This window comes from Ranitomeya imitator, chromosome 2 (assembly GCF_032444005.1).
Source record: "Ranitomeya imitator isolate aRanImi1 chromosome 2, aRanImi1.pri, whole genome shotgun sequence".
In the NCBI taxonomy this organism is placed as follows: domain Eukaryota; kingdom Metazoa; phylum Chordata; class Amphibia; order Anura; family Dendrobatidae; genus Ranitomeya; species Ranitomeya imitator.
In genome coordinates this window covers 302,494,089-302,566,177 of record NC_091283.1, presented here as the reverse complement: position 1 = coordinate 302,566,177, position 72,089 = coordinate 302,494,089, and the positions used below count along the sequence as shown (strand labels likewise).

At 44.9% G+C, this 72,089-nt stretch overlaps 1 protein-coding gene and 1 pseudogene across 1 annotated transcript; both read right to left on the bottom strand.

The window, feature by feature from the left end:
• Positions 1-12,700: 12,700 nt before the first annotated feature.
• LOC138666454 (zinc finger protein 84-like) lies at positions 12,701-26,251 on the bottom strand (annotated as a pseudogene).
• Positions 26,252-34,263: 8,012 nt separating this feature from the next.
• On the bottom strand, positions 34,264-52,832 carry LOC138666453 (gastrula zinc finger protein XlCGF53.1-like). Its single transcript, XM_069754678.1, has 6 exons — positions 52,725-52,832; positions 51,262-51,411; positions 50,953-51,132; positions 42,040-42,163; positions 41,859-41,956; positions 34,264-34,372 (listed from the first exon to the last, which is right to left on the bottom strand). Exons 1-6 carry the CDS (start codon positions 52,830-52,832, stop codon positions 34,274-34,276), a joined length of 759 nt encoding a protein of 252 aa, XP_069610779.1. The 3' UTR covers positions 34,264-34,273.
• Between the last annotated feature and the right edge of the window lie 19,257 nt (positions 52,833-72,089).

The following is a 72,089-nucleotide window of genomic DNA, read 5'->3' as shown; positions in this document are numbered from 1 at the left end:
CCTCCGCACCGTGAGTCGGTGCGGAGGTCTTTTTTGCACACTCTGCGTGGTCTTTTGTAGGTTTTTGTGCTGATCGCAAAGTTACCTTTCCTATCCTCTGTCTATTTAGTAAGTCTGGCCTCCCTTTGCTGAAACCTGTTTCATTTCTGCGTTTGTGACTTTTATCATCACTCACAGTCATTATATGTGGGGGGCTTCCTTTACCTTTGGGGAATTTCTCTGAGGCAAGGTAGGCTTTATTTTCTATCTCTAGGGCTAGTGTTATGACCTGGTGGTCAGGACAATAATGGACCTGGTGGTTAAGAGCACACGGAATGACCTGATAGTTACTGATAATATAGGACGAGCTCTGGGACGTGGGAACTCTGCTGACCACAATCCCTAATCCTATCAACCACACTAGAAATAGCCGTGGATTGCTCCTAACGCTCCCTATGCAACTCGGCACAGCCTAAGGAACTAGCTAGCACTAAAGATAGAAAAATAAAGCCTACCTTGCCTCAGAGAAATTCCCCAAAGGAAAAGGCAGCCCCCCACATATAATGACTGTGAGTAAAGATGAAAATACAAACACAGAGATGAAATAGATTAAGCAAAGTGAGGCCCGACTTACAGAACAGACTGAGGATAGGAAAGGTAGCTTTGCGGTCAGCACAAAAACCTACAAAAAGACAACCCAGAGGGCGCAAAAAGACCCTCCGCGCCGACTCACGGTGCGGACGCGCTCCCTCTGCGTCCCAGAGCTTCCAGCAAGCAAGACAACAATCAAAATAGCAAGCTGGACAGAAAAATAGCAAACCAGAGAAAAACAAGCAGTCACTTAGCTTCTGCTGGGAAGACAGGTCACAAGAACGATCCAGGAGTGAACTAGACCAATACTGGAACATTGACAGGTGGCATGGAGCAAAGATCTAAGTGGAGTTAAACAGAGCAGCCAGCTAACGAATTAACCTCGTCACCTGTGGAAGGAAACTCAGAAACACCCACAGCCACCAGAGAAAGTCCATGGACAGAACCAGCCGAAGTACCATTCATGACCACAGGAGGGAGCCCGACAACAGAATTCACAACAGTACCCCCCCCTTGAGGAGGGGTCACCGAACCCTCACCAGAGCCCCCAGGCCGACCAGGACGAGCCAAATGAAAGGCACGAACCAGATCGGCAGCATGAACATCAGAGGCAAAAACCCAGGAATTATCTTCCTGACCATAACCCTTCCACTTGACCAGGTACTGGAGTTTCCGTCTCAAAATACGAGAATCCAAAATCTTCTCCACCACATACTCCAACTCCCCCTCAACCAACACCGGGGAAGGAGGATCAACGGATGGAACCACAGGCGCCACGTATCTCCGCAACAACGACCTATGGAACACATTATGGATGGCAAAAGAAGCAGGAAGGGCCAAACAAAATGACACAGGATTGATAACCTCAGAAATCTTATACGGACCAATGAAACGAGGCTTAAACTTAGGGGAGGATACCTTCATAGGAACATAACGAGACGACAACCAAACCAAATCCCTAACACGAAGTCGGCGACCCACACAACGCCGGCGGTTAGCGAAACGTTGAGCCTTCTCCTGGGACAATGTCAAATTGTCCACCACATGAGTCCAAATCTGCTGCAACCTATCCACCACAGTATCTACACCAGGACAGTCCGAAGACTCAACCTGTCCTGAAGAGAAACGCGGATGGAAACCAGAATTGCAGAAAAACGGCGAAACCAAAGTAGCCAAGCTGGCCCGATTATTAAGGGCGAACTCAGCCAACGGCAAAAAGGACACCCAATCATCCTGATCAGCAGAAACAAAGCATCTCAGATATGTTTCCAAAGTCTGATTAGTTCGTTCGGTTTGGCCATTTGTCTGAGGATGGAAAGCCGAGGAAAAAGACAAATCAATGCCCATCCTAGCACAAAAAGATCGCCAAAACCTCGAAACAAACTGGGAACCTCTGTCAGAAACGATGTTCTCCGGGATACCATGTAAACGAACCACATGCTGGAAAAATAATGGCACCAAATCAGAGGAGGAAGGCAATTTAGACAAAGGTACCAAATGGACCATCTTAGAAAAGCGATCACAAACCACCCAAATGACCGACATCTTTAGAGAGACGGGGAGATCCGAAATAAAATCCATAGAAATATGCGTCCAGGATCTCTTTGGGAGCGGCAAGGGCAAAAGCAACCCACTGACACGAGAACAGCAGGGCTTAGCCCGAGCACAAGTCCCACAGGACTGCACAAAAGAACGCACATCCCATGACAAAGACGGCCACCAAAAGGATCTAGCCACCAAATCTCTGGTACCAAAGATTCCAGGATGCCCAGCCAACACTGAACAATGAATCTCAGAGATAACTCTACTAGTCCATCTATCAGGGACAAACAGTTTCTCTGCTGGGCAACGGTCAGGTCTATCAGCCTGAAATTTTTGCAGCACCCGCAGCAAATCAGGGGAGATGGCAGACAAAATTACCCCCTCTTTGAGAATACCCGCCGGCCCAGGAACACCCGGAGAGTCAGGCACAAAACTCCTTGACAGGGCATCAGCCTTCACATTCTTAGAGCCCGGAAGGTACGAAACCACAAAATCAAAACGGGAGAAAAATAACGACCATCGAGCCTGTCTCGGATTCAACCGTTTGGCAGACTCAAGATAAGTCAAATTCTTGTGATCTGTCAAGACCACCACGCGATGCTTGGCTTCTTCAAGCCAATGACGCCACTCCTCGAATGCCCACTTCATGGCCAACAACTCTCGATTACCAGCATCATAATTGCGTTCAGCAGGCGAAAACTTTCTAGAAAAGAAAGCACATGGCTTCATCACCGAGCCATCAGAACTTCTTTGCGACAAAACAGCCCCAGCTCCAATCAACCTCAACCTGAAACGGGAGCGAAACATCTGGCTGGCACAACACAGGGGCAGAAGAAAAATGACGCTTCAACTCCTGAAAAGCCTCTACAGCTGCAGAAGACCAATTGACCACATCATCACCCTTCTTGGTCAAATCAGTCAACGGTTTAGCAACACTAGAAAAATTAGCGATGAAGCGCCGATAAAAATTAGCAAAGCCCAGGAAATTTTGCAGGCTCTTCACAGATGTCGGCTGAGTCCAATCGTAAATGGCTTGGACTTTAACAGGGTCCATCTCGATAGTAGAAGGGGAAAAAATGAACCCCAAAAATTAAACCTTCTGAACTCCAAAGAGACACTTTGACCCCTTCACAAACAAGGAATTCGCACAAAGGACCTGGAACCCCATTCTGACCTGCTTCACATGAGACTCCCAATCATCCGAAAAGACCAAAATATCATCCAAATACACAATCAGGAATTTATCCAGGTACTCTCGGAAGATGTCATGCATAAAGGACTGAAATACTGATGGAGCATTGGAAAGCCCGAATGGCATAACCAGGTACTCAAAATGGCCCTCGGGCGTATTAAATGCTGTTTTCCATTCATCGCCTTGTTTAATACACACAAGATTATACGCCCCTCGAAGATCTATCTTGGTGAACAAACTAGCCCCTTTAATATGAGCAAACAAATCAGACAGCAACGGCAAAGGATACTGAAATTTGACTGTAATTTTATTGAGAAGGTGGTAATCAATACAAGGTCTCAAAGAACCATCCTTCTTGGCCACAAAAAAGAACCCTGCTCCTAACGGTGATGACGACGGGCGAATATGGCCTTTCTCCAAAGGATTCCTTTATATAACTCTGCATAGCGGCGTGTTCTGGCATAGATAAATTGAACAATCGGCCCTTAGGAAACTTACTACCAGGAATCAAATTAATTGCACAATCGCAATCCCTATGAGGAGGTAGGGCACTGGCTTTGGGCTCATCAAATACATCCCGATAATCCGACAAAAACTCTGAAACTTCAGAAGGAGTGGAAGACGAAATAGACAAAAATGGAACATCACCATGTACCCCCTGGCAACCCCAGCTGGACACAGACATAGATTTCCAGTCCAATACTGGATTATGAACCTGTAGCCATGGCAACCCCAAAACGACCACATCATGCAGATTATGCAACACCAAAAAGCGGATATCCTCCTGATGTGCAGGAGCCATGCACATGGTCAATTGGGTCCAGTACTGAGGCTTATTCTTGGCCAAAGGCGTAGCATCAATTCCTCTCAATGGAATAGGATACTGCAAGGGCTCCAAGAAAAAACCACAGCGCCTAGCATACTCCAAGTCCATCAAATTCAGGGCAGCGCCTGAATCCACAAATGCCATAACAGAATAGGATGACAAAGAACAAATCAGAGTAACGGACAATAGAAATTTAGGCTGTACCGTACCAATGGTGTCAGACCTAGCGAACCGCTTAGTGCGCTTAGGACAATCGGAGATAGCATGAGTGGAATCACCACAGTAAAAACATAGCCCATTCCGACGTCTGTGTTCTTGCCGTTCAGCTCTGGTCAAAGTCCTATCACATTGCATAGGCTCAGGCCCATGCTCAGATAGTACCGCCAAATGGTGCACAGCTTTATGCTCACGCAAGCGTCAATCGATCTGAATGGCCAAAGACATAGTCTCATTCAGACCAGCAGGCATGGGAAATCCCACCATGACATCCTTAAGGGCTTCAGAGAGACCCTTTCTGAAGATTGCTGCCAGGGCACATTCATTCCACTGAGTGAGCACAGACCACTTTCTAAACTTCTGACAATATATCTCCGCTTCATCCTGACCCTGACACAGAGCCAGCAAGATTTTCTTTGCCTGATCCACTGAATTAGGTTCGTCATAAAGCAATCCAAGCGCCAGGAAAAACGCATCAACATCACGCAATGCCGGATCTCCTGGCGCAAGGGAAAATGCCCAGTCTTGAGGGTCACCACGTAACAAAGAAATAATGATCTTTACTTGTTGAACAGGGTCATCTGAGGAGCGAGGTTTCAAGGCAAGAAACAATTTACAATTATTTTTGAAATTCAAGAACTTAGATCTATCACCAAAAAACAAATCAGGAATTGGAATCCTAGGCTCTGACATCGGATTCTGAACCACAAAATCTTGAATGTTTTGTACACTTATAGTGAGATTATCCATCAAAGAGGACAGACCTTGAATGTCCATGTCTACACCTGTGTTCTGAACCACCCAGATGTAAAGGGGAAAAGAGAGACAAAACACACTGCAAAGAAAAAAAAATGGTCTCAGAACTTCTCTTATTCCTCTATTGAGATGCATTAGTACTTTGGGCCACCTGTACTGTTATGACCTGGTGGTCAGGACAATAATGGACCTGGAGGTTAAGAGCACACGGAATGACCTGATAGTTACTGATAATATAGGACGAGCTCTGGGACGTGGGAACTCTGCTGACCGCAATCCCTAATCCTATCAAATGAAAGGCACGAACCAGATCGGCAGCATGAACATCAGAGGCAAAAACCCAGGAATTATCTTCCTGACCATAACCCTTCCACTTGACCAGGTACTGGAGTTTCCGTCTCAAAATACGAGAATCCAAAATCTTCTCCACCACATACTCCAACTCCCCCTCAACCAACACCGGGGAAGGAGGATCAACGGATGGAACCACAGGCGCCACGTATCTCCGCAACAACGACCTATGGAACACATTATGGATGGCAAAAGAAGCAGGAAGGGCCAAACAAAATGACACAGGATTGATAACCTCAGAAATCTTATACGGACCAATGAAACGAGGCTTAAACTTAGGGGAGGATACCTTCATAGGAACATAACGAGACGACAACCAAACCAAATCCCTAACACGAAGTCGGCGACCCACACAACGCCGGCGGTTAGCGAAACGTTGAGCCTTCTCCTGGGACAATGTCAAATTGTCCACCACATGAGTCCAAATCTGCTGCAACCTATCCACCACAGTATCTACACCAGGACAGTCCGAAGACTCAACCTGTCCTGAAGAGAAACGCGGATGGAAACCAGAATTGCAGAAAAACGGCGAAACCAAAGTAGCCAAGCTGGCCCGATTATTAAGGGCGAACTCAGCCAACGGCAAAAAGGACACCCAATCATCCTGATCAGCAGAAACAAAGCATCTCAGATATGTTTCCAAAGTCTGATTAGTTCGTTCGGTTTGGCCATTTGTCTGAGGATGGAAAGCCGAGGAAAAAGACAAATCAATGCCCATCCTAGCACAAAAAGATCGCCAAAACCTCGAAACAAACTGGGAACCTCTGTCAGAAACGATGTTCTCCGGGATACCATGTAAACGAACCACATGCTGGAAAAATAATGGCACCAAATCAGAGGAGGAAGGCAATTTAGACAAAGGTACCAAATGGACCATCTTAGAAAAGCGATCACAAACCACCCAAATGACCGACATCTTTAGAGAGACGGGGAGATCCGAAATAAAATCCATAGAAATATGCGTCCAGGATCTCTTTGGGAGCGGCAAGGGCAAAAGCAACCCACTGACACGAGAACAGCAGGGCTTAGCCCGAGCACAAGTCCCACAGGACTGCACAAAAGAACGCACATCCCATGACAAAGACGGCCACCAAAAGGATCTAGCCACCAAATCTCTGGTACCAAAGATTCCAGGATGCCCAGCCAACACTGAACAATGAATCTCAGAGATAACTCTACTAGTCCATCTATCAGGGACAAACAGTTTCTCTGCTGGGCAACGGTCAGGTCTATCAGCCTGAAATTTTTGCAGCACCCGCAGCAAATCAGGGGAGATGGCAGACAAAATTACCCCCTCTTTGAGAATACCCGCCGGCCCAGGAACACCCGGAGAGTCAGGCACAAAACTCCTTGACAGGGCATCAGCCTTCACATTCTTAGAGCCCGGAAGGTACGAAACCACAAAATCAAAACGGGAGAAAAATAACGACCATCGAGCCTGTCTCGGATTCAACCGTTTGGCAGACTCAAGATAAGTCAAATTCTTGTGATCTGTCAAGACCACCACGCGATGCTTGGCTTCTTCAAGCCAATGACGCCACTCCTCGAATGCCCACTTCATGGCCAACAACTCTCGATTACCAGCATCATAATTGCGTTCAGCAGGCGAAAACTTTCTAGAAAAGAAAGCACATGGCTTCATCACCGAGCCATCAGAACTTCTTTGCGACAAAACAGCCCCAGCTCCAATCAACCTCAACCTGAAACGGGAGCGAAACATCTGGCTGGCACAACACAGGGGCAGAAGAAAAATGACGCTTCAACTCCTGAAAAGCCTCTACAGCTGCAGAAGACCAATTGACCACATCATCACCCTTCTTGGTCAAATCAGTCAACGGTTTAGCAACACTAGAAAAATTAGCGATGAAGCGCCGATAAAAATTAGCAAAGCCCAGGAAATTTTGCAGGCTCTTCACAGATGTCGGCTGAGTCCAATCGTAAATGGCTTGGACTTTAACAGGGTCCATCTCGATAGTAGAAGGGGAAAAAATGAACCCCAAAAATTAAACCTTCTGAACTCCAAAGAGACACTTTGACCCCTTCACAAACAAGGAATTCGCACAAAGGACCTGGAACCCCATTCTGACCTGCTTCACATGAGACTCCCAATCATCCGAAAAGACCAAAATATCATCCAAATACACAATCAGGAATTTATCCAGGTACTCTCGGAAGATGTCATGCATAAAGGACTGAAATACTGATGGAGCATTGGAAAGCCCGAATGGCATAACCAGGTACTCAAAATGGCCCTCGGGCGTATTAAATGCTGTTTTCCATTCATCGCCTTGTTTAATACACACAAGATTATACGCCCCTCGAAGATCTATCTTGGTGAACAAACTAGCCCCTTTAATATGAGCAAACAAATCAGACAGCAACGGCAAAGGATACTGAAATTTGACTGTAATTTTATTGAGAAGGTGGTAATCAATACAAGGTCTCAAAGAACCATCCTTCTTGGCCACAAAAAAGAACCCTGCTCCTAACGGTGATGACGACGGGCGAATATGGCCTTTCTCCAAAGGATTCCTTTATATAACTCTGCATAGCGGCGTGTTCTGGCATAGATAAATTGAACAATCGGCCCTTAGGAAACTTACTACCAGGAATCAAATTAATTGCACAATCGCAATCCCTATGAGGAGGTAGGGCACTGGCTTTGGGCTCATCAAATACATCCCGATAATCCGACAAAAACTCTGAAACTTCAGAAGGAGTGGAAGACGAAATAGACAAAAATGGAACATCACCATGTACCCCCTGGCAACCCCAGCTGGACACAGACATAGATTTCCAGTCCAATACTGGATTATGAACCTGTAGCCATGGCAACCCCAAAACGACCACATCATGCAGATTATGCAACACCAAAAAGCGGATATCCTCCTGATGTGCAGGAGCCATGCACATGGTCAATTGGGTCCAGTACTGAGGCTTATTCTTGGCCAAAGGCGTAGCATCAATTCCTCTCAATGGAATAGGATACTGCAAGGGCTCCAAGAAAAAACCACAGCGCCTAGCATACTCCAAGTCCATCAAATTCAGGGCAGCGCCTGAATCCACAAATGCCATAACAGAATAGGATGACAAAGAACAAATCAGAGTAACGGACAATAGAAATTTAGGCTGTACCGTACCAATGGTGTCAGACCTAGCGAACCGCTTAGTGCGCTTAGGACAATCGGAGATAGCATGAGTGGAATCACCACAGTAAAAACATAGCCCATTCCGACGTCTGTGTTCTTGCCGTTCAGCTCTGGTCAAAGTCCTATCACATTGCATAGGCTCAGGCCCATGCTCAGATAGTACCGCCAAATGGTGCACAGCTTTATGCTCACGCAAGCGTCAATCGATCTGAATGGCCAAAGACATAGTCTCATTCAGACCAGCAGGCATGGGAAATCCCACCATGACATCCTTAAGGGCTTCAGAGAGACCCTTTCTGAAGATTGCTGCCAGGGCACATTCATTCCACTGAGTGAGCACAGACCACTTTCTAAACTTCTGACAATATATCTCCGCTTCATCCTGACCCTGACACAGAGCCAGCAAGATTTTCTTTGCCTGATCCACTGAATTAGGTTCGTCATAAAGCAATCCAAGCGCCAGGAAAAACGCATCAACATCACGCAATGCCGGATCTCCTGGCGCAAGGGAAAATGCCCAGTCTTGAGGGTCACCACGTAACAAAGAAATAATGATCTTTACTTGTTGAACAGGGTCATCTGAGGAGCGAGGTTTCAAGGCAAGAAACAATTTACAATTATTTTTGAAATTCAAGAACTTAGATCTATCACCAAAAAACAAATCAGGAATTGGAATCCTAGGCTCTGACATCGGATTCTGAACCACAAAATCTTGAATGTTTTGTACACTTATAGTGAGATTATCCATCAAAGAGGACAGACCTTGAATGTCCATGTCTACACCTGTGTTCTGAACCACCCAGATGTAAAGGGGAAAAGAGAGACAAAACACACTGCAAAGAAAAAAAAATGGTCTCAGAACTTCTCTTATTCCTCTATTGAGATGCATTAGTACTTTGGGCCACCTGTACTGTTATGACCTGGTGGTCAGGACAATAATGGACCTGGAGGTTAAGAGCACACGGAATGACCTGATAGTTACTGATAATATAGGACGAGCTCTGGGACGTGGGAACTCTGCTGACCGCAATCCCTAATCCTATCAAATGAAAGGCACGAACCAGATCGGCAGCATGAACATCAGAGGCAAAAACCCAGGAATTATCTTCCTGACCATAACCCTTCCACTTGACCAGGTACTGGAGTTTCCGTCTCAAAATACGAGAATCCAAAATCTTCTCCACCACATACTCCAACTCCCCCTCAACCAACACCGGGGAAGGAGGATCAACGGATGGAACCACAGGCGCCACGTATCTCCGCAACAACGACCTATGGAACACATTATGGATGGCAAAAGAAGCAGGAAGGGCCAAACAAAATGACACAGGATTGATAACCTCAGAAATCTTATACGGACCAATGAAACGAGGCTTAAACTTAGGGGAGGATACCTTCATAGGAACATAACGAGACGACAACCAAACCAAATCCCTAACACGAAGTCGGCGACCCACACAACGCCGGCGGTTAGCGAAACGTTGAGCCTTCTCCTGGGACAATGTCAAATTGTCCACCACATGAGTCCAAATCTGCTGCAACCTATCCACCACAGTATCTACACCAGGACAGTCCGAAGACTCAACCTGTCCTGAAGAGAAACGCGGATGGAAACCAGAATTGCAGAAAAACGGCGAAACCAAAGTAGCCAAGCTGGCCCGATTATTAAGGGCGAACTCAGCCAACGGCAAAAAGGACACCCAATCATCCTGATCAGCAGAAACAAAGCATCTCAGATATGTTTCCAAAGTCTGATTAGTTCGTTCGGTTTGGCCATTTGTCTGAGGATGGAAAGCCGAGGAAAAAGACAAATCAATGCCCATCCTAGCACAAAAAGATCGCCAAAACCTCGAAACAAACTGGGAACCTCTGTCAGAAACGATGTTCTCCGGGATACCATGTAAACGAACCACATGCTGGAAAAATAATGGCACCAAATCAGAGGAGGAAGGCAATTTAGACAAAGGTACCAAATGGACCATCTTAGAAAAGCGATCACAAACCACCCAAATGACCGACATCTTTAGAGAGACGGGGAGATCCGAAATAAAATCCATAGAAATATGCGTCCAGGATCTCTTTGGGAGCGGCAAGGGCAAAAGCAACCCACTGACACGAGAACAGCAGGGCTTAGCCCGAGCACAAGTCCCACAGGACTGCACAAAAGAACGCACATCCCATGACAAAGACGGCCACCAAAAGGATCTAGCCACCAAATCTCTGGTACCAAAGATTCCAGGATGCCCAGCCAACACTGAACAATGAATCTCAGAGATAACTCTACTAGTCCATCTATCAGGGACAAACAGTTTCTCTGCTGGGCAACGGTCAGGTCTATCAGCCTGAAATTTTTTGCAGCACCCGCAGCAAATCAGGGGAGATGGCAGACAAAATTACCCCCTCTTTGAGAATACCCGCCGGCCCAGGAACACCCGGAGAGTCAGGCACAAAACTCCTTGACAGGGCATCAGCCTTCACATTCTTAGAGCCCGGAAGGTACGAAACCACAAAATCAAAACGGGAGAAAAATAACGACCATCGAGCCTGTCTCGGATTCAACCGTTTGGCAGACTCAAGATAAGTCAAATTCTTGTGATCTGTCAAGACCACCACGCGATGCTTGGCTTCTTCAAGCCAATGACGCCACTCCTCGAATGCCCACTTCATGGCCAACAACTCTCGATTACCAGCATCATAATTGCGTTCAGCAGGCGAAAACTTTCTAGAAAAGAAAGCACATGGCTTCATCACCGAGCCATCAGAACTTCTTTGCGACAAAACAGCCCCAGCTCCAATCAACCTCAACCTGAAACGGGAGCGAAACATCTGGCTGGCACAACACAGGGGCAGAAGAAAAATGACGCTTCAACTCCTGAAAAGCCTCTACAGCTGCAGAAGACCAATTGACCACATCATCACCCTTCTTGGTCAAATCAGTCAACGGTTTAGCAACACTAGAAAAATTAGCGATGAAGCGCCGATAAAAATTAGCAAAGCCCAGGAAATTTTGCAGGCTCTTCACAGATGTCGGCTGAGTCCAATCGTAAACCACACTAGAAATAGCCGTGGATTGCTCCTAACGCTCCCTATGCAACTCGGCACAGCCTAAGGACCTAGCTAGCCCTAAAGATAGAAAAATAAAGCCTACCTTGCCTCAGAGAAATTCCCCAAAGGGAAAGGCAGCCCCCCACATATAATGACCGTGAGTAAAGATGAAAATACAAACACAGAGATGAAATAGATTAAGCAAAGTGAGGCCCGACTTACTGAACAGACTGAGGATAGGAAAGGTAGCTTTGCGGTCAGCACAAAAACCTACAAAAAGACCATGCAGAGGGCGCAAAAAGACCCTCCGCACCGACTCACGGTGCGAAGGCGCTCCCTCTGCGCCCCAGAGCTTCCAGCAAGCAAGACAACAATCAAAATAGCAAGCTGGACAGAAAAATAGCAAACCAGAGTAAAACAAGCAGTCACTTAGCTTTTGCTGGGAAGACAGGTCACAAGAACGATCCAGGAGTGAACTAGACCAACACTGGAACATTGACAGGTGGCATGGAGCAAAGATCTAAGTGGAGTTAAATAGAGCAGCCAGCTAACGAATTAACCTCGTCACCTGTGGAAGAAAACGCAGAAACACCCACAGCCACCAGAGAAAGTCCATGGACAGAACCAGCCGAAGTACCATTCATGACCACAGGAGGGAGCCCGACAACAGAATTCACAACAGTCTAGATACTTCTTAGGCTGTGACGAGGCGCCTAGGTCTGGTCAGGAGCGCTCCACGGCTATTTCTAGTGTGTGTGATAGGATTAGGGCTTGCGGTCAGCAGAGTTCCCACATCCCAGAGCTCATCCTGTATGAGGTTTAACTATCAGGTCATTCCGGGTGCTCCTAACCACCAGGTCATAACAGTTTATACTTTAACATGGTCAAACATGAGGAATGACACGAGGTTGTCCTAGCAGTGGTCAACCCCTTTAAGAAGATATAATTTTCAGCTAAAATATTTCCAACATTTTGAACATGAAAAAGACTTCTCCCCTGTGTCTTTCCTGATGTTTATTAAGAGTTGATTTCAGTGGAAAAGGATTCCCCACATTAAGAACATGAAAAAGTCTTCTCCCGTGTGTGAGTTCTCTGATGATTAACAAGACTTGATTTATCTACAAAACATTTCCCACATTCTGAATAGGAAAAAGGCTGCTCCCCTGTGTGAGTTCTTTGGTGCTTAATCAAATCTGATTTCTGGATTAAACATTTCCCACATTCTGAACAGAAAAAAGGCTTCTTCCCTGTGTGAGTTCTCTGGTGCATAACAAAATGTGATTTCTGGTTAAAACATTTCCCACATTCTGAACAGGAAAAAGGCTTCTCCCCTGTGTGAGTTCTCTGATGATTAATACAATTTGATTTCTGGTTAAAACATTTCCCACATTCTGAACAGGAAAAAGGCTTCTCCCCTGTGTGAGTTCTCTGGTGCGTAACAAAACTTGATTTCTGGTTAAAACATTTCCCACATTCTGAACATGAAAAAGGCTTGTCCCCTGTGTGAGTTCTCTGATGATTAATAAAATTTGATTTCTGGTTAACCCCTTAAGCCCCGAGGGTGGTTTGCACGTTAATGAACGGGCCAATTTTTAGAATTCTGACCACTGTCCCTTTATGAGGTTATAACTCTGGAACGCTTTAACGGATCCCGGTGATTCTGACATTGTTTTCTCGTGACATATTGTACTTCATGGTAGTGGTAAAATTTATTCGATATAACTTGCGTTTATTTGTGAAAAAAACGGAAATTTGGCAAAAATTTAGAAAATTTTGCAATTTTCCAACTTTAAATTTTTATGCCCTTAAATCACAGAGATATGTCACGCAAAATACTTAATAAGTAACATTTCCCACATGTCTACTTTACATCAGCACAATTTTGGAACCAAAATTTTTTTTGTTAGGGAGTTATAAGGGTTAAAAGTTGACCAGCAATTTCTCATTTTTACAACACCATTTTTTTTTTAGGGACCACATCTCATTTGAAGTCATTTTGAGGGGTCTATATGATAGAAAATACCCAAGTGTGACACCATTCTAAAAATTGCACCCCTCAAGGTGCTCAAAACCACATTGAAGAAGTTTATTAACCCTTCACGGGTTTCACAGGAATTTTTGGAATGTTTAAATAAAAATGAATATTTAACTTTTTTTCACACAAAATTTATTTCAGCTCCAATTTGTTTTATTTTACCAAGGGTAACAGGATAAAATGGATGCCAAACGTTGTTGTACAATCTGTCCTGAGTACGCTGATATGTGGGGGTAAACCACTGTTTGGGCGCATGGCAGAGCTCGGAAGGAAAGGAGCGCCATTTGACTTTTCAATGCAAAATTGACAGGAATTGAGATGGGACGCCATGTTGCGTTTGGAGAGCCCCTCATGTGTGGTGACCACTTTGACCCACCAATTGCTTCACAGAAGTTTATAATGCAGAGCCATAAAAATAAAAAATCATATTTTTTCACAAAAATGATCTTTTCGCCCCCAATTTTTTATTTTCCCAAGGGTACGAGAAGAAATTAGACCACAAAAGTTGTTGTGCAATTTGTCCTGAGTGCGACAATACCCCATATGTGGGGGTAAACCACTTTTTGGGCGCATAGCAGAGCTCGGAAGGGAAGGAGCGCCATTTGACTTTTCAATGCAAAATTGACTGGAATTAAGATGGGACGCCATGTTGGTTTGGAAAGCCCCTGATGTGCCTAAACATTGAAACCCCCCACAAGTGACACCATTTTGGAAACTAGACCCCCTAAGGAACTTATCTAGATGTGTTTTGAGAGCTTTGAACCCCCAAGTGTTTCACTACAGTTTATAACGCAGAGCCGTGAAAATAATTTTTTTTTTCGCAAAAATTATTTTTTAGCCCCCAGTTTTGTATTTTCACAAGGGTAACAGAATAAATTGGACCCCAAAAGTTGTTGTCCATTTTGTCCTGAGTACGCTGATACCCAATATGTGGGGGGGAACCACTGTTTGGGCGCATGGCAGAGCTCGGAAGGGAAGGAGCGCCATTTGGAATGCAGACTTAGATGGATTGGTCTGCAGGGGTCACGTTGCATTTGCAGAGCCCCTGATGTACCCAAACAGTACAAACCCTCCACAAGTGACCCCATATTAGAAACTAGACCTCCCAAGGAACTTATCTAGATGTGTTGTGAGAACTTTGAACCCCTAAGTGTTTCACTACAGTTTATAACGCAGAGCTGTGAAAATAAAAATTCTTTTTTTTTTCACAAAAATGATTTTTTAGCCCCTAGCTTTGTATTTTTACAAGGGTAACAGAATAAATTGGACCCCAAAAGTTGTTGTCCAATTTGTCCTGAGTACGCTGATACCCCATATGTGGGGGGGAACCACTGTTTGGGCGCATGGCAGAGCTCGGAAGGGAAGGAGCGCCATTTGGAATGCAGACTTAGATGGATTGGTCTGCAGGCGTCACGTTGCATTTGCAGAGCCCCTGATGTACCCAAACAGTACAAACCCCCCACAAGTGACCTCATATTGGAAACTAGACCTCCCAAGGAACTTATCTAGATGTGTTGTGAAAACTTTCAACCCCCAAGTGTTTCACTACAGTTTACAACGCAGAGCCGTGAAAATAAAAAATCCTTTTTTTCCCACAAAAATGATTTTTAGCCCCCCAAATTTTTATTTTCCCAAGGATAACAAGAGAACTTGGACCCAAAAAGTTGTTGTCCAATTTGTCTCGGGTACGCTGATACCCCATATGTTGGGGTAAACCCCTGTTTGGGCGCACGGGAGAGCTCGGAAGTGAAGGAGCACTGTTTTACTTTTTCAATGCAGAATTGGCTGGAATTGAGATCGGACGCCATGTCGCGTTTGGAGAGCCCCTGATGTGCCTAAACAGTGGAAACCCCCCAATTATAACTGAAACCCTAATCCAAACGCACCCCTAACCCTAATCCCAACTGTAACCCTAACCACACACCTAACCCTGACACACCCCTAATTCTAATCCCAACCCTAATCCCAACTAGAAAATGTAATCGGGAAACCACTGGGTAAATCTGACAGGGAGAAGGACTTGGGGATCCTAGTTAATGATAAACTTACCTGGAGCAGCCAGTGCCAGGCAGCAGCTGCCAAGGCAAACAGGATCATGGGGTGCATTAAAAGAGGTCTGGATACACATGATGAGAGCATTATACTGCCTCTGTACAAATCCCTAGTTAGACCGCACATGGAGTACTGTGTCCAGTTTTGGGCACCGGTGCTCAGGAAGGATATAATGGAACTAGAGAGAGTACAAAGGAGGGCAACAAAATTAATAAAGGGGATGGGAGAACTACAATACCCAGATAGATTAGCGAAATTAGGATTATTTAGTCTAGAAAAAAGACGACTGAGGGGCGATGTAATAACCATGTATAAGTATATAAGGGGACAATACAAATATCTCGCTGAGGATCTGTTTATACCAAGGAAGGTGACGGGCACAAGGGGGCATTCTTTGCGTCTGGAGGAGAGAAGGTTTTTCCACCAACATAGAAGAGGATTCTTTACTGTTAGGGCAGTGAGAATCTGGAATTGCTTGCCTGAGGAGGTGGTGATGGCGAACTCAGTCGAGGGGTTCAAGAGAGGCCTGGATGTCTTCCTGGAGCAGAACAATATTGTATCATACAATTATTAGGTTCTGTAGAAGGACGTAGATCTGGGTATTTATTATGATGGAATATAGGCTGAACTGGATGGACAAATGTCTTTTTTCGGCCTTACTAACTATATTACTATATTACTATATTACTATATAACTATATTACTATAAAAAGAGCAAACAGCATATATGCTCCGCCATATTAAATATAATAGATAACCAAAAAGATAATCGACACCAGAGCTAAAAAATATAACAACTTTATTGAGAACCAAATTTCTAAAATGTTACACGTAAATATTAAAAACATAAGTAAAAAAGATGCGTAGTTCCACGCACGGTTTACAGCTAATGATAATGGAGCAAATCAGCAGTACTAAGTAAGCAGACCGTGCATACATATATATAAATAAATAAGTCCCCAGGTATAGCACCTCCAAGCTGAAGGCCCGAAAAACAGACTGTTACACAAAATTGTGAAGGTAAAGAGTGGGCAGCTACACCGTGTTACGCGTCCGTAACGACCCAACCTATAAAACTGGCCCACTAGTTAATCCCTTCAGTGAACACCGTAAGAAAAAAAAAAAAAAACGAGCCAAAAAACAACGCTTTATTATCATAACGCTGAACAAAAAGTGGAATAACACGCGATCAAAAAGACAGATATAAATAACCATGGTAGCTCTGAAAACGTCATCTTGTCCCGCAAAAAACCAGCCGCCATATAGCATCATAACCAAAAAAATAAAAAAGTTATAGTCCTCAGAATAAAGCGATGCCAAAATAATTATTTTTTCTATAAAATAGCTTTTATCGTATAAAAGCGCCAAAACATAAAAAAAATGATATAAATGAGGTATCGCTGTAATCGTACTGACCCGAAGAATAAAACTCCTTCATCAATTTTACCAAACGCGGAATGGTATAAACGCCTCCCCCAAAAGAAATTCATGAATAGCTGGTTTTTGGTCATTCTAGATAACCAAAAAGATAATGGACACCAGAGCTAAAAAATATAACAACTTTATTGAGAACCAAATTTCTAAAATGTTACACGTAAATATTAAAAACATAAGTAAAAAAGATGCGTAGTTCCACGCACGGTTTACAGCTAATGATAATGGAGCAAATCAGCAGTACTAAGTAAGCAGACCGTGCATACATACAGGTCCTTCTCAAAAAATTAGCATATAGTGTTAAATTTCATTATTTACCATAATGTAATGATTACAATTAAACTTTCATATATTATAGATTCATTATCCACCAACTGAAATTTGTCAGGTCTTTTATTGTTTTAATACTGATGATTTTGGCATACAACTCCTGATAACCCAAAAAACCTGTCTCAATAAATTAGCATATCAAGAAAAGGTTCTCTAAACGACCTATTACCCTAATCTTCTGAATCAACTAATTAACTCTAAACACATGCAAAAGATACCTGAGGCTTTTATAAACTCCCTGCCTGGTTCATTACTCAAAACCCCCATCATGGGTAAGACTAGCGACCTGACAGATGTCAAGAAGGCCATCATTGACACCCTCAAGCAAGAGGGTAAGACCCAGAAAGAAATTTCTCAACAAATAGGCTGTTCCCAGAGTGCTGTATCAAGGCACCTCAATGGTAAGTCTGTTGGAAGGAAACAATGTGGCAGAAAACGCTGTACAACGAGAAGAGGAGACCGGACCCTGAGGAAGATTGTGGAGAAAGACCGATTCCAGACCTTGGGGAACCTGAGGAAGCAGTGGACTGAGTCTGGTGTGGAAACATCCAGAGCCACCGTGCACAGGCGTGTGCAGGAAATGGGCTACAGGTGCCGCATTCCCCAGGTAAAGCCACTTTTGAGCTACAGAGAAGCAGCACTGGACTGTTGCTAAGTGGTCCCAAGTACTTTTTTCTGATGAAAGCAAATTTTGCATGTCATTCGGAAATCAAGGTGCCAGAGTCTGGAGGAAGACTGGGGAGAAGGAAATGCCAAAATGCCTGAAGTCCAGTGTCAAGTACCCACAGTCAGTGATGGTGTGGGGTGCCATGTCAGCTGCTGGTGTTGGTCCACTGTGTTTCATCAAGGGCAGGGTCAATGCAGCTAGCTATCAGGAGATTTTGGAGCACTTCATGCTTCCATCGGCTGAAATGCTTTATGGAGATGAAGATTTCATTTTTCAGCACGACCTGGCACCTGCTCACAGTGCCAAAACCACTGGTAAATGGTTTACTGACCATGGTATTACTGTGCTCAATTGGCCTGCCAACTCTCCTGACCTGAACCCCATAGAGAATCTGTGGGATATTGTGAAGAGAAAGTTGAGAGACGCAAGACCCAACACTCTGGATGAGCTTAAGGCCGCTATTGAAGCATCCTGGGCCTCCATAACATCTCAGCAGTGTCACAGGCTGATTGCCTCCATGCCACGCCGCATTGAAGCAGTCATTTCTGCCAAAGGATTCCCGACCAAGTATTGAGTGCATAACTGAACATTATTATTTGTTGGTTTTTTTGTTTGTTATTAAAAAACACTTTTATTTGATTGGATGGGTGAAATATGCTAATTTATTGAGACAGGTTTTTTGGGTTATCAGGAGTTGTATGCCAAAATCATCAGTATTAAAACAATAAAAGACCTGACAAATTTCAGTTGGTGGATAATGAATCTATAATATATGAAAGTTTAATTGTAATCATTACATTATGGTAAATAATGAAATTTAACACTATATGCTAATTTTTTGAGAAGGACCTGTATATATAAATAAATAAGTCCCCAGGTATAGCACCTCCAAGCTGAAGGCCCGAAAAACAGACTGTTACACAAAATTGTGAAGGTAAAGAGTGGGCAGCTACACCGTGTTACGCGTCCGTAACGACCCAACCTATAAAACTGGCCCACTAGTTAATCCCTTCAGTGAACACCGTAAGAAAAAAAAAAAAAAACGAGCCAAAAAACAACGCTTTATTATCATAACGCTGAACAAAAAGTGGAATAACACGCGATCAAAAAGACAGATATAAATAACCATGGTACCTCTGAAAACGTCATCTTGTCCCGCAAAAAACCAGGCGCCATATAGCATCATAACCAAAAAAATAAAAAAGTTATAGTCCTCAGAATAAAGCGATGCCAAAATAATTATTTTTTCTATAAAATAGCTTTTATCGTATAAAAGCGCCAAAACATAAAAAAAATGATATAAATGAGGTATCGCTGTAATCGTACTGACCCGAAGAATAAAACTCCTTCATCAATTTTACCAAACGCGGAATGGTATAAACGCCTCCCCCAAAAGAAATTCATGAATAGCTGGTTTTTGGTCATTCTAGATAACCAAAAAGATAATGGACACCAGAGCTAAAAAATATAACAACTTTATTGAGAACCAAATTTCTAAAATGTTACACGTAAATATTAAAAACACAAGTAAAAAAGATGCAATGAAAAAGAGAAGGGTGAACCTAGTTCCACGCACGGTTTACAGCTAATGATAATGGAGCAAATCAGCAGTACTAAGTAAGCAGACCGTGCATACATATATATATAAATAAATAAGTCCCCAGGTATAGCACCTCCAAGCTGAAGGCCCGAAAAACAGACTGTTACACAAAATTGTGAAGGTAAAGAGTGGGCAGCTACACCGAGGGGAGGGAGGAAAAAGCTCCAAGCCAAATATACAGTGGGGCAAAAAAGTATTTAGTCAGTCAGCAATAGTGCAAGTTCCACCACTTAAAAAGATGAGAGACATCTGTAATTTACATCATAGGTAGACCTCAACTATGGGAGACAAACTGAGAAAAAAAAATCCAGAAAATCACATTGTCTGTTTTTTTTATCATTTTATTTGCATATTATGGTGGAAAATAAGTATTTGGTCAGAAACAAAATTTCATCTCAATACTTTGTAATATATCCTTTGTTGGCAATGACAGAGGTCAAACGTTTTCTGTAAGTCTTCACAAGGTTGCCACACACTGTTGTTGGTATGTTGGCCCATTCCTCCATGCAGATCTCCTTTAGAGCAGTGATATTTTTGGCTTTTCGCTTGGCAACACGGACTTTCAACTCCCTCCAAAGGTTTTCTATAGGGTTGAGATCTGGAGACTGGCTAGGCCACTCCAGGACCTTGAAATGCTTCTTACGAAGCCACTCCTTCGTTGCCCTGGTGGTGTGCTTTGGATCATTGTCATGTTGAAAGACCCAGCCACGTTTCATCTTCAATGCCCTTGCTGATGGAAGGAGGTTTGCACTCAAAATCTCACGATACATGGCCCCATTCATTCTTTCATGTACCCGGATCAGTCGTCCTGGCCCCTTTGCAGAGAAACAGCCCCAAAGCATGATGTTTCCACCACCATGCTTTACAGTAGGTATGGTGTTTGATGGATGCAACTCAGTATTCTTTTTCCTCCAAACACGACAAGTTGTGTTTCTACCAAACAGTTCCAGTTTGGTTTCATCAGACCATAGGACATTCTCCCAAAACTCCTCTGGATCATCCAAATGCTCTCTAGCAAACTTCAGACGGGCCCGGACATGTGCTGGCTTAAGCAGTGGGGCACTTCTGGCACTGCAGGATCTGAGTCCAAGGTGGCGTAGTGTGTTACTTATGGTAGGCCTTGTTACATTGGTCCCAGCTCTCTGCAGTTCATTCACTAGGTCCCCCCGCATGGTTCTGGGATTTTTGCTCACCGTTCTTGTGATCATTCTGACCCCACGGGGTGGGAATTTGCGTGGAGCCCCAGATCGAGGGAGATTATCAGTGGTCTTGTATGTCTTCCATTTTCTAATTATTGCTCCCACTGTTGATTTCTTCACTCCAAGCTGGTTGGCTATTGCAGACTCAGTCTTCCCAGCATGGTGCAGGGCTACAATTTTGTTTCTGGTGTCCTTTGACAGCTCTTTGGTCTTCACCATAGTGGAGTTTGGAGCCAGACTATTTGAGGGTGTGCACAGGTGTCTTTTTATACTGATAACAAGTTTAAACAGGTGCCATTACTACAGGTAATGAGTGGAGGAAAGAGGAGACTCTTAAAGAAGAAGTTACAGGTCTGTGAGAGCCAGAAATCTTGATTGTTTGTTTCTGACCAAATACTTATTCTCCACCATAATATGCAAATAAAATGATAAAAAAACAGACAATGTGATTTTCTGGATTTTTTTTTCTCAGTTTGTCTCCCATAGTTGAGGTCTACCTATGATGTAAATTACAGACGCCTCTCATCTTTTTAAGTGGTGGAACTTGCACTATTGCTGACTGACTAAATACTTTTTTGCCCCACTGTATATATAAGCAGACAACGGGGTGGTACAGGTGATGATTAAATCATATGAACCGAATATTAGAGTACAGGTATAGAGTAAAGTCTAACCCTATCCTGGCATATCCAACAGATATACTAAGGAAATAGTCCTAAGGGATCCCCTGTGTAAAAAGCAAAGAGGGACAGTGCCACAACATATGTCTGCCAAATGGCTGGAGGGGATGAAGTTTACAAAAAGATCCGGTATGATATGAATCATATACCAACCTGCTGCTGCTGCCGTGCGTGGACAAGAGGCCCCGACGCGCGTTTCGCAATGTGGCTTCTTCGGGGGGCGCGCTAATGAGAGGTAAGGTGAGGGTCCTTATATACAGGAAACAGTTAAAAGACTCCTGGCGGCAATATCGGCGCTTACCAAGGCGCGGCAATGACTGGAGGCGGCGGAGTCGGCGTCCAACGTCACTCGGCCACGCCCCGCACTGACGCGTCAGTGGGAGGGGCCAGCCGCGTGACGCAGGGAGGACGCGTATCCACGGCAACCATGGCATGCCGGCCCGGAGAAGTGACAGGAAGCGACGGGCAGAGCGTTACGAACCATAAGTACATATAACATACCTGATTGGCCTGTGATGGTGGTGGGACAGGGAGGGAAGTGAGGGAAGGTGCCCGTGAAGGAACCAGGTACAACTGCGGTGACATAGAGTGTGAAATAGTGCAAGTATCCATACAGACATAATAAATAGTTATTAAAGAAGATGCCGAAATAGGCAGCACCTATATCACATAACACTAGTGTAAAGAAGCAGATGGACATAGACCTGTAATAAAATACATAGGAAATAGTCCGTGTGATAAAGGCAGGGAAAAACCCTGTATATATCAATATTCATAAAACATTATATGATTATTGCTGACAAATATAGATAGTGAGTGAATGCACATCACTAGAGGTATCAATATAGGGCCAGAGTACCATGATGCATTTATAATACAACATAGTAAATAACAGTGTAGTGGTAGCACCAGGAATCCTAGTACTTGAAAGTAAAAAAATATACCAAAAATTTTTTTTACAAAGATAAAAAAATACATATATATATATATAAATACAGGTGATAATGTCCTGTTACGGCTGTCCGTACGCTTAAAGGCATGCTTAAACAAAAGTAATAATAATCATAATCCTCCAATCAAGAGGACACAAAAGAATTGCATATAAATAAGGAAGGCACCAGAACAAATTCATATATGGCCAAAAATAGATACCACAATGTGCAAAGACACCTAACACAAAGTGAGAAAATAAAGTAACCACCAAAAGTATATATAATAAAGTATATCAAGATTCTTGACTTTGTTTGATAGAAGATTCTGTCTGCACTTCCTGGGATCATAAAAGGAGGGAGTTAAAGGGACTTAATTCCCAATGACTGGATAGTGCGTCATATGCGATCGCATATGACGCACTATCCCGTCACTGGGAATTAAGTCCCAGGTCACCTTGATGGGATAGTACGTCATATGGGATTAAGGGGTTAAAACATTTCCCACATTCTGAACAGGAAAAAGGCTTCTCCCCTGTGCGAGTTCTCTGGTGCTTAACAAAATTTGATTTCTGGATAAAACATTTCCCACATTCTGAACAGGAAAAAGGCTACTCCCCTGTGTGAGTTCTTTGGTGCTTAATCACATCTGATTTCTGGATAAAACATTTCCCACATTCTGAACAGGAAAAAGGCTTATTCCCTGTGTGAGTTCTCTGGTGCATAACAAAATGTGATTTCTGGTTAAAACATTTCCCACATTCTGAACATGAAAAAGGCTTCTCCCCTGTGTGAGTTCTCTGATGATTAATAAAATTTGATTTCTCGATAAAACATTTCCCACATTCTGAACATGAAAAAGGCTTCTCCCCTGTGTGAGTTCTCTGATGATTAATAAAATTTGATTTCTCGATAAAACATTTCCCACATTCTGAACAGCAAAAAGACTTCTCCCCTGTGTGAGATCTATGGTGATTAACCAAATCTGATTTCTGGTTAATACATTTCCCACATTCTGAACAGGAAAAAGGCTTCTCCCCCGTGTGAGTTCTCTGGTGCTTAACCAAATCTGATTTCTGGTTAACACATTTCCCACATTCTGAACATGAAAATCTTTTCTCTGTTATGTGAATTTTTTCATGTTTAAAAAAAGTATTTTTGAGAAAACTATTTCCATATTCTGAATATGAAAATGGCTTCTTTCCTTTTGAATCAGTTAGTTTTTTAATGCTTATATTGTTACTTTGATATTCCTTAGTAGTTGGTAATGAATCAGAAGACAGAATCTGTTTCAAAGGATCAGATGACAGATCTTTGCTGTGAAGGGATGATGGTATAATTGGAGTAATGGCATTCACTTCAATTGTATCCTGTGTATTCTCAAGATCATCTGATTTACAAACTGAAGATGTCAGCTGTCCCTCTGATCTCCTGGTACAGCCATCTGCTAAAAATAAAACCAATTAATAATTTTGAATAAAATATCCTCAAATTTTACACTTTTGAACATTTCTACTTAACCTGGCCGTTAAAATTACAAGCTTTTTAAAAATACTGAATTATTCACCAAGACGATGACAGTTCAGTTTAATCGAAAGCCTCATGGTATGAACCAGTGGAGCGTGGTGTTCAACTGTTTGTTCATTCTGCCTCCCAAACATGGAATAAAAAGCCACCAACAATGTTATGTACAGTAGGTGAAAATTATACCAATAAAACTACTTATCTCACGAAATACAAGACACCACTAAGGTCCATCATCTGCCAGTGGAAAAAACAAAAGGTTCCCACATTATTTGTGGCTCAAAATCTCTTGAAAAGTAATATGTAACCAATCCAGCAATATCCGCTCTCCCAAAGTCAAATTTCCTCTCACTTCTGAACTTTGTAGTGTGCCCAAACCACATTTAGCATCCATATATTTGCCATTACTATAGTGAGAAGAATCCATTTAATTTACGATGTGTGTGTCTCCTGGAGCGCAATCTGGGCACTATGTGTTGGATAATACGATGGCAAATGTCAAAATTTCATGTTACAACATCCAGTGCAAGCTAATTTCCGTAAAGTGGGAGTGGAGTCAAAATCGTCACTACTCCCATAGAATAATTTACTGAGAGTTATAATTTCCAAAATGTAGTCACTTTATGGGGATTTTTACTGCTTTAGTTTTCTGTAATTTTGTTATTTTAGGGCATCTGCAAAAGGTGTTTCCCCTCTCCACTGGAATCTGCTACTGCAATGTTTGATTATATCACCAGGCAGCGCCTTATTTATTGTGCAGGCGTTGCTGGTAATAGAGGTGACATCAAAACTAGAAGCTCTGGTTGGTGCTGGCTCTGTCCAGCCACTAAGAATAGGGTGTCTGAGACCAGTAGTACCATCCAGTCTGGCAGTATGGGGTTGTGTGCTGTCCAGCTGGAGCAATGGGCTACCTGCTTAAGCCAATTAGAAAGCACCGAACCCTACTAAAGTTTGAAGCATATTGTCGGAAGGTGCCAGATACAGCCTTGTTTGCCTCTGGTTCAGTCTTCTGTGCTCAGCTCCTTGCTGTTGTATTTGTATCCTGTTGTGATCCCAGCCCAGTTACTTATACTCTTGCGGTGTCTAATTTTGTACTTTCTCTGCCCTCCTGGTTATGACCCAACTACTTGAATATTCTTCATGCCATCTCACACCACAGAATAGCTGGTAACACCATGGTCCAAGCTTAGGGGTCTCTGTGTTCGTCCAGATCCATGTATAGGGGTTAAAGGATGATGAGCAAGGCAATCCCTGGCATCAGGAAAATGGAGTAGGTAGCCAAGCCTTCTCGTGGTGGCCATCTTTTGATCTGCTAGGTGATCACTAACAGTGCTCCCAATACATTGTGCCTGCAAAATATTCCAGCAAGATCTGTATTCAAATAGCTAAATGGCGCTCCTTCCATTCTTAACCCTGCCATGTGCCCAGAAAATAGTGTATAACCATATATAGGGTATTGTCGGATTCAAGAGACGTTGAAAAATAATTTGGAAGGTCCATTGGTTTCCTATTATCCTGCTGAAAATTCTCTGGGTTATTAAAGTATGTAGCTTGGTGGCTATTGGGAATCTAAATAATCATAAGGGCCAATATTTTCTGTCATATGAGTTTCAAGAAGAAATATTAGACATTCATAGAGAACTTTTTATAATAGTGCAGAGCTGAGGTGTCTTGAATTTAGATCTGAGGCATTTTGGAAGAGGTAATTGAGACCTTCTATTAAAGACTACCAGGTAATTGCAGACTCACATAAGTGAGGCAGGCCGATCCCACCATCATCAAACTACCATACAAAAAGAACCTGTACAAAAAGAACTAGAATAAAAAACATGTTATATCCCCAACAACATATGTTTTGGAGAAAGGTCCGTCACTAAAACGGAATTGCACTTATTTATGGTGGAGCATTGGAGCTACTGAGCTCTGAAATTATTTATTGCTCCCCATATCAGGAGAGATTGTGTAGTAATCTCAATTCCTTATGATCGAAAACATAATGGAACTTATGACGTGGAGTGAATCTATGAAACCAGGGCTCGAGCCATGCCAACACATCTCTTGCAGGAGTGAAAAAAATGGTAATTAGACCTACCGGTAACTGTATTTCCAGGAATCCATCCTGACAGCACCATAGAGGACTTCCTTCTTATCCATTATGGGACAGGAAACACGAGAGGTTACAAGGACCCCCCCCCCCCCCTACCACCCTTCAGTGCTTTTCAAAGTAACACATCAGGATGGATGCAAAAAATAAGGTTTATTCCAGCAAAATAATCAATCATACAAATGTTACATCACATTAGTATAAAGATAATGCAGTAGGGAGGGAACTAATAGTGCTGTCAGGATGGATTCCTGGAAATACAATTACCGGTGGGTCTAATTACCGTTTTCCAGGTCACCACCTGACACCTGACAGCACAATGGAGAAATACCAGTGGAGAACGGTATTAGGGCGGGACTGCTGTCTGAAGCACCTTTCTACCAAAAGCTAACTGTGTTGACACTACATCTAGCTTATAATGTTTCGAGAAGCTATTAAGGCTGGACCAAGATGAAGCCTTGCAAACCTGTTCTGCCGAGGCCCCCCTTTCTCTGCCCATGACGTGGCCATGGCCCTAGATGAATGAGCTCTAAGATTCACTAGTGAACTCTTTCCCTGCGCTTCATAGGCTAATCCAATTATAGATTTGATCCATCTTGCAATGGTTGCTTTAGATGCCTTTTTCCCTTTATTTGAGCCCCTAAACTGAACAAAAAGATTGTTATCCTGTCTCAAGGGCCTAGTTGAGACTAGATATTTGAGCACAGTTTCCCTAACATCCAGATTATGGTAAAAACTTTCCTTCTGATTTTTAGGGAACTGACAAAAAGAAGAGTAAAGCAGGTTCTAGCCTCAAAACTAACCTATCATCGAATATTTGTAAATACAGATTCTGGATGGATAAAGTCTGTAATTCTCCCAGCCTCTTTGCTGATGTAATTGCCACTAAAAATCCCGTTTTAAGAGAAAGTTTACTGATCTCTATATCCCCTGCTAAATCATATGGGAGTTTACATAGATTATTATGGACCAAATTAAAGCGAACCTGTCACCTCAAATTGGCGGGATATTTAAATGAGTTTTTACCGCTCCGATGGGCGGCGTATCGTCTTCATTTCTCCACCCCGCCCGTCCCTGTTGTCCGCAATATGTTAGTGAATTAGAGTACGTGTGCGCCATAGATGGCGCGTGCGCAATGCAATCTTCGGTGGCGCAATACAGCAAAATACTTCCGGGACATAGTGCGCGGGTGCATGCACAGTAATGTTTTTCGGCTTTGCCTGCAGTTGGGCAAAGCATACTGCGCGTGCGCCACCAAAGACTTGGACCCTTAACGTACTACGTCTAAGCCCTTTCTTGAAACCTGACTGCAAAAATTCAAGGATCTTGGGACCATCAGGTTGGTCAGTATCAACTGTTGTTTCCCCACAGTAACTGCAAAATCGTTTCCATATTTTTAAATAAATTGCAGAAGTGACAGGTTTTCTGCTGGCTTGAAGGGTAGAAATAACATCGTCCGATAGCCCCTTTGCTTTTAGGACCTGCCGTTCAAGATCCAGGCTGCCAACCGCAGAGCTTCTGGGTTTTGGTGTAGAACCAATCTCTGATAAAGAAGATCTCTCATTTTCAGTAGCAGGAAGGGTTCCACTTTTGATAACTTTTTTAGTAAGGTGAACCAGCTCCTCTTTGCCCAAAGGGGCACTATGAAAATGACCTTGGCTCTGTCCTCGCAAATTTTCCTGAGAGCTCTTGTGATCATCGCTAGGGGAGGGAATGCATACAGCAACCCCAAGCTCCAGGGATGTGAGAAGGCATCGAACCCTGCTGGACCTCAAGAGGGTTTAGGGAGTAAAAGGTTTTGACTTTTGTGTTCCGGCTAACTGCAAATAGGTCCACATTGGATCTTCCCCACCGTTGACATAGACTGCTGAAGACTTCGTTGTTTAGTTCCCACTCTGTAACCCCCCAAACATTTCATTCTGTACTGAACACATCGTCTGAGGCTCCTCCATTTGCATAGTTTGTCTTATTGCTTCAAGGAGCTCCTCTGTATCTCCAGCAGAAAGCAAATATCTCCTTCCTTTTTCTGGAGGCTCTCTACTCTTGTCATCCTCCTCCTCCAGGTCTGAATCAGAAAGGGTCGAGTCCACAGAAGAAAATTCTTACCTTGATCTTTTCCTGGGTCTCTGGGTGTCAGAATGTGAGGCTTGAGGGAGTACCAGCCCTGACACCGAGGCCTGCACTTCCCCTCTTATAATGGCTCTCATATTAGACATATGAGATGCCTGTTCCGCCCCCACAATCCGGCTAGTGCATGTCTCACATAAGGGTTTCTGCCAGGAATCCTTCAGTTTTGTAGCGCAAATAGGGCATTTCCTATTTTTGCTTGGTTTCTTTACACTCTTCTCTGGCAAGGAGAGAGCCTACAAAAGATAATTGTAGCTGCTACTGTGGAGCTGTATGTATGTGCACTTGGGGACACTATTCTGTGCCACTTACGTGTCCTAGGTTCTCCTGCCCCATATCAGCTTTAACCGTATCCTCCATCCTGAGGATCGCCTGAGTTTCGGTCAACCCCACAGTCCCCATTACCTCATTATATTTAGTCGATGAAGCGGCACTCCCACACCCTCTGACAGCTCCGGAGGTATCCCTTTCTGGAGGAGATGCCGCCCCGCCACTCTCAGCCGCGACCCGGAAGTGATGCGCGGCCGGCGCTTGCATAGCGTACCCCATCTGACTTCCTCCAGAAAGCCGCGTGGAGATGTTCCACATCAACAGAGGTGGTCCGGAGCCAGGTACACCAGGGGCGTGATGGAAGGGTCGAGAGCCCCCGACAGGAGGAAGCGACCCTCAGACGAGGAGCAGCACTGCACTGGTAGGCTGAGGGACCCTTGGGCGGGTGTCGGCCTGCGGGCATTTCACCATGGGAATGGAGAAGCCGAGCCCCCCCAATCCACACCCCCCGCTCAGAACGGTCAGACTTTCACTCTCGCCTTTCCTATCCACAATGGGACAGGAAAAACACTGAAGGGTGGTAGGTGGAGGGTCCTTTTAACCTCTTGTGTTTCCTGTCCCATTATGTATAAGAAGGACGTCCTCCATGGTGCTGTCATGTGGTGACCTGGAAATGTATATTGTCTGCTCCACTCATCTTTTAACTTCCATCTTTTTACATCTTTTTAATTACTTTGAATTAGACTGAATTGGACTGCAATTGACTGGAAGGTAACAGAATACCAAACCACTACAATATTTATGTTTCTCTTCTCTTTTACCCCATACTACTTTCCTTCTTACAATCTCTTGCAATCCCTCCACTTAGTAAAGAACTAGTCATTTCTTCCTCAATACTCCCCAGCCATCTCACCTCCTCCTCAGAACTGTTCCTCAACATACAATCCTTTTTCGCCAGACAATCACGTCCGCATCATGTCCTATCCTGCTCCCACCTTCTAACGCTCTGTCTGCTACTCCTCATTGCTGGTGACGTATCCCCAAATCCCGGCCCTCCTCAAAATATACCCACACTCATTTCTAACCCCCTGCCACGATCCTCTGCATGTTTTCCCAACCATGATAACTTCATACCCATTCATCCAGCCCCCACTCCCCCTGTCCCCCTACCTGGTGCATGCTCCGTCTGCAACAAACTGCCATTTATCCATGACCTCTTCATCACCAACAAACTCTCCTTCCTCGGCATCACTGAAACCTGGCTCACCCCCTCTGACTCAGCCTCTCCAGCTGCACTTTCCTATGGCGGATTCCACCTCTCTCACACCCCTAGCCCCAACAACAAACGCGGTGGAGGGGTTGGCTTGGTCCTGTCCGACACCTGCTCCTTTATTCCAATCCCGCTACCACCCTCCGCTACTCTTCCGTCGTTCAAGGTACACTCCGTCCGCATCTATTTCCCTCCAACCTCCAGCTGGCTGTCATCTACCGCCCCCAGAACTAGCCATCTCCACCTTTCTCGACCACTTCACCACCTGGCTACTTAATTTCCTCTCTGCTGACATCCCCACTATCATCATGGGTGACTTCAATATCCCCATTGACACTTCCACCCCAGCTGCCTCTAAACTTTTATCGCTCCCTGCCTCTTTTGGTCTCACTCAATGGTCCTCTGAGGCCACTCACAAAAATGGCCACACGCTGGACCTCATCTTCACTCACCTCTGCTCCCTTACTAATCTCACTAACTCACCCCTCCCCCTGTCTGAAAACAACTGTTATGAACTGGTGATTCAGAAACACAATGGACCTGGTGATTAAGAGCACACAAAGTGACCTGATAGTTACGAATAACATAGGACGAGCTCTGAGACGTGGAAACTCTGCTGACCGCAATCCCTAATCCTATCACACCACACTAGAGGTAGCCGTGGAGCGCTCCTGACCAGACCTAGGCGCCTCGGGCACAGCCTGAGAAACTAGCTAGCCCTGAAGATAGAAAAATAAGTCTACCTTGCCTCAGAGAAATTCCCCAAAGGAATAGGCAGCCCCCCACATATAATGACTGTGAGTAAAGATGATAATACAAACACAGAGATGAAATAGGATTTAGCAAAGTGAGGCCCGACTTACTGAATAGACCGAGGATAGTAAAGATAGCTTTGCGGTCAGCACAAAAACCTACAAACAACCACGCAGAGGGCGCAAAAAGACCCTCCGTACCAACTAACGGCACGGAGGTGCTCCCTCTGCATCCCAGAGCTACCAGCAAGCAAGAAAAACCAATATAGCAAGCTGGACAGAAAAAATAGCAAACAAAAGTAACACAAGCAGAACTTAGCTTATGCAGGGCAGACAGGCCACAAGACGATCCAGGAGAGAGCAAGACCAATACTGGAACATTGACTGGAGGCAAGGAACAAAGAACTAGGTGGAGTTAAATAGAGCAGCACCTAACGACTTAACCTCGTCACCTGAGGAAGGAAACTCAGAAGCCGCAGCACCACTCACATCCACCAGAGGAAGCTCATAGACAGAACCAGCCGAAGTACCACTCATGACCACAGGAGGGAGCTTGACCACAGAATTCACAACACACAACCTACTGACATTCTCTTCCATCTCCTCTCCTAGTGTGCAACCCCCACTCCACAAACTCACTCACCTTCGCCGAAATCTCAAACATCTCTACTTACAATCACTTTCTGAGTCCCTTCTCCCTCTTACAGACATAGCCTCCCTTCATGACACAGATGCTGCTGCCACTTTTTATAACACTACAATAACAGCAGCACTCGATTCGGCCGCCCCGCTCATGCATAGCAAAACTCGTACACTCAACAGGCAGCTCTGGCTGACCAGCTTGACCAAAGAACTGAGACGGGCTTCCAGGATCGCTGAGAGGAGATGGAAGTGATCCCGCTATGCTGACCACTTCAGTGCATACAAGCAGTCCCTCGCCAGCTTCAAGTCCATGCTCACTGCCGCAAAACAAACTTACTTCTCATCTCTCATATCCTCCCTGTCTCACAACCCTAAACAGCTTTTCAACACTTTCAATTCTCTACTCCTTTCCCCCCGCTCCCCCTCCCTCTCTTCTCTTTTCTGCCTAAGACTTTGCCTCTTTCTTTAAACAGAAGATCAATACGATCAGAGAAAGCTTTGGCCCGCAGCGCCCAATGCCCCTCTTAGCTGCTCAACCCTGTTCCTCCAAAAGCAGCTTCTCCACCATGACAGAAGATCAGCTCTCCACCTTCCTGTCAAGATCACACCTCACCACTTGCGCGCTTGACCCGCTACCGTACCACCTCATCCCTAATTTTGCCACGGTCTTCATCGCAATCCTAACGCACCTCTTCAACCTCTCACTCACAACAGGTGTCTTCCCCTCATCCTTCAAGCATGCCAAGATCACACCCATCCTCAAAAAGCCCTCCCTCAGCCCATCCTCTGTGTCTAGCTATTGCCCGATATCTCTTCTTCCTTATGCCTCCAAATTACTGGAACAACATGTCCATCTTGAACTGTCCTCCCACCTCTCCTCCTGCTCCCTCTTTGACCGGTTACAATCTGGCTTCCGACCCCATCACTCAACTGAAACAACTGCCCTAACTAAAGTCACCAATGACCTACTAACGGCCAAGAGCAAGCGACACGACTCTGTCCTGCTTCTCCTGGACCTGTCTTCTGCCTTTGCCACTGTGGACCACTCCCTTCTGCTACAGATCCTCTCATCTCTTGGCATCACAGACTTGGCCCTATGCTGGATTTTGTCATATCTGACAGACCGAACATTCAGTGTCTCCCTCCCCTACACCACCTCCTCACTTCGCCCCTTGTCTGTCAGTGTTCCTCAAGGCTCTGTTCTAGGACCCCTACTCTTCTCCATCTACACCTTCGGCCTGGGACAGCTCATAGAATCCCACAGTATGCAGTACCATCTCTACGCCGACAACACGCAGATCTACCTATCCGGACCTGACCTCACCTCCTTACTTACCAAAATCCCACTCTGTCTGTCTTCTATCTCAGCCTTCTTTTCTGCTCGCTTTCTAAAACTGAACATGGACAAAAGAGAATTCATCATCCTTCCCCCATCTCACACTAACCCTCCACCAGACCTATCCATCAATGTTAATGGCTGATCACTTTCCACAGTCCCACACGCCCGGTGGCTCGGGGTGATCCTCGACTCTGCCCTCTCATTCAAGCCACACATCCAAGCCCTTACCTCCTCATGTCGTCTTAAACTCAAAAATATTTCCAGGATCCGCACATTCCTTGACCGCAATACCACAAAAACACTAGTGCATGCCCTCATCATCTCCCGCCTTGACTACTGCAACCTCCTACTCTCTGGCCTCCCCTTTAACACTCTGGCACCACTCCAATCCATCCTACACTCTGCTGCCCGACTAATCTACCTGTCTCCATGCTATTCCCCAGCCACTCCCCTATGCCAAGCCCTTCACTGGCTTCCTATCGTCCAGAGACTCCAGTACAAAACCCTTACAACGACATACAAAGCCATCCACAACCTGTCTCCTCCATACATCTGTGACATGGTCTCCTGGTACTTACCTACACGCAACCTCCGATCCTCTCAAGATCTCCTTCTCTACTCCACTCTCATCTCTTCTTCCCATAACCGCATCCAAGACTTCTCCCGTGCTTCCCCCATACTCTGGAACTTTCTACCCCAACACAACAGACTCTCGCCTACCATAGAAACCTTCAAAAAGAACCTGAAGACTCACCTTTTCCGACAAGCCTACAGCCTGCAGTGATCCTTAACCTATGGAACCGCCGCACAACCAGCTCTACCCTCTCCTAGTGTATCCTCACCCATCCCCTGCAGACTGTGAGCCCTCGCGGGCAGGGTCCTCCCTCCTTATGTACCTGTGTGCCTTGTTTTTTGCTCATGTTTGATGTATTTGTCTATATTTGCCCCGTATTCACATGTAAAGCACCATGGAATAAATGGCGCTATAAAAATGCATAATAATAATAATAACATTAAAGCCATCAGCCACATACAGCTTAGAGATATATCATGGCATAGGTGTAATGTTTTTTATGTAGTTTATCACAATCCTGTTTGAAGTTAGTGAAAAGTCAGGATAAAGGAAACTCTGTTATTGTACAGAAATTCTCACTTGGCCTCACTGCACATTTAATGTCGTTGATCATAAAAGTGAAGTTTGGCCAGAAAGACTGGACCTGGTCTTGTAGGGACCATATGAGCACATTCAGCAGCACATAAGGGAGAGAAGGTAGATTCATCCAATAAGATATCAGTGTACTAGGAAGCCAACAGCATCATTACCCTCTGCTTTGTCTTAAAGGCCCTTCATAATATTTTTCTTCAAGAGATTTTCTAACTTGTCAGCACATTCTACATACACTGTCATTTTGGCTTTGTAGTTTACAGATCTGGGCAGGTAACGGTCAGCGTCTTCTATTTGAAGTAGGTGGATCTTCCAGGTTGTAAGTTCTATAGAAAAGGGCTTTCAATGTCCAAACCCATTTGAACATAGTTTGGCGGAGGAGAATGTTGTGGTCTAGAGGAATACTTGTGATCGCACGATTTTGACACAGCCGGACTACATGATCCGATAAAACAGCCACAGCCGATGACTAAGAAGAATCTGTGACTTCTCTGCATTTAGTGGTTACTACTCACCTAGGTAGTCATATGTAGGAGTCTCCTCTTTACATCGCTCATCACCCCTCACATATGTCTCTGTAGTATTAATATGGGTCAGATCTTCACCCTGAAACAAATATTGTACAAGTCACAGATAGATGGAGAAGTCACATCTATAATCAGCTCTAATCCTGCCATAGCACACGTTCTGGGATGTATTAAGAGAAGCATAGAGTCTAGATCGGGGTCTCAAACTCGGCTGGGTATATGGGCCGCACATAGAAAAACATTTAATTTCGGAAGCCGCATTATTTGCATGACAAAATGACATTTTTAGTGATACATTTTTTTTCGTTATGTCCCCCATCCATGTCCCCATATTGCAGACATGTGCCCCATCCAGGTTTCCCCATATATTGCAGACATGTGCCCCATCCAGGTCCCCCCCATATTGCAGACATGTCCCCCATCCAGGTCCCACTTATTTTCACATAGACATAAAAGAGAAGAAAAAAAAGATTCTTCTCACCTGTCCTCCGTTCCCTCGGCGTCCTTTCTGCTCCTGTGGCCCGCAGGCACATAGACCCCTTGATGATAGCAGCCTGGTCCAGGAGCTGCTGACATCTGCGCTGTAGTGCAGTGTATTGCCGCGCAGAGACCGGCAGCTGACATCTGCATCCCGGTGCAGCGGCATATGACATCACTGCCATGCACAGATGTCAGCTGCTGGCCCCTGAGAGGCCGGCGGCTGACACTAGTATTGCTGTGCAGAGAGCCGGTTTCTGCGCGGCAATACACTGCACTACAGCGCGGATGTCGGCGGGTGCTGGAGCGAGCGCGATCGTTACGGGGTCTATGTGCCGTCGGGCAGCATGAAGCAGCCGGAGGGGCCGCGTGTTTGAGACCACTGGTCTAGATCATGTCAAGTAATTATTCTCATCTACTCCTCCGTGGTCAGATCTCTTCTGGAATACTGTGTCCAGTTCTGGGCACCACATTTAAAAAAAAAATAAAAAAACATTGAAAAGAGTGAGCAAGTTCAGAGAAGAGCTACCAGGATGGTCAGTGGACTGCAAAGTATGTTCTACGAGGAATGGTTAAAGGCTTTAGAAATGTTTATTTTGCAAAAAATATAGTTCTTACCGATAACGGTATTTCTCGGAGCCCATGACGGCACCACGGAGAGAGGGGACACCAAGGACAGGAAACCTACAGATAAAAAGGCGGTACCTCTCTCCCGCATCAGTTGTTTACTAGAGAATGACGGGAGACTAAGAAACTAAGTCTTACTTTTAACATTACTTAACTTAATTGAGATACCGCGTGGCTATTCAGATAATTAGCATATGGAACTATATTAATGTGCACACCCATAAGTGAAGGGAGGGAATGTACGGGTGGCGTCATGGGCTCAGAGAAATACCATTATCGGTAAGAACTATATTTTTCTCTGATGCCCATGACAGCACCACGGAGAGATTTGCAGAGATTGTACATTCAGGGAGGGACCACCGCTTCCAAAACCATTTTACCAAATGTAAGGTCTGAGGAAGAGATAAGGTCCAATCTATAGTGCCAATAGATTGTAGATGGTGAGGACTAGGTAGCAGCTCTACATTTCTGGTCAATTGAAGCTCTGGCCTTCTCCGCCAAAGAGGTTGCTACTGCTCTCGTTGAGTGAGCCTTGACATCTCCCGGGACGGGTATCCCACTTGCTGAGTATGATAGGCTGATGGCGTCCGTGATCCATCTTGCCAAAGTGGCTTTGGAGGCTTTTTTTGCCCTTCTGGGGACCCTGAAATTACACAAAAAGAGAGACATCCTCCCTACTCTCTCTGGTAGCTTCTATGTAATGCATGAGGCATCTTCTGACATCTAGTGTATGTAAGGATTCTTCCTCCTTGTTTTTAGGGTTGGGACAAAAGGAGGGGAGAGATATCTCTTGAGTTCTATGGAATCGGGATGCTACTTTCGGGAGGTATGCTGGGTCTGTTTTGAGAACAACCCTATCCTCCAAAAACTGGGTGTAAGGAAGGTTAGCAGATAGAGCCTGTATGCCGCTAACTCTACGTGCAGAGGTGATGGCGACTAGCAGGGATGTTTTGAGGGTTAAGATTTTCAATGGGATATCCGCTAAGGGTTCAAAGGGGGTTTAGTCAGGGCCTTAAGGACCAAATTTAAATCCCATTGAGGGGTAACCCTTACAGGAAGAGGTCTCGATCTACCTGCTGCCCTGATGAACCTGGAAACACACCGACTTCCTGCCAAATCATAGTTAAATAGAGCTCCCAATGCTGCCACATGGACTTTCAGGGTACTTGTGGCCAGACCAATTTCCAACCCATTTTGTAGGAATTCTAGTATGGATGTAAGAGGTACTCCCTCATCTATTTTAGCGTATGAGGATTGAGAGGAATTTTTTCCATATTTTCCCATACTGTTTGGTTATAATTGGTTTCCTACTTTGTAGTAGAGTAGAAACCAGTCCCTGAGAAAATCCTCTACTTTCTAGTAGCTCCCTCTCAAATGCCAGGCTGTCAAGTGTAAGCTTGCAACTTGTGGATGATCAACTGGACCTTGGGAGAGGTGGTTTGGAAGATCTGGAAGTACCCACGGGCCGGAGGTTGACATTCTCATCATCCAAGAGAACCAAGGCCTCCTCGGCCAGAATGGAGCTATTAAGATCACATGAGCCCCGTCCTCCCGAATCTTCCTCAGCACCTCCGGAATCTGAGCGATTGGGGGAAATGCATATGCTAGTTGATGGAGCCAAGGAATCAGGAACGTATCTAATGATACTGGGTTCCCCAATGGGGTTATGGAGCAGAAAGTGTTCACTTTTTTGTTCAGGTTGTTTGCAAAGAGGTCTATGCTCGGAACACCCCATTTTTCTGTAATCTGTGTGAACACTTATTGATTTAGCTCCCATTCCCCTTGCTTTAGGCGGGAACGACTCAGAAAGTTCGCTCTGTAATTGTCCACCTTTTTTATATGAAGGCCTGACAGGGATAGAAGGTTGCTTACGGCTATGTGGAATATTGATTTGGCTACTTCCATCAGTTTTTGAGAGCGAGTACCCCCTTGATGATTCAGGTATGCTATCACTACCCTATTGTCTGACATAATCCTGACATGGTGGGAGTGAAGGGGGCCTAAGAACTCCAGTAGTGCAAACTTGACTGCCAGCAGTTCTTTCATGTTGGAAGATGCTTCTGCCAGAGTCGGTGGCCAAGTACCTTGGGCTAATAAGTCATTCAGATGAACCCCCCACCCATTGGGCTTTGCGTCCGTGGTTACTATTTTTGAAATTGGAGTTACCCACGGATCCCCTTGAGAAAGATTATTTTGCGATGTCCACCAGTTTAGTGACCGAGTTGTGTGCGGAGACAAACTGAACCGACCTTCTAAATCCCTTTTAGAGAGACTTCTTCTGACAAGATTTGCCATTGAAGCCCTTGCATGGACTTGAGCCCAGTGAACTGCAGGGATGCATGATGTCATGGATCCCAAGAGGGACATGGCTTGGCAGAGGGTTATGGAGGAGAGATCTTGCATTCTGGACACTAACCCCGATATTTTTTGTATTTTTTCCGCTGGAAGGCGGCATTCTTGTTTTACGGAGTCTAGAGTAAGACCAAGATATTCTTGGATTTGGGATGGTAATAACTTGGATTTTTTTAAGTTTACCAACCAGCCCAGGTTTTCTAGTGAGTATTATTGTTTCTAGCTGTTTGCCGCAGTGTTGGGGAGGGGTGCCGATTACCAGGAAGTCGTCGAGGTATGGCACTATCAGGGTGTCCTGTTCCCTCAGGTGAGCCATTACCTCCGCGACTAGTTTGGTGAATACTCTTGGAGCTATGGCTAGCCGGAAGGGGAGAGCTGAAAATTGAAAGTGGCATAACACCCCCTTGATGTGCACTGCTATTCTGAGAAATCTTTGGTGATCTCTGTGGATAGGGACGTGATAGTAGGCGTCCTTCAGGTCCAGGACTGCCATGAAACACAGAGGAAACAGCATTTTTATAGACGTCATTATTGTTTCCATCTTGAATGCTTGGACCTCTAGGTATTTGTTTAGATTTTTCAGGTTTATGATAGTCCTGTATGACCCATCGGGCTTTTTCCTTAGGAACAGAGGGGAATAATATCCTTGCCCTTTTTCTTGAGGGAGAACTTCTAGGAGAACCCACTTGTTCACCAGTCCAATGACCTCCTTTTCTAATGCTAGCTGCTCCTCCCCTGAAGATCTTGGTGATGTCACCATAAAGGAGGGACGAGGGAGTTTGAGAAATGTTAGTTTTAGTCCCGATTTTATTATGCTCAAAATCCATGTACTGCAGGTAATTTTCTCCCAAGCCGAGAGAAAGAGGCACAGTCTTCCCCCCACCTGGGGCAAACATTCATTTTGAAGGTTTTTTGTTGTCACTGGGGCTCTTATTTAACAAAAACCTTTTGTTCTTGTTTCTCTTATCCTCCCACTTGTCTTGGTTTTTCCCCGGCTTCCTTCGGAAAAACCTCTTGCTCCGAAAGGGCCTTCTGTAGGAAGGGAAACCCAGGGAGGGGAAAGATTTCTTTTTATCCCCTGCCTTTTCTAAGATGTCGTCTAAGGTGGAGCCAAATAAGAATTTGCCCTCACAAGGGATGGTACACAATTTGGATTTTGTCTGTAGGTCCCCTGGCCAACACTTCTAACCGCGTTAGAGAAAACTGCCGACCTAGCAGCCAGCCTGATTGAATCGGCGGAGGCATCAGCCAAAAAAGCGGCCACCCCCGCATCACCGGCACGGTGTTTAATATGGAGTCCCGGGATGATTTCCCTTTTAGCTGGCTTTCCAATTGGTCTAACCATACTAATAATGAACGGGACATACATGCGGCGGCAACCGCAGGTTTTAGACCTCCCCCAGCTGCTTCCCAGGAAATTTTGAGAAAGGCGTCCGCCTTTTTGTCCATGGGATCTTTCAAGACCCCCATGTCCTCAAATGGGAGGGCAAATTTATTTGATGCCTTAGCTATGGCGACATCTAGTTTAGGGGCTTTTTCCCAGAAGGAGCAAGATTCATCCTCAAAAGGGTATTTTCTTTTCGGTGTTAGTAACGCTTTCCTTATGGGTTTTTTTCCACTATTTTTTGATTAATGCAGATATTGTCTCGTTAAGGGGAAATGCTCTCCTCTTTTTTGCTCAAGACCCCCGAACATGATGTTCTGAACTGATCTCTTTGGGTGAGAGTCCGCTAGCCCCATAGTGCTTCTAACCGCTTTTATGAGGCCGTCTGTGCCTTCCAAAGGAAAACAGCTGTGACCCCCAGAGGAAGAAGAGGATGATAAAGAAGAAGAGGAGTTAGATGTATCTGAGCCCACATCTTCACTATCCGTAATATTAGACGCAGGAGATGGGGTCTGGTCTGGTCTTCCTCCGCTTTTTACCACCCTTTAGGGATCTAAAGGTGTCTTCCACCTGATTTTTTATCAGGGTTTTGAGGTTGTCTGCGAACCCGGGAAGCCCTTCGGATACTGTCTGCTGTATACACATGCTACAAAGCCTTTTTTCCCAGGTAGTCGGAAGGTCCTCTCTACAAAGGGCGCAAATCCTATGCTTAGATTTGCCTAAGCTTTTCTTCCCCTAAAGTAAGAAAAGACAAATATGCCCTTACTGTCACAGACTTTCTCAGAGATCACTTACCACCTTGCAGACTCATAAATACCGGTTGGGGATGCTCTGCATCTGTCATTCTTGTGCTGGACGCCGAACTGGACTCCTTGCTATGCAGGGACCTTTGGCGTTCTATACCGGTGACATCTTGATGTCCTTTTTGCGGCTGTCGCTTTTGTTGCTGCTGCTGATGCGGCGACGCTGGTGGTGGTCGTGATTTTGATAGGGGTGATGCCTCTAGGTTGCTAATGTTACCTGGTTGAGCTCACAGAAGCGCCTGCCTGGGCTACTTCTCCCCTTTTATGCGGCAGTGATTCCCGCCGTCTATTTAAATCTGCGTCTGCACAGTAACGCTGCTCAGCTCTGACGCCCCGCTGAACCTGCGCATGCGCAATGGCCCGTATTCGCGTGAAAAACACGACCAAATCCCGCGCACGCGCAGACCGGTCCCACCCTCCAAAATGGCGCAGTGCATCATGCGCGGGATGCTGCACACCAGAACCCCTGAATTTTCCAGCGAGCAGGCTCACGCTCCGGGGGAGAGCCGCGCCCCTCTCCTCATCCACAGAGGCACCCCCCTGGATGCTGTCGCTGCTGCAGTGGATCTTACCTAGGGAGGTGGCCGCGAACTCCATGCCACCTCCCCCGCACACCCTAGAGGCCCACTAGCTCCAGCGGTGGCTCCTCGGGTCACCACACCAGCCGAGGCAGGGGGTCCCCCGCTGCCTGAGTCCGACTGATTGGCCCCAGAATACCACGACGTTCGTCTTCTGTCAGTAAGTCTGTAGGTCTCCCATCAAGGACAGGAATGTTATGATGCGGTGGTCTAGGAGCAACATGGAACAAGCTCTGAAGGACGTGGTAACTGTACTGACCGCAGTCCCTAAGCTCAACACAACACTAGAAGTAGCCGTGGGATGCTCCTAACTCTCCCTATGCACCTTGTCACAGCCTAAGAGCTAACTACCCCTAAAGATAGAAGCACGAAAGCTATCTTGCCTCAGAGAAAATCCCCAAAGGATAGATTAGCCCCCCACAAATAATGACTGTGAGTGGAGAGGGAAAAGACATACACAGAATGAAACCAGGATGAGCACAGGAGGCCAGTCTAGCTAAATAGATAGGACAGGATGGAATACTGTGCGGTCAGTATAAAACACTACAAAAAATCCACGCAGAGTTTACAAAAATCTCCACACCTGACTAATGGTGTGGAGGGTAAATCTGCTTCCCAGAGTTTCCAGCAAGACAGAATTAATTCATACTGATAAGCTGGACAAACATAGAAAGCACAGAACAGATAAGTCCACAATCTATGGACAGAAAAGAGCAAGCAAAAACTTAGCTTTGCTGAACTGGTCAGGATAACAGGGAAATCCAAAGAGATGTGAATCCAACCAGGAACCATTTACAAGTGGCACTGGCTGAAGGAAAGAGCCAGGCCTAAATAGCAGAGCAGAAGAGATGATAAGTGGAGGCAGCTGATGACAGCTAACTCCAAGGAGCAGCCATACCACTTGAAACCACAAGAGGGAGCCCAAGAGCAGAACTCACAAAAGTGCCACTTACAAACACCGGAGGGAGCCCAAGAGCGGAATTCACAACACAGGAAACCAACTGATGCGGGAGAGAGGTACCGCCTTTTTATCTGTAGGTTTCCTGTCCTTGGTGGGCGGATCCCCTCTCTCCGTGGTGCCGTCATGGGCGTCAGAGAAAAGAAGGCTAAGAGGAGACTTAATAACTGTCTACAAATATTTGAATGGATGTCACAGTGTAGAGGGATCATCCTTCTTCTAATTCACACATGGATTCCCGAGGAGCAATGGAATATATCTGAATCTATGAATCTAAGTACAAAACATATAAATACTGGTGGTGGATAAAACAAGAATGGACACAAGACCTTCACAGCCGTCTACACATCATAGGGAATATCTCCTGACACCTTTTCTCCATCTACCTGATGATCCTGAGGAACATTGGGATCTTCTTGTTTACAGTCCTGTGGAAGAAGAGGATGGAGACATCTCTCTGGTGTTGTCCTCTTAATGGAAAGATCTGGAGGAAACACATACAGGGACTGAATTCATTCTTTACATACAGATAATTATAGGCCATGTGTATTTAGTCCTGTCTATTACCTGGTGATGTGAGGTGCTGGGGATCCTCCATCACAACGTCCTTATACAGATCTTTGTGTCCTTCTAGATACTCCCATTCCTCCATGGAGAAATAGACGGCGACATCCCGACACCTTATAGAAATCTGACACATACAGTTAAGTCCATATATATTCGGACAGAGACAACATTTTTCTAATTTTGGTTATAGACATTACCACAATGAATGTTAAACAAAACAATTCAGATGCAGTTGAAATTAAGACTTTCAGCTTTCATTTGAGGGTAACCACATTAAAATTGGATGAAGGGTTTAGAGGTTTCAGCTCCTTAACATGTGCCACCCTGTTTTTAAAGGGACCAAAAGTAATTGGACAATTGACTCCAAGGCTATTTCATGGACAGGTGTGGACAATCCCTTCGTTATGTCATTCTCAATTAAGCAGATAAAAGGCCTGGAGTTGATTTGAGGTGTGGTGCTTGCATTTGGAAGGTTTTGCTGTGAAGTAAACATGCGGTCAAAGGAGCTCTCCATGCAGGTGAAACAAGCCATCCTTAAGCTGCGAACACAGAAAAAACCCATCTGAGAAATTTCTACAATATTAGGAGTGGCAAAATCTACAGTTTGGTACAACCTGAGAAAGAAAGCACTGGAGAACTCATCAATGCAAAAAGACCTGGGCGCCCACAGAAGACAACAGTGGTGGATGATCGCAGAATAATCTCCATGGTGAAGAGAAACCCCTTCACAACAGCCAACCAAGTGAACAACACTCTCCAGGAGATAGGCGTATCAATATCCAAATCTACCATAAAGAGAGGGCTGCATGAAAGCAAATACAGAGGGTTCACAGAACAGTGCAAGCCACTCATAAGCATCAAGAATAAAAAGGCTAGACTGGACTTTGCTAAAAAAAACATCTAAAAAAGCCAGCACAGTTCTCGAAGAACATTCTTTGGACAGATGAAACTAAGATCAACCTCTACCATAATGATGGAAAGAGAAAAGTATGGCGAAGGCGTGGTACAGCTCATCATCTGTAAAACACGGCGGAGGCAGTGTGATGGCTTGGGCATGCATGGCTGCCAGTGGCACTGAGTCACTAGTGTTTATTGATGATGTGACACAGCACAGAAGCAGCCGAATGAATTCTGAGGTATTTAGAGCCATACTGTGTGCTCAGATCCAGCCAAATGCAGCCAAACTGATTGGTCGTCGTTTCATACTACAGATGGACAATGACCCAAAACATAAAGCCAAAGCAACCCAGGAGTTTATTAAAGCAAAGAAGTGAAATATTCTTGAATGGCCAAGTCAGTCACCTGATCTCAACCCAACTGAGCATGCATTTCACTTGTTAAAGACTAAACTTCAGACAGAAAGGCCCACAAACAAACAGCAACTGAAAACCACCGCAGTGAAGGCCTGGCAGAGCATCAAAAAGGAGGAAACACAGCGTCTGGTGATGTCCATGAGTTCAAGACTTCAGGCAGTCATTGCCAACAAAGGGTTTTCAACCAAGAACTAAAAATGAACATTTTATTTAAAATTGTTTAATCTGTTCAATTACTTTTGGTCCCTTTAAAAACAGGGTGGCAAGGGGGCTTGTCCAGCTGCTGGAGAAGAAGGACGCATGGTGGAGATCTCCTCCAGCAAAGAGGAGATATAGGTCTTTCCCCAGACCTTAACCAAGAATGGACCACCAGTTATTACCTGGCAATACACCTGGATCAAGGGGGACCCCTGGCCGGCGATCTCCTGCGGCGAGGAGCCGGCACACCGGACCCTCAGGCACAGAGCGGCCCTGCAGCACAGCCGCACCAGAAACAGGCCGGCACAGCAAGGACTCCTCAGGTACCGCAGACGGCAAAGGGACGTCCGGCAGACGGCACATAGTAAGGTGCGAGGCAGCAGTGAGAAGACTGCGGACCCCCCGCTGTGCTAAAGGGGTGGTGAGAGAGAGGCCCTCCCGCCCTTGGACCTCCCGCGGCACCCGAGAGGAGAGCATCGCAGGCGCGCTCAGCTGCAGCTCCTGCAGGGAAGACCCTGAAGAGTGCGCAGACCACACCTCACCTAGGAGAAAGGCGACCAAGGTAGGACTGGTACAGGTGGGACAGGAGACCCCCCGGGACGCCCGCCATTGTGTTCCCTGTGCTGGTCGTTTTCCCGCCAGTGGGAGGGTGGACGCCATCTTGGGGACAGATCCCCTTACAGAGAAACACCATCATAGTGCGGGCATACCTAAGACTCTCGGCACGCCAGCATTCTGTCCTGCTCACCAGCCTTGCTGCAGAAGCGGTGCAGTCACCCTGCCATTGCTCTATACGGGGCTGTCATTGTGCCTTTCTTACATTAATATTGGAAACACAGACTACCAGCATATTACCCAGTAAGCCTGCATTCTACAAATCTAGACCTCTGGTGACACCTAGTGTTGGGATCGATTATAGCATCCAGAGGTTCCCCCTTCCTGGCTCAGAACATTGTACATGCCCCACTAACCCTAAGATCGTAATTAAATGCACCTCGGAGGGGGCTTGCTGATGGGGGGCTGAGCCTAATGGGGTGATCACTGCACCCCCATGTTCCCCTGAACACTATCACGGGCAATTCATAGCAGCAGTCATACATGGGTAAAACTAAAAGGATTTCTGGACAACCCACAAGCTTACACAAGGAGCGTTCTCTAGAGGACATGGAACGGTTTTTAAACCAGCCACTCCAAACAAGGAATACCAGATCAACAATGTCGCAAACCCCGCATAAAAATGGTTCCTCCTCCAAAGAGCCTGTCTTCACATATCTCTCCTAAAAAATCAACAGACAATAGTAATGGAGACAAAGACCTACCTGAGGACATGAATATAGCTGAGCTGAGTAAATATATTAAAGCTCTCCCAACCAAAACAGATCTAGAAAGCTTTGCGTGCAGACTTGAGAACTCGTATAAAAAGGAGATACATAATCTGCAGATGGAATTCACATCGCGTATAGAGGACGTGGAAAAGACTCAAGAAGATATCTCACAAGAACTCCAGGCTCACAGAGAAATCTTAATGGATCATACCATGAAACTGGAGGAAATGTCATCTGGCCTTGAAGACCTGGAAAACCGCAACAGGCGTAACAATATCCGTATACGTGGCCTCCCAGAATCCGTCAGGATTTAGACCGCACAGTCCAGAGAATATTCCTGGGCATTCTCGGCGATCACGAAGACAACACCATTGAGTTCGACAGGATTCATAGATCTCTTGGTCCTAAACCCACGTCTGAGTCACGCCCTAGAGATGTCATCTGCAGGGTGCACTACTTTAGAATTAAGGAGGCCATCATGATAGCTTCTAGGAAAAAGGGATCTCTCCAGTTTGAAGGCCAACCAATACTACTCCTGTCAGATCTATCCAGACGCACCCTATTCCTGCTCAAAGCCTTGAAACCCTTGCTGGCGGCTCTCAAGGAAAGAGATATCCCCTACAGTTGGGGGGTTCCCATTCCAACTAACTGCATCCAAAGGCGGCAAAATCGCATACTTTCGCCGGATCGGGGACCTGGCTAACTTCCTAGGCACATTTGAACTTCCACTAATAGATCTTCCAGACTGGCCTCTAACTCCAACACTCCCAGATGCTCCTCCAAGGTGGCTCAAGGTCCCCCGTTCCAAGAATCGACACACCAATGAAGGCTCCTCTGATCCTCCATGAAGTTCTCTTCTTTTGTTCCCATTTTTTTTTTCTCTAGTTTTAATTAGCCTCTACTCATTGCTGCAATGTATTTAGACACTCTGCTGCAGTTGAGTGGTCCCATGGATACTTATTGTTAATTGATTGAATCTCCTGATGGGGCGGATGGTTTCACTGTGGGTTCGCCTTGGAGGTTTAGTCTAAAATCCCTGGACATTTGAGCGCGTGGTGTCTTGCTTGTCATCAGTGTTTTCGTTTCCCCCCCCCCTTTTTTTTTTCTTTCCCTTTTTTTTTTTTTTCTCTCTTATTATTCTCTGATGGCACGCGGGACATCTTGCTTATGCAAGGGTTATTGTTATGCTTAAATAGATTTTACACGTTTGCAAGTTTTTGTTCATGGGACCTAACAAGTTCGCGGGGGGGTTGGGGGGCAGGTGTTCCCCTTGGCTTCCCTTCTCCACTAAACGTGCACGGGCGAGGGAAGGGGGGGAGAATTATTCTTCACCTTTCTTTTGCCCTAACTACACAGATGCAAAGTTAGATTGGGTGCGTCAACCCTAACGCACCTTCTATGTTTTCTATGTTCTACTATTTCTTCTTCACCCTGTCTTTCTCCTCTCCCTCCCAGTGTTTTTTCCCTACTACACTTGGCTGTCGTTTGTTTCGGCGGATGGAGCGCGTGGTGTCGCGAGATGGCGTAAAAGTATTTGATAATGGATGAAATTAAATTTTGCTCCTTTAACGTGAAGGGGCTAAATATCCCAGAAAAGAGAAGGCGGGTCCTATTTGATAGTCACAAACAACGGGTCTCTGTGCTACTGCTTCAAGAGACACATTTCAAAACTGGTGTGGTGCCACATTCTATCACGAAAAATTACCCCAAATGGTATCACAGCACAAATCCATTTTCAAAGTCAAAGGGTGTCTCAATAGCCTTCCACAAATCCTTTATGCCTGAGATCTTGGACTCACTAATCGATAAAAATGGTAGATATATCTTCCTACTTATCACATGGGCAGCTCATAAACTTGTAATAGCTAACGTATATTTCCCAAACCAAGGGCAGCAGAAGTTTGGAGCTGATTGCAAAAGACGTCTCGAGGAGTTTGCTGGTTCCTCTCCTGTGATACTTGGGGGCGACTTTAATATTCCTATGAACCCTGCGGTGGATGTCTCTTCGGGTAAGTCTTCATATTCTACATCTTCTATTAACAAAATAAGATCCCAGCTGCGCAGCATGAGACTGGTAGATGTCTGGAGGGTTCTTAACCCAACAACTAAGGACTATAGCTTTTTCTCAAAAATACATAACACTTACAGTAGAATAGATTATTTTTTCGTTTCACATAAGTTGCTCGACATGCAGGTAAAGGCGGACGTGGGGTCGATACTGTGGTCAGATCACGCTCCTATATACCTAACAATCTCACTTCATTCTGCCTCGAAACCAGGTTTCTCCTGGCGTCTGAATGAAAACTTGCTACAAGATCCCATATGTAAATCCAAGATTGATCAAACAATCACAGATTTCCTGACTGACCACGAGGAAGACACCACGTCCCCCACTGTAAAATGGGAAGCTTTGAAAAGTGTAATAAGAGGCGTCCTCATCTCTCATGGCGCTAGGTTGAAAAAAGAAAGAGCGGCGGAAATACTTAGCTTAACAGAACAAATCCACCAATTAGAAAACAAACATAAACGAGACCTTGAGGCCAGCACATTTGCTAGGCTCTCCTCGGCCAGACAAAAATTGTTATCTATAATAGACCAAAATCCAAATGCCTCAGAGAAAGACTCAAGAGCCGCTTCTATCAGCTCGGCAATAAAAGTGGTAGACTCTTGGCCAGAGCCCTTAATCAACGTAATCCCAATACCTACATTCCTTTTATTAAAAACAAAGAGGGGAAGAAAGTGTTTAATACCAGAGATATTCTTTCCAACTTCAGCGAATACTACAAATCTCTAAATAACATAGCGGAACACTATAAAGAGGCTCCACTACATTCTCTCCGTAATAAAATCAAATCATATTTACAGGAACATAAACTACCCACTCTGCCTGAAGGTGATCTACTTGATCTTGAAAAGGAATTCTCAGTGGAAGAGGTATCGGAAACCATTAGCGCCTTGAAACAAGGCAAGAGCCCGGGCCCTGATGGGTTCTCGGCAGGCTTCTACAAGTCGTTCAACACTCTGCTTAGTCCAATATTTCTGAAGGCTTGTAATTTTGTCTCTCTTGGGGGCTCTTTCCCTACACAGGCACTCATCGCTCACATAACAGTTCTCCCTAAGCCTGGCAAGGACCCTTCTACGTGCGATAATTACCGCCCGATCTCTTTAATAAACTTGGATATTAAAATATATGCAAAAATGTTAGCCAATAGATTATGCCCCCTTTTACCAAAACTAATAAACCAGGACCAGGTGGGCTTCGTTCCAGGGCGAGAGGCGAGAGACAACACAATCCGAACTATCTCTCTAATTGACAGAGCGGGCAGAGAGGGGGACCCCCTGTGTATCATGTCAATTGATGCAGAAAAGGCCTTTGACCGGGTCCATTGGGAATTTATTTCTCAGACCCTAGAGGAAATTGGCCTAAAAGAAAATATGCTGCGTAGGATCTCCGCCTTGTATTCTTCTCCTAGTGCTCAGGTCAAGGTAAACGGCACACTATCAGATATGTTCCCGGTCAGAAATGGTACAAGGCAGGGGTGCCCACTCTCTCCCCTCTTATATATCCTAACAATGGAGCATTTAGCTGTGGCCTTGAGAAACAACTCATCAATTAAGGGTATAAAACTACGTTCTGAAGAACATAAGCTAGCACTTTTTGCAGATGACATTCTCCTATATATTACGTCCCCCTCTACGAGCCTACCAAACATTATTTCGGAACTACATAAATTTGGCCTCCTAAGTAACTTCAAAATGAATTCACATAAATCCGAAATCCTAAACATTTCACTCCAACTCCCCTTGGCGGATCAATTAAGGAAGACTTTCCCATTTAAATGGCGCTTTGATTCCCTTACATATTTAGGTATCAAAATTACAAGCAAAACATCTAAACTGTTTGAAACCAACTTTGCGCCAATTCTACAGAAAACAAACTCGGACTTGGAGAGGTGGCACAGGCTCCAATTGTCCTGGCTGGGTAGGATCAATGCAGTTAAGATGGACCTCCTACCTCGTCTCTTATATTTTTTTCAAACAATTCCCCTATACCTACCAGCTTCCTTCTTTTCCCGCCTCAAACAAATAATTACTCGTTTTATTTGGTCTCATAATCGGGCACGTATTTCATATACAACATTAAGTAGATCTAAACTGACAGGTGGATTGGGTCTCCCGGATCTCGCGATTTATAGTTATGCATCAATGGGAACTTGTATCCTAGACCTTTATCACAGTAAAAATAGCAAAAAGTGGGTAAACCTAGAAAACGATCTTAACGGATGCGACTCCCAAGTTGTTCTTTGGACAGGAGGCAAGGGGGTAGGGCCAGGCATCTACATACCCTTCCTCACACAAAACATATTGCTTCTTATTAAAAACCGAAACAAAGACCTTCAGATCACAACTCTCCCAGGCCCCTTAATTCCAATCTATGACAATTCTGCTTTTCCGGCGGGGCTGAATAGAGAGACATATCTAAATAAGAGAAAGGATTCCAAACCCATCATCCACGACTACTTAAAAGAAACTGGGATGAAATCCCTTCGGGAACTATTCCCAGAGGAGGAATCACACTCTGTTGATTGGTTATTCTATGAACAACTAAGAAGTTATATCCACTCAATCTCTAAACAAACCAATATCAGCAGGCCGCTAACTCCCTTTGAGATGCTTTGCATATCAGCAAGCCCCCCGGACCATACTGTCTCGCTGCTTAATAAAATCTTCCAAGAGGGGAGGGCTCCGCTGCAGGGTTGGCCAATGTTTTTCTCGAAATGGGAGGGTGATCTGGGAAGACCCTTGTCATCTGAAGATAGGGGAAAAATTATTCTCTTCTCGTCCAGATTGTCATTATGCGCGGTATCACAGGAGAGGAGCTATAAGATTCTAGCAAGATGGTATAGATGACCCTCCATGGTGCATGCAGTGTTCCCCACGACTCCTGACACCTGCTGGAGATGTCTAAAGGAGATAGGCTCTTACATGCATATCTGGTGGGACTGCCCCCCCATAAAGGATTTGTGGTTGGCCGTCTTTGAACTTCATAATAGGATCTCTATCACACAGATCCAACCCTCAGCAAGTCTAGCATTGTTGTCTTTGTGTAACCTGTCAATATCTAGGTTCAAGAGGGGCATCCTCAGACACTTTCTTACTGCAGTCAGGAATCTAATCCCACGTTTTTGGAAACAAGAAAAATTCCCTTCCCGTGCGGAATTTGTGGCAGAACTTAATGACATTTATAGAATGGAGCAGCTGATAAATCAGTCTACAGGTAATGCGGAAAAAACCTACAACACATGGGCTCCCTGGATTGCTTTTAGGGAAACCTCTGAATTAGATCGCTGGATTTCCAGAACTTGACGCATTATGTAACACATTCGCGTGCACTCTCGAGCCGTTTCTCGACCTGCGCTCTGGCCGCTGGAGCGGGTTGGCAGCCACACTTTTTTCTCACATTCCCTACTCCCCCATCCACTCCTCTCCTTCTTTCTACCCCTCTTTCTTTCCCTTATCTTACTTTGTGTGTCTTCCTCTTACCCAGTTTGAACATATATTATACTGTCAAATGATTACAAAGAAATGTAATAATGGCTATCTACTATCCCAGCTGTTTTTTATTATTAACTACTCATAATTTTGGGATAACCAACAACATTATTTACCAGAAAGTTGAATTACAAGACCTAAACGTTGTCACAATGCCTTACTTGACTTACTTGTAACCATTGTTTATCATTGCACTGATTTACTAGTTTGTATTGTTTACCTTTACTCTTTATTGCAATGACCAATAAAAATGATTTATACAAAAACAGGGTGGCACATGTTAAGGAGCTGAAACTCCTGCATCCTTCATCCAATTTTGATGTGCATACCCTCAAATGAAAGCTGAAAGTCTGAACTTCAACTGCATCTGAATTGTTTTGTTTAAAATTCAATGTGGTAATGTCTATAACCAAAATTAGAAAAATGTTGTCTCTGTCATAATATATATGGACTTAACTGTACAATGATACCATCACCCCCCGATTCCTTCATAACATTACTGTATAATGTCCCAGCAGTGTCACCTCTCCAGTCAGCAGCTCATTCATCTTGTAGGTGAGTTCTAGGATCCTCTGGTCATTGATTTCCTCATGTATCAGTGGGTGAGGTGGAGGCCCCATGATTGGGCTCGGGGGTCTTTCACATCCCTCAGACACAGGGTCCTGACAGCACTCTCTAGAGGTCTTCGTCACGACAGTGTAATCCTGGTTATGGAAAGACACATTAATGAATCTCACTACAGACATTTCCAGAGTCCTCACCTCTCCTATTCTGTCCATCTGTTATTCCCATAGATAAGAATGATGTAATGTGACGTCATCAGAATCTCTCACCTCTCCAGTAAGACGGAAGAGGATCTCTAGGGTGAGGTGTAATATCCTCTCCACCATCTTGTCTCTATCCATATCAATCCTTGATGAATAAATTAGGAAAATTCTCTTATATAGATGATCTTCACTGAGACGATCAGATATTGTAGAGACCTGAATGAGAAGGAGATGAACCGATGTAACATCATAAAAATCCTGTGTAATAATACAATTACTGGAGATAATAAGGGAAACACATGAGGAGATTTATTATTTTACAGTATTTAGTTTTCTTCTTTACATCTACTAATAAAACCTATATATTTAGGCCACAGACAACAAGCAGTTTCTCCTCGGAGTCGGCAGCTGAATACGTTTCTCATAGACTCATCTTCCATAACGCTAATTCTCGTCTCATTTACCAACACTGGAATCGGCATTAGCAATACTGCAGGAGATATTCATTACACGTGACAGGAGAACTAACTACTTCATGATGAGGACGACATCTTCATCTTCTACCACGGCTCTGGAAACAGATTTGTCCAGAGTCCGTCACTGACTCCATCACCACCGGCCGTCTATATGAAGGTTTCCCGTCTTCCCCGCACTGTAATCTTCTATCACTTTAGATCTCAGGCCTGATTCACACACAGAAGTTTGAGGCTTTTATAAAAAAAATTTGTTTTGACAAACACCGTGGTCAGAAATGATTTAATCCCAAAGTCTCCATGTACAGTGTTTTATGGGGTTTATTTCTGGCCTTAGGCTTTCCTATATTACCAGAAAAACACCAGAAAAATCAGATAATAAAATGTTTCAAAAGAAGATTGCCTTCAACAATTCTTGTAAAAATAAAAAAATATAAAAAAAGCAGGAGACACATTTTATTATTTTTTAACAAGTGAAACATTTTTCTACAAATTAACTATTTTGAGCACCAGAACATAGATGTACACCACAGGGACAGCACAGATGGCCCTCCAACAAAAACCCTGACAGTTTTACCACTTGCTGCTCTGAAAAGCAAACATGGCATCTAAGAAGGTGTGACAGAGTCCTGCTGAATGCCCTCCTCCCCAAGCACTCGATAGTATGGGGCGGCCTGGTTATTACAATACTTACATGCTTAATACTGGTGTCTGGGCCTGCAATGTACGAAGGTCTATTAGGCCGGCCAGATGTAGCGTCCAATAAGTTACCTTTTAACTGTTGGCACAGACAGGAAAAGGTGCCTTAAATGGCTTCGATTTATCGACGACATTGTGATGTTTTGGACAGGCACTGAAGAGGATTGTAACCAGTTCATCGCTGATCTGAACGATAATCCCTTTAATATTAGGTTTACATCGCATATATCACATACTTCGGTGTAATTTCTGGACCTTAAAGTAAGCTTGGCGGGCTCTAATGTTGTCATTACATTATACCGTAAGCCGACGGCGATGAATAGTTTGTTACACTATTCAAGTTTTCATCCTAGGCACCTCAAGAATGGCATTCCAACCGGCCAATTCCTGCGCTTGAAGAGAAATTGCAGTTTGACGTCTGACTTCCAGCATGAAGCGAGGACACTTACAGATCGCTTCAGACATCGTGGTTACCCTAAGAAGATAATCTCTTCTGCGTATCAGAGGGCCTGGACTAGCCCATGCTCGGATTTACTTCAGAGAAAGACACGTGAGTTGGATACACCACTTGGTATTGTGACTACCTTTAACAACCAGTGGCAGGACATCTATAAGATCCTTGATCGCAGTTGGGGCACTCTATTGAGTTAACCCAGACTAACACCGCATATCTCGGTCACCCCTAAATTGATAGCCCGACGGGCAAAGAATCTGAAGGATATGCTTTGCCACAGTCATTTTACACGCCCTACATCTAGATTAAATAGGGGAATCAGGACTTTTGGAACCTATCCATGTGGCGGTTGTAATGTTTGCCAGTACATGGTGGCGCAGGATGGCCTTTCGCTCACCGTCTCTCCCTTTCAGATTATACCGAAAAAAGCCTTCTTCAACTGCAAGACTCATTCACTTGTTTATGCTCTAATGTGCGACTGCCCGAAAGTCTACGTGGGACAGACCACGCAGGAATTGCGAAGAAGAACACAGCAACACTTGTCTAATATCTCCACAGCATTTAGAGATCGTGAAAGGCGAAGGGGCATTTCATCTGTTGCTACTCACTTTTTGGACTTTCACAGTGGACGGACTAGGGGACTAAGGGTTATGGGACTTGAGGGAATCTCACAAAATATCTGTGGTGGCGATGTGGTCAGGAGACTGCTAAGATGCGAATCAAAGTGGATCCACAATTTGAATACTCTTACTCCACATGGACTAAATGAGGAATTGCTTTTTACTGGCTACTACAAACAACTTTAAAATATGTAGTGTTGGTGAAATAATGATAAAGTGCGGGTGCGTATTTTGTCTATGTGACTCTTTCCTCTTCCAGGTCTCGAGTATTATACTGCTCTGGTCACTTAATACGGATGAACTAGTTTCTATCCGTTGAAAACCATGGTTTTCTTAAATATCTGAAACTACGGTAATTGTTTATTCTAATATCTGCATCACTTTCCATACTATGCTATGTGACCTTATGGATTATGCCAGGCTTGGGTATTCATTTCTGCGTATGCAGTCTCGTCATGTCTTAACCTATGGTACCACGTACATGTACTTATATGCATTATTTTGCTCCGTGGTATATTTTGGGCACCCTGATATGTTAGTATCCGTGTGGTGGTTATAGGTTGTCCACCTTGATATTTTCCCGCTGCCTAGGAGATTTCTCTCTCCTTTTGTCCCCCTGTCTCACTGTAACTGTGACAAGTATTGTCATCTTAGGAGTTCCTCTGTCTCCTCGGTGTCCGTAATCAGTCCCACTGCGCGTGCGCTGGTTTGCGCGTGCGCGCTGGGCCTGGGGCGGCCATCTTGGGACAGGGGACCTATACTTCACGTGCCTTATTACGCAGGCGCCGGTGTGCTGGGTTCTGGGTCGGGTGCTTCCGGTCTGTGTTGCGCCCGCTTTGGATGTATTGCACGTGCGCCCATTGTGATTGGTACTAGGTGCCGCCATCCCATTGGTTCCTCTATCTCCTCGGTGTCTGTCCTCGGCCCACTGCGCGTGCACTGGTTTGCATGTGCGTGCTGGGCCTTGGGCGGACATCTTAGGACAGGGAACTTAGACTTCATGCGCCTCACTGCGCAGGCGCCGGTGTTTTAGATACTGGGTCGGGCGCTTCCTGTCTGTGTTGCGCCCGCTGTGGATGCATTGCGCGTGCGCCGACTTGGCGCATGCGCACTCGCACCCGGGCGGGCGCTCGGGAACAGGAGCCCCGGCCTCTTTCCTCTCACCGCGCAGCTGCGGGCGTTGTAGGCCACTTCCGGTCTGCTGATGCTTGTTTACTATCCGGACTCTGTCCGGACACCTCCTGTCTCCAGCTGACTCTACTCTGCTAATTATCTGAAAGGAATTTAACTACTTGAGATGGACACTACTGATATTGCCCCTGAGGAAGCCAGTTTACTGGCGATACGCGTTGTGGGCACCTGCGCCCGGTGCCACCTTCTCATTTTTACCATCTTCTATTGCCCTGATCCACCACATGGGAATGCTACCTTGGAGGCCTGGTACATTTCGTCAGGTAGTATAGGACACCCTATTGTTTGGCAAATCCTTAGCCACGGGGGTTTCTTATTCCTAAAAACCCCTTATATTTGGATTCCTTAGGTAGTTTTCAGGGTGGCACTGAGGTTTGACCTTATTATAGGTCTGGTCTTCATACCTTTTTGCTATGTTTTTGCAATTTTAATTGTTTTAACTGCTTTGTGTAGTGTTCTAAAAGTGTGGTTTAATAAAATTGTTATACTTTGATAAATCTCTATGGTGATCCCTTTAGTATGCATGCTACCCTTTCCTTTGTTCATTGTACAGACAGTGGTATTGCTGCAATGTCAAGGCAAGTTTATTTAACCCCTTAGTGACAGAGCCAATTTGGTACTTAATGACCGAGCCAATTTTTGCAATTCTGACCACTGTCACTTTATGAGGTTATAACTCTGGAACGCTTCAACGGATCCCGCTGATTCTGAGACTGTTTTTTCGTGACATATTGTACTTCATGTTAGTGGTAACATTTCTTCGATATTACTTGCGATTATTTATGAAAAAAACGGAAATATGGCGATAATTTTTAAAATTTTGCAATTTTCAAACTTTGTATTTTTATGCCCTTAAATCAGAGAGATATGTCACGAAAAATAGTTAATAAATAACATTTCCCACATGTCTACTTTACATCAGCACAATTTTGGAAACAAAATTTTTTTTTGTTAGGGAGTTATAAGGGTTAAAAGTTGACCAGCAATTTCTCATTTTTACAACACCATTTTTTTTTAGGGACCACATCACATTTGAAGTCATTTTGAGGGGTCTATATGATAGAAAATAATGAAGTGTGACACCATTCTAAAAACTACACCCCTCAAGGTTCTCAAAACCACATTCAAGAAGTTTATTAACCCTTTACGTGCTTCACAGGAACTGAAACAATGTGGAAGGAAAAAATGAACATTTAACTTTTTTTTGCAAACATCTTAATTCAGAACCATTTTTTTTATTTTCACAAGTGTAAAAACAGAAATGTAACCATAAATTTTGTTATGCAATTTCTCCTGAATACGCCAATACCCCATATGTGGGGGTAAACCACTGTTAGGGCGCACCGCAGAACTTAGAAGTGAAGGAGCGCCGTTTGACTTTTTCAATGCAGAATTGGCTGGAATTGAGATCGGACGCCATGTCACGTTTAGAGAGCCCCTGATGTGCCTAAACAGTGGAAACCCCCCACAAGTGACACCATTTTGGAAACTAGACCCCTTAAGGAACTTATCTAGATGTGTGGCGAGCACTTTGAACCCCCAAGTGCTTCACAGAAGTTTATAACGTAGAGCCGTGAAAATAAAAAAATCGCTTTTGTTTACACAAAAATGATCTTTTTGCCCACAAATTCTTATTTTCACAAGGGTAACAGGAGAAATTAGACCACAAAAGTTGTTGTGCGATTTCTCCTGAATACGTCGATACCCCATATGTGAGGGTAAACCACTGTTTGGGCGCACCGCAGAGCTTGGAAGTGAAGGAGCGCCGTTTTACTTTTTCAATGTAGAATTGGCTGGAATTGAGATTGGACGCCATGTCGCGTTTGGAGAGCCCCTGATGTGCCTAAACAGTGGAAACCCCCCACAAGTGACACCATTTTGGAAACTAGACCCCTTAAGGAACTTATCTAGATGTGTGGCGAGCACTTTGAACCCCCATGTGCTTCACAGAAGTTTATAACGTAGAGCCGTGAAAAAAAAAAAATCGCATTTTTTCTACAAAAATGATCTTTTTGCCCACAAATTTTTATTTTCACAAGGGTAACAGGAGAAATTAGACCACAAAAGTTGTTGTGCAATTTCTCCTGAGTACGCTGATACCCAATATGTGGGGGTAAACCACTGTTAGGGCACACCGCAGAGCTTGGAAGAGAAGGAGTGCCGTTTTACTTTTTCAATGTAGAATTGGCTGGAATTGAGATTGGACGCCATGTCGCGTTTGGAGAGCCCCTGATGTGCCTAAACAGTAGAAATCCCCCACAAGTGACCCCATTTTGGAAACTAGACCCTCCATGGAACTTATCTAGATGTGTGGTGAGAACCTTGAATGCCCAAGTGCTTCACAGAAGTTTATAATGCAGAGCCGTGAAAATAAAAAATATTTTTTTTTTCCACAAAAAAGATATTGTAGCCCCCAAGTTTTTATTTTTACAAGGGTAACAAGAGAAATTGGACCCCAAAAGTTGTTGTCCAATTTGTCTTGAGTATGCTGGTACCCCATATGTGGGGGTAAACCACTGTTTGGGCGCACGGCAGAGCTCGGAAGGAAGGAGCGCCGTTTTGGAATGCAGACTTTGATAGAATGGTCTGCGGGTATTATGTTGCATTTGCAGAGCCCCTGATGTACCTAACCAGTAGAAACCCTCCACAAGTGACCCCATTTTGGAAACTAGACCCCCCAAGGAACTTATCTAGATGTGTGGTGAGAACTTTGAATGCCCAAGTGCTTCACAGAAGTTTAGAATGCAGAGTCGTGAAAATAAAAAATATTTTTTTTTTCACAAAAAAGATTTTGTAGCCCCAAAGTTTTTATTTTCACAAGGGTAACAGGAGAAATTGGACTGCAATAGTTGTTGTCCAATTTATCCCGAGTACGCTGATGTGCCATATGTGGGGGTAAACCACTGTTTGGGCGCACGGCAGAGCTCGGAAGGGAAGGAGCGCCTTTTTGGAATGCAGACTTTGATAGAATGGTCTGTGGGCATTATGTTGCGATTGCAGAGCCCCTGATATACCTAAACTGTAGTAACCCCCCACAAGTGACCCCATTTTGGAAACTAGACCCCCCAAGGAACTTATCTAGATGTGTGGTGAGAACTTTGAATGCCCAAGTGCTTCACAGAAGTTTAGAATGCAGAGTCGTGAAAATAAAAAATATTTTTTTTTTCACAAAAAAGATTTTGTAGCCCCCAAGTTTTTATTTTCACAAGGGTAACAAGAGAAATTGGACCCCAGAAGTTGTTGTCCAATTTATCCCGAGTACGCTGATGCCCCATATGTGGGGGTAACCCACTGTTTGGGCGCACGGCAGAGCTCAGAAGGGAGGGAGCACCATTTGACTTTTTGAGCGCAAAATTGGCTGTCGTGTTTGGAGACCCCCTGATGTACCTAAACAGTGGAAACCCCCCAATTCTAGCTCCAACCCCTAACCCTAATCCCAACCTGATCCATAATCCTAATCACTAACCCTAACCATAATCACAACCCTTACCCCAAAACAACCCTAATGTCAACCCTAACCATAACCCTAATCAAAACCCTAAATCCAACACACCCCTAATCCTAATCTCAACCCTAACCTCAAACCTAACCCTAATCCCAATACACCCCTAATCACAACCCTAACCTTAACCCTAATCCCAAACCTAACCCTAATCCCAAGCGTAACCCTAATGCCAACCCTAACCCTAATACCAACCCTAATCCAAACCCTAAACCTAATCCCAGCTCTAACCCTAACTTTAGCCCCAACCCTAGCCCTAACTTTAGCCCCAACCCTAACCCTAGCCCTAAGGCTACTTTCACACTTGCGTTGTTTGGCATTCCGTCGCAATCCGTCGTTTTGGACAAGAAACGGATCCTGCAAATGTGCCCGCAGGATGCGTTTTTTGCCCATAGTATTGCCGACGGATCGTGACGGATGGCCACACGTCGCGTCCGTTGTGCACTGGATCAGTTGTGTTTTGGCGGAGCGTCGGCACAAAAAAACGTTCAATGAAACGTTTTTTTGTACGTCGCATCCGCCATTTCTGACCGCGCATGCGTGGCCGTAACTCCGCCCCCTCCTCCCCAGGACATAGATTGGGCAGCGGATGCGTTGAAAAACTACAGCTGCTGCCCACGTTGTGAAAATTGTGCATTGCGACGGCCCCGTACCGACGTAAGTGTGAAAGAAGCCTAACCCTAAATTTAGCCCCAACCCTAACCCTAAATTTAGCCCCAACCCTAACCCTAAATTTAGCCCCAACCCTACCCCTAACCTAACCCTACCCCTAACCCTAACCTAACCCTACCCCTAACCTAACCCTAGCCGTAACCCTACCCCTAACCTAACCCTACCCCTAACCCTAGCCGTAACCCTACCCCTAACCTAACCCTAGCCCTAACCCTACCCCTACCCTAACCCTACCCCTAACCCTACCCCTAACCCTACCCCTAACCTAACCCTAGCCCTAACCCTAACCCTACCCTACCCCTAACCCTACCCCTAACCCTAACCCTACCCCTAACCCTACCCCTAACCCTACCCCTAACCCTACCCTAACCCTACCCCTAACCCTAACCCTACCCCTAACCCTAACCCTACCCCTAACCCTAACCCTAACCCTAATTTTAGCCCTAACCGCTGTTCTCCTGCCGGCCGGCAGATGGAGACAGATGGCGGGCGCACTGGGCATGCGTCCGCCATGTTCTTCTGCCGGCGGCCAGGAGGAGCAGCAAGAGGATCCAGGGACCTAGGTGAGTATGCTAGGGTCCCCGAATCCCCCTATTTCTCTGTCCTCTGATGTGCGATCACATCAGAGGACAGAGAATTACACTTTACTTTTTTTTTTTTTTTTGCGGTCGCCGGTAAACAGTTAATTACCGGCGATCGCAAAACAGGGGTCGCTAAAACCGACCCCCGATCATGCTCTTTGGGGTCTCGGCTACCCCAGGCAGCCGAGACCCCAAAGTTCCTCCCGGTGCCGGCCGGCGGGCGCACTGCGCATGCGCCCGCCATTTTGAAGATGGCGGCGCCCACCGGGAGACACGAGGAGCATCGGGGGAGCTAGGTGAGTATTGGGGGGCCACCTGGGACCCCTTTTCTCTGTCCTCCGATGTGCGATCACATCGGAGGACAGAGAAATTAAAAAGAGATCGCTTTTTTTTTTTTTTTTTTTTTTGCGATCGCCGGTAAACGGTTAATTACCGGCGATCGCAAATGCGGGGAGGGTTAAAAACCCCCCGAATCATGTTCTCTGGGGTCTCGGCTACCCTCGGCAGCCGAGACCCCGGAGAAAATCGGCCTGTGGGGGGCGCTATACACTTTTTCCACAGCGCCGTTAATTAACGGCGCTGTGGTTTAAGTACCCTTAGCGGCCGCCGTTAAAAGGCGTATCGGCGGTCGCTAAGGGGTTAAACTTCATAAACCGTTCAGCATAGTAAAACAAAAGAACAGCCTTTTTCCGGCACAAAGTGAAAACATAGAGTAAACATTCCATACAACATACAGCGGGTCCGCCCGCTCAGGATAGTGTCCGATTCTTTAGCACAGACCAACACACAGGAGATCCACACATCCAGCTCCAGACACTGAATGAGAGACTCGGTCTCCATTTTATCTGCCAAATCATGCCCCTGGGGTTGGGATATGCGAGCAGTCTCTTATGACAGCTCGTAAAACCCAGCCCTGGAATGGCTTAATGACTCTCTCAGCACTATACGTGCTGGAGCATTCTTCTGAGCTCACATCATAGCAGCTAATAGTCGCAATGACACATATATCCCCTCAAGGACTAGTCTGGCAGCCATCTTACACATTAGACTAAAGTTACATGAAAGCACTGATTTTGGGGGGTTCGGGCGACTATATAATGTATTTGGGGGCCTCCCGACAGATGATGTCAGGGCAGAGAAGGATCTGGCATCCTGAATTTCAGAGGATAATCCATTTGTTCTTCCTGTAGATAATCCTCCGCTAGAGGAGTCTGGGGGCGACTCTCTCATACAGACCACAGGAAAGCTGAAATATTTGTGTGTATGGGGGAGTCGGAAGAGATGGCCGTCTGCTAAATGACCGTTCAGCCAACACTTATCTCATGTGTATGGGGCCATTAGTATTATACTGACAGCAGTGATGATACACGACACTTACAGTAGTACAGGGCATCACCGGAGCCATCAGAGGCTTGTATGTTATATGATCGCACTAATCAGAGGGGTTTAAAAAAAAGTTTCAAATTGAATTAAAAAAATCACAGTTTTAGCAACAAGAAATATCTGTCACTATATGGAAAACAGAGTCACTGCACAATGTTAGTTAAGTTACGTCCATAACAATTTTATTATACCTTATTATCCTATATGACTCTATATAATATATGAGTTTCACTTTTTGTATTGAGGAATTGAAATAAATTAACTTTTTGATGATATTCTAATTTTGCAAGATGCACCTGCATACGTGGGGGTATGGCGGAACTGTGGAAATATCTTTTGTGTGAGAGATGCCAGTACTTTGGAAACTTTATACTATGTGAGAGGCATCATATATACTGCATAAGGGGTGTAAAATGGTGTGTCATAAGAAGAAAGAATCCTCATGGCTGTGCTGCATTTGTACAAAATAACTGCCATCAGCCATCCAGACGGGACCCTGCGGAATCAATGGGAAAATGGAGAGTTTCAGGAAGAAAGAGTCTAGATGGTACACCAGATCAGGTGACCGTGATGACACAGTTTCCAGTTATTATGAAGGTCATAGCCCTACAACCAGGACAGATTTGGCACCAAGCCAAACAACAGGGTGCCAGGGAAGAATTTGAAGTACCAGGCCATGGTAAAGTTCCCGAGGCAGCTGGTTATGGTGGCAGAACCCAGGCGGCGCCAGACGAGTCCCAGAATCCAGACTATGCCAGCCAAGGCCGAGAACCAGCCAAGGCCCGAGAACCAGACCTGCGCCGGTCAAGACCCAGGTCCAAACTATGCCTGTTAAGGCCTGAGAACCTGACCTGTGCCGGTCAAGACCCAGAGTACAAACTATGCCAGGCAAGAGCAGAGTCACAGCTCTTATTACTTCTGGGACAAGACACATTCGCCTTTGGTCAAGCACTGAAGATCTGTGAGGAGATTCCACTCAGTAGTACAGGCCTGAGGTGAAGAGCAGGAGGGGTGAGTAACAGGTGCTATTGCTTCCAGCACTGACGTCAGTACAGGTAAAGAAGAAAAAAACATCACCAGGTGATTTCCATGAAAAAATCACATTAAATATCAAGGCATCTGTGCCTATGAGTAAGGACATGAAGTCTGAAACGCGCTAGACTTGTGGGGGATATTTAATGACATGTATGTTTTTAACTTTTTGCAAACTATGGAATAAATAAAAAGACAAATCTGTTTTTTTATGAAAATCACCTCGTGCTGTTTTTTTCTTCTATGGAATTCCAGCCACATTGCACCCATGGCCCTGTGATACTCTGGTCAGCACTGATTAATTCCTTTTTCCCTTTCCCCATGTTCAGTACAGGTGTTGGTCCAGTGTTGTGATAGGCAATACAGTATCACAATGGACATAGCGGTCAGAGCACATACAGTGATCTGACAATAACCCAAAATAATAGAACGAGCTCTGAGACGTGGGAACTCTGCAGACCGCAATCCCTAATCCTCTCCAAACAACACTAGAGGCAGCCGTGGATTGCGCCTAACTCTGCCTATGCAACTCGGCACAGCCTGAGAAACTAACTAGCCTGAAGATAGAAAATAAGCCTACCTTGCCTCGGAGAAATACCCCAAAGGAAAAGGCAGCCCCCCACATATAATGACTGTGAGTTAAGATGAAAAGACAAACGTAGGGATGAAATAGATTCAGCAAAGTGAGGCCCGACTTTCTTAACAGAGCGAGGATAGGAAAGATAACTTTGCGGTCTACACAAAACCCTAAAGAAAACCACGCAAAGGGGGCAAAAAGACCCTCCGTACCGAACTAACGGCACGGAGGTACACCCTTTGCGTCCCAGAGCTTCCAGCAAAACAATTAGACAAGCTGGACAGAAAAAATAGCAAACAAATAGCAAAGAAGAACTTAGCTATGCAGAGCAGCAGGCCACAGGAATGATCCAGGGAAAAACAAGTCCAACACTGGAACATTGACAGGAAGCATGGATCAAAGCATTAGGTGGAGTTAAGTAGAGAAGCACCTAACGACCTCACCAGATCACCTGAGGGAGGAAACTCAGAAGCCGCAGTACCACTTTCCTCCACAAACGGAAGCTCCCAGAGAGAATCAGCCGAAGTACCACTTGTGACCACAGGAGGGAGCTCTGCCACAGAATTCACAACAGTCCAGGGTAGCACAACAGACAAGATGAAAGATGACTGAAGTGAATGCGGCCCAGCGAGCCCTGATAGACTTTATTAGGAGGACTTATGGCCTAATGGGAAGAGACGGAGACCCCACTATGGCCGGTGTTCGCAGAGTAGAGTGTTGACGACTATATGCATCAGGAAAATCACCCTTGTCAGTAGCTAAAGTAACATTTGGTTAGAGGCTGCTATTACAGTGAGAGTGAGGCGGAGAATTCATTGTATATCTGATATTGGATATTTCACCTCGTAATCACCCTGTTTTACATTATTCACTGTTGCCATAGTGATCACAATTCCCATTATCAGGAAATAAATAATTATATTGGTTAATTCCGCATTGTGTTTGTCGGTGTGTTGTATCCGGTCACCTGATTACAGGGGCATAATGGGGGCATTATACTGTGTGGGGGCATCATATATACTGTATAAGGGGCATATTGGGGGCATTACACTGTGTGGAGGCCAAGAAAGGGGCCCTGTACTATGAGAACAATCCGTTCCCTCACTTCCTGTCTCCCATAGTTGGGTTGTATGTATCTATTACAGGGAAAAGAACAAAAACACAATGATTCTTATAAAGTGGCAACAAAAACACCAGAAGAGTCTCAGTGCTGAAAGGGTTAATGTCCCCCCCGCGCTCAGTAATGGGGAATCTCCAGTACCTACCTCAACCTGCAGAGCTGCTCACGATATATATGGCTGCTCCGTGCGCACAGGATCTGTGATGAGGTCACAGGAGGGGGAGGAGTCAGGGGTCTCAGTGTATGATATCCACAGTGTAGACCCTACATGGAAACTTCTCCTCAGTCAGTGACATTTCCGCCATTATTCGCCCCTCACTACTGGCACAATTACCCCGCGCCGCCTTCTCTACACAGTGTTATGTGTGGAATGTAACGTGTGATTTCCCTGGAGACAAATAGACCCCACACATGAGGGAATTATCACCAGTTACCAGACGTCTAGTATATGGAGACATATGATTGTGCTATCGACTCCACACCAGGAGCTGAAATGCCGAAATCTCGCTTATTTAACCCCTTCCAGAGTCCGGCTAAGGGTCATATACGGCCATTCACCTCTCCAGTAATCATGTTTTGTTTTTTGGTAATAGGATGGAGGGCGGCGTCCATGCTTGGACTTCAGAGAGATTAATAAAATCACGGTGCACCTTTCCTATCCTTTACCCCTTACACCTGACCTGTTTAGCCAATTATCTGGAGATAAATGGTTTTATAAACTCAACGTGAGAGGGGCATATAACCTTATAGGTATACGCCATGGTGACGGATTGAAGACCGCCTTCAATACACCTGAGGGACAGATTGAACATTTGCTGATGCCATTCGGATTAAGCAATGCTCCATCAGTCTTTGAAAATGTCATAAATTATATGATTTTCTCACTGGTTGGTAGATTTGCAGGAGTTTACCTGGATGATATATTGAGTTACTCACGTGCTCTGCAGGAGCATCATGAGCATGTCAGACAGCTGGAGTGGGAAAAACATTACCCAGCAATCCTCCTTTGACATTTTGAATAGAGCTCCATCATTAAAAAATGTCCTACCACCAAGAAAGATAAAAAAAGAAGATGGAAGATTCGCTAAAAGTGGCGTGTCTTCCAAATAAAATCATTACATGCGATATATAAAATTGTCTATGTTGTCACACGATCTGCCATGGTGTCTCTGAATTCACCCTTAATTTTACAGGTGAAATTTTCCCTTTCAAAAGTCCCATGTCATATTCCACCAGTTATGTTATATGTGATTATATGCTAATGTCAGAATGTATATGTGGGAAGGACGACCCAACCGCTCCACAAAAAGCTGAACCCACACCGTTCCAATATTCAATAGGGTTTTCTCAATCATGGGCTTTCACACCACTGCACCACCAAACACAATAAAGATTACACACAACTGAAAATATTCCCCACAGAGGAGATTCCCGGACAGGTTCAGAATCGCACTGGACAACTAAATCGGAAAGAAATCTTTTGGATTTATAAACTAAAAATCCTTATTCCACATGGACTTAGTGAAATCACAGATGTAGTTTTGTCACCACCTTTTTGCCATAATTAATTGTATTATTTATTATATTTTATTGTCATATTCATCATATTATTGGTCTATTCATTGGGGATCTTAATTATTTTAATAATTTTAACATACTTCTTATACATTCATAAATGTTATTGTCATTTTTTATCACTTTATTTCTAATACAGTTTTAACCCCTTAACGACCGCCGATACGCCTTTTAACGGCGGCCGTTAAGGGTACTTAAACCACAGCGCAGTTAATTAACGGCGCTGTGGAAAAAGTAAATAGGGCCCCCAGGAGTCCGATTTTCTCCGGGGTCTCGGCTGCTGGGGGTAGCCGAGACCCCAGAGAACATGATTCGGGGTTTTTTTTACCGACCCCGATTTTGCGATCGCCGGTAATTAACCGTTTACCGGCGATCGCAAAAAAAAAAAAAAACGCAGTTTCTTTTTAATTTCTCTGTCCTCCGATGTGATCGCACATCAGAGGACAGAGAAAAGGGGTCCCAGATAGCCCCCCGATACTCACCTGTCTCCCCTGGTGCTCCTCATGGCTCCCGATGGGCGCCGCCATCTTTTTCCGGCAAAAAAATGGCAGGGGCATGCGCAGTGCGCCCGCCAGCCGGCACCGGGAGAATCTTTGGGGTCTCGGCTGCCGGGGGTAGCCGAGACCCCAATGAACATGATCGGGGTCGGTTTTACCGACCCCTGTTTTGCGATCGCCGGTTATTAACCGTTTACCGGCGATCGCAAAAAACAAAACAAAACACGATTTCTGTTTAATTTCTCTGTCCTCCGATGTGATCGCACATCAGAGGACAGAGAAAAGGGGTCGCAGATAGCCCCCCGATACTCACCTGTCTCCCCCGGTGCTCCTCGTGGCTTCCGATGGGCGCCGCCATCTTTTTCCGGCAAAAAAATGGCGGGCGCATGCGCAGTGCGCCTGCCAGCCGGCACCGGGAAAATCTTTGGGGTCTCGGCTGCCGGGGGTAGCCGAGACCCCAAAGAACATGATCGGGGTCGGTTTTACCGACCCCTGTTTTGTGATCGCCCTTAATTAACTGTTCACCGGCGACCACAAAAAAAAAGTAATGTGTAATTCTCTGTCCTCTGATGTGATCGCACTTCAGAGGACAGAGAAATAGGGGGATTCGGGGACCCTATTATACTCACCGGTGTCCCTAGGTCCTCCTGCGTCCTTCTCCTGCCCGCCGGCATCTTCATGGGGAAAGAAAATGGCGGGCGCATGCGCAGTGTGCCCGCCATCTGTTGCCATCTGCCGGCCGGCAGGAGAAGAGCAGTTGGGGCTAAAATTAGGGTTAGGGTTAGGGCTAGGGTTAGGGTTAGGGCTAGGGTTAGGGTTAGGGCTAGGGTTAGGGTTAGGGCTAGGTTTAGGGCTAGGGTTAGGGCTAGGGTTAGGGTTGGGGCTAAATTTAGGGTTAGGGTTGGGGCTAAATTTAGGGTTAGGGTTGGGGCTAAATTTAGGGTTAGGCTTCTTTCACACTTACGTCAGTACAGGGCCGTCGCAATGCGTCGGCCCGACATACCGACGCACGTTGTGAAAATTGTGCACAACGTGGGCAGCGAATGTAGTTTTTCAACGCATCCGCTGCCCAATCTATGTCCTGGGGAGAAGAGGGCGGAGTTACGGCCACGCATGCGCGGTCAGAAATGGCGGACGCGACGTACAAAAAAATGTTACATTAAATGTTTTTTTGTGCCGACGGTCCTCCAAAACACAACTGATCCAGTGCACAACGGACGCGACGTGTGGCCATCTGTCACGATCCGTCGGCAATACAAGTCTATGGGCAAAAAACGCATCCTGCGGGCACATTTGCAGGATCCGTTTTTTGTCCAAAACGACGGATTGCGACGGATGCCAAACGACGCAAGTGTGAAAGTAGCCTTAGGGCTACGGTTATGGTTGGGGCTAAAGTTAGGGCTAGGGTTGCGGCTAAAGTTAGGGTTAGAGTTGGGATTAGGGTTAGGGTTTGGATTAGGGTTGGTATTAGGGTTAGGGTTGGCATTAGGGTTACGCTTGGGATTAGGGTTAGGTTTGGGATTAGGGTTAAGGTTAGGGTTGTGATTAGGGCTGTATTGGGATTAGGGTTAGGTTTGAAGTTAGGGTTGAGATTAGGATTAGGGGTGTGTTGGATTTAGGGTTTTGATTAGGGTTATGGTTAGGGTTGACATTAGGGTTGTTTTGGGGTAAGGGTTGTGATTATCGTTAGGGTTAGTGATTAGGATTATGTATCGGGTTGGGATTAGGGTTAGGCGTGTGTTGGGGTTAGGGTTGGAGCTAGAATTGGGGGGTTTCCACTGTTTAGGTACATCAGGGGTCTCCAAACACGACAGCCAATTTTGCGCTCAAAAAGTCAAATGGTGCTCCCTCCCTTCTGAGTTCTGCTGTGCGCCCAAACAGTGGGTTACCCCACATATGGGGCATCAGCGTACTCGGGATAAATTGGACTACAACTTTTGGGGTCCAATTTCTCCTGTTACCCTTGTGAAAATAAAAACTTGAGGGCTACAAAATCATTTTTGTGGAAAAAAAGATTTTTTATTTTCATGACTCTGCATTATAAACTTTTGTGAAGCACTTGGGCATTCAAAGTTCTCACCACACATCTAGATAAGTTCCTTGGGGGGTCTAGTTTCCAAAACGCGGTCAATTGTGGGGGGTTACTACTGTTTAGGTACATCAGGGGCTCTGCAAATGCAACATAACACCCACAGACCATTGTATCTAAGTCTGCATTCCAAAACGGCGCTCCTTCCCTTCCAAGCTCTGCCGTGCGCCCAAACAGTGGTTTACCCCCACATATGGGGCATCAGCGTACTCAGGATAAATTGGACAACTTTAGTGGTCAAATTTCTCCTGTTACTCTTGTGAAAATAAAAACTTGGGGGCTACAAAATCTTTTTTGTGGAAAAAAATTTTATTTTTATTTTCATGACTCTGCATTCTAAACTTCTGTGAAGCACTTGGGCATTCAAAGTTCTCACCACACATCTAGATAAGTTCCTTGGGGGGTCTAGTTTCCATAATGGGGTCACTTGTGGAGGGTTTCTACTGTTTAGGTACATCAGGGGCTCTGCAAACGCAACATAACGCCCGCAGACCATTCTATCAAAGTCTGCATTCCAAAACGGCGCTCCTTACTTCCGAGCTCTGCCGTGCGCCCAAACAGTGGTTTACCCCCACATATGGAGTACCAGCATACTCAGGACAAATTGTACAACAACTTTTGGGGTCCAATTTCTCCTGTTACCCTTGTGAAAATAAAAACTTGGAGGCTACAAAATCTTTTTTGTGGAAAAAAAATATTTTTTATTTTCACGACTCTGCATTCTAAACTTCTGTGAAGCTCTTGGGCATTCAAAGTTCTCACCACACATCTAGATAAGTTCCATGGGGGGTCTAGTTTCCAAAATGGGGTCACTTGTGGTGGGTGTCTACTGTTTAGGCACATCAGGGGCTCTCCAAACGCGACAAGGCGTCCAATCTCAATTCCAGCCAATTCTACATTGAAAAGTAAAACGGCACTCCTTCTCTTCCAAACTCTGCGGTGCACCCAAACAGTGGTTTACCTCCACATATTGGGTATCGACGTACTCAGGAGAAATTGCACAACAACTTTTGTGGTTTAATTTCTCCTGTTAACCTTGTGAAAATAAAAATTTGGGGGCAAAAAGATCATTTTTGTAGAAAAAATGTGATTTTTTATTTTTATGGCTCTATGTTATAAACTTCTGTGAAGCACATGGGGGTTCAAAGTGCTCACCACTAGAGTTGAGCGAAACGGATCGGTCATTTTCATAAGTCGCCTACTTTTGGCAAAGTTTGGTTTCATGAAACCCGACCCGATCCCTGTGTGGGGTTGGCCACGCGGTACGCGACTTTCGCGCCAAAGTCGCGTTTCAATGACTCGAAAAGCGCCATTCCTCAGCCAATGAAGGTGGACGCAGAGTGTGGGCAGCGTGATGACATAGGTCTTGGTCTCCACCATCTTAGAGAAGGGCATTTGCAGTGATTGGCTTGCTTTCTGCAGCGTTACAGGGGCTATAAAGGGGCGTTCCCGCCGACCGCCATCTTACTGCTGCTGATCTGAGCATAGGGAGAGGTTGCTGCCGCTTAGTCAGAAGCAGGGATAGCGTTAGGCGGGGTACATTAACCCCTAAACCGCTTGTGCTGTAGCGATTTCCACTGTCCAACACCACCTTTTGTTTGCAGGGACAGTGGAGCCAACATTTTTTTTTCCTCAGCGCTGTAGCTCATTGGGCTGCCCTAGAAGGCTCCGTATAGCTGCATTGCTGTTTGTACGCCACTGTGCAAACCAACTGTTTTTTCAAAGCACAAATCCTGTTGCTCCTTCCTTTCTGCACAGCTATCTTGTTTGTTTGTCCACACTTTTGACTTTTTTGTGCAGCAGTCCACTCCTTGTTATTGCTGCCTGCCATACTTTGCTGAGATTACTGCAGGGAGATAGTAATTGTAGTACAGTCCCTTTTTTTTTTCGTTATATCTCTTCAAGCCACTTTCTGCCACAGAAAATATACTCTAATACAGTGGCCCCGATTTATTCACTAGTCTCCCGGAAGAAAAAAAAAAAAAAAGGGTGCAGATTAAAATTGGCAAATCTGCATCAGTGGCAGTCCTGTGTGTGGCATCTGTGTCTCATTTTCTGGCACAGAAAACATACAGTCTAACAGTGGGCCTGATTTCTTGCCACTTCTCCCATGAATGAAAAAAATAGTGGGAGATTAATATTGTCAATTGTGCCTCAGTGCCAGTCCTGTGTGTGTGGCATCTGTCTCTCATTTTGTGCCACATAAAACCTAGTGTGTAACACTGGGCCAGATTTTTGGACAATTCTCCAAGAAAAAAAAATAGTGGGAGATTAAGATTGGCATTTCTGCCTCAGTGCCAGTCCTGTGTGTGTGTGGCATCTGTCTCTCATTTTGTGCCCCATAAAACCTAGTGTGTAACACTGGGCCAGATTTTTTGACAATTCTCCCAGGAAAAAAAATAGTGGGAGATTAACCCCTTTCTGACCTCGGACGGGATAGTACGTCCGAGGTCAGATCCCCTGCTTTGATGCAGGGCTCCACGGTGAGCCCGCATCAAAGCCGGGACATGTCAGCTGTTTTGAACAGCTGACATGTGCCCGTAATAGGCGCGGGCAGAATCGCGATCTGCCCGCACCTATTAACTAGTTAAATGCCGCTGTCAAACGCAGACAGCGGCATTTAACTACCGCTTCCGGCCACGCGGCCGGAAATGACGTCATCGCCGACCCCCGTCACATGATCGGGGGTCGTCGATGCGTCAGGATGGTAACCATAGATTTCCTAGAGACCTCTATGGTTACTGATCATCGGTGGCTGTGAGCGCCACCCTGTGGTCGGCGCTCACAGCACACCTCCATTTCTGCTACATAGCAGCGATCAGCAGATCGCTGCTATGTAGCAGAGGTGATCGAGTTGTGCCTGCTTCTAGGCTATTGAAGCATGGCAAAAGTTAAAAAAAAAAGTAAAAAAAATGTGAAAAAAATAAAAAAAATATAAAAGTTTAAATCACCCCCCTTTTGCCCCAATCAAAATAAATCAATTAAAAAAAAATCAAATCTACACATATTTGGTATCGCCGCGCTCAGAATCGCCCGATCTATCAATTAAAAAAAAGCATTAACCTGATCGCTAAACGGCGTAGCGAGAAAAAACTTCGAAACGCCAGAATTACGTTTTTTAGGTTGCCGCGACATTGCATTAAAATGCAATAACGGGCGATCAAAAGAACGTATCTGCACCAAAATGCTATCATTAAAAACATCATCTCGGCACACAAAAAATAAGCCCTCAACCGACCCCAGATCATGAAAAATGGAGACGCTACGAGTATCGGAAAATGGCGCAATTTTTTTTTTTTTTAGCAAAGTTTGGAATTTTTTTCACCATTTAAATAAAAAATAACCTAGTCATGTTAGGTGTCTATGAACTCGTACTCACCTGGAGAATCATAATGTCAGGTCAGTTTTAGCATTTAATGAACTTAGCATAAAAGTCAAACAAAAAACAAGTGTGGGATTGCACTTTTTTTGCAATTTCACCGCACTTGTAATTTTTTTCCCGTTTTCTAGTACACGAGATGCTAAAACCAATGATGTCGTTCAAAAGTACAACTCGTCCCGCAAAAAATAAGCCCTCACATGGCCAAATTGACGAAAAAATAAAAAAGTTATGGCTCTGGGAAGGAGGGGAGTGAAAAACGAACACGGAAAAACAAAAAATCCCAAGGTCATGAAGGGGTTAAGATTGGCAATTCTGCCTCAGTGCCAGTCCTGTGTGTGTGGCATCTGTCTCTCATTTTGTGCCACATAAAAGCTAGTGTGTAACACTGGGCCAGATTTTGGGACAATTCTCCAAGAAAAAAAAATAGTGGGAGATAAAGATTGGCATTTCTGCCTCAGTGCCATTCCTGTGTGTGTGCTATCTGTCTCTCATTTTGTGCCACATAAAACCTAGTGTGTAACACTGGGCCAGATTTTTAGACAATTCTCCAAGAAAAAAAAATAGTGGGAGATAAAGATTGGCATTTCTGCCTCAGTGCCAGTCCTGTGTGTGTGGCATCTGTCTCTCATTTTGTGCCACATAAAAGCTAGTGTGTAACACTGGGCCAGATTTTTGGACAATTCTCCAAGAAAAAAAAAAGTGGGAGATTAAGATTGGCATTTCTGCCTCAGTGCAAGTCCTGTGTGTGTGCCATCTGTCTCTCATTTTGTGCCACATAAAAGCTAGTGTGTAACACTGGGCCAGATTTTTGGACAATTCTCCAAGAAAAAAAAATAGTGGGAGATTAAGATTGGAATTTCTGCCTCAGTGCCAGTCCTGTGTGTGTGGCATCTGTCTCTCATTTTGTGCCACATAAAAGCTAGTGTGTAACACTGGGCCAGATTTTTTGACAATTCTCCCAGGAAAAAAAAATAGTGGGAGATAAAGATTGGCATTTCTGCCCCAGTGCCAGTCCTGTGTGTGTGGCATCTGTCTCTCATTTTGTGC

Coding starts and splice junctions, on each gene's coding strand:
- LOC138666453 (XM_069754678.1), bottom strand. CDS start 52,832: ATGTCTGAAGCGATCTGTAAGTGTCCTCGCTTCATGCTGGAAGTCAGA. Junction 51,133..51,261: donor TCTTCCGTCTTACTGGAGAG/GTGAGAGATTCT, acceptor TTCCATAACCAG/GATTACACTGTCGTGACGAA. Junction 41,957..42,039: donor CCAGCACCTCACATCACCAG/GTAATAGACAGG, acceptor TGTTTCCTCCAG/ATCTTTCCATTAAGAGGACA.